The sequence below is a fragment of the Varanus komodoensis genome, unplaced genomic scaffold, assembly GCF_004798865.1.
Source record: "Varanus komodoensis strain SLA01 unplaced genomic scaffold, ASM479886v1 scaffold50, whole genome shotgun sequence".
Lineage (NCBI taxonomy): Eukaryota > Metazoa > Chordata > Lepidosauria > Squamata > Varanidae > Varanus > Varanus komodoensis.
The window spans coordinates 801,913-871,432 of NW_025336088.1; the positions used below are offsets into that span (position 1 = coordinate 801,913).

Sequence of the window (69,520 nt, forward strand, 5' to 3'; positions counted from 1 at the left end):
AGCTTTCATACCACCTCTATGACCTGTAGTCATTTTGCCTCTATAGTACTTGTGGCAACAAAATGTGCAGTTGAATCTGATGGGTGGTCAGTGATTAGAAAAGGTCTTGGCGTGCTCAGCTTGGGCCATTAGTGCAAGGTCAAAGGTTTCTACGAACATTTAGCACTCGAAATTCTGTCTCTCTCTGTGTTGTGAGTTTACAGATAGCTTCAGGCTAACCATTGACATGGTTGTGGATGAGTCTATCACACCATCAAATAAATAGGACAGCCTGGCTTTTACGGAGTCACCAACCATCTCTTTAAATCAACAGAACCATCTTCCATGTCCCAATCGCACACTAAGCTCAGGTAAGGACAAATAAGATTTACCTGAACACTTGGTCTTGTTCTGCCCTGATACCTAGAAATAAAGCAAGCCAAGATTTCTCCATCGTCTCATCTCTATGCCAGGGAGAGCTTTATGTGCTTAAGCTCTGTATGCTAGGCTGCTGCTAAAGATGCAGAAAGAGTCTAGGAAATAATGTGGGAACCCTTGATGTCAAAGAAGATCCTTCAGAAGCTTCAACAGGCTGGGAAATTTGCAGCCTGCTTCATCATGGGGCCGGATCTCAAGGAATACATTAGATTCTCCTCTCCCCACTGCCAATCAGATATTAGACCAAGGGTCCACCTAGTCCAGCATCTCATAATCCTGTTTCCACTGGTGATCCTCCAGATTGCTAAAGGAAATTGACAAGCAGGGCATGATGGCAATAGCTGTTTCCTGATATTCACTCTACTCCCCAGTGGCTAGTTAGTTAGTTGCTGTTTTTATATTGACTGATATTTACTGCTTCAAAACTGGCTCTCGTGCCTAAGAGCTGCTGATAGACACCCTTTCCTATATTAATTTGTTTAAGCTCTTGTAAAGCCACCTAAACTAGCATCCAATTCATTATTAATAACTTTATTATTAATAGCATGTTTATTTTATCCAAGGTGCACACTGTGAAGCTATCCCTTTTTATCCTCACAATCACCCTCTAAAGTAGGTTAATCTGATCATTATTGGCCCCAGTGTTTTTGGCCTAATTCTCCAAGGTTCAAGTCCAAAGATTACCAGCATCCAATACTATTTGTGGCTTGGTTTGAGGACCTGCCTTCCCGCCTCACTCATCTGTGTCCCACCAACACCACATGGCAGTTTTAACATTTAAATAGTACATGAGCACCTGTGTCCAGGATACAGTGCCAATAACCCAGATAAAATCCAGGAATTGACTGCAGCGTCTTCATCTGCTTGTGCTGGATGCAATGCTTTTAAGAAAGGTGCAGCATACATTGATGTCTCGTGGCATCTCCACGATGCCTGGGGGTTAGATCTGGGTAATTTGGCCCACACTGGCTCACTGCTTTCCTGTTCCATTTCATTCATTCTCTGGCTCAATAGTAACCAGCCAGAACATCCTAGAGTAATGTCTAATTATCCAGAACTCCCGGACACCTGAGAATTTCTTTTGTCTATCTGATTTCATGCTTGTCATTAAACTACTCATTAGATCACTGGGTATTATGAAGGTGTGGAGAAATTTAGGAGACTATCTGCTGAGTCTTGTTTAATCCTATCCTTCCAACCTACCCTACTTCCTCCATACACGCCACATGTTCAGAGATGTACACTGGAATGGGGGAAGGTGGCGTAACTTAATTGTACCTGTACAGGGAGAGCTGCAAAAGGCTGGAGCTCACAGTTCCAGCTACAGATAAAGTCACCCCCTCCCTCCCCAGTGCAAACTGCAAGGAACATCCCATAAATTACATCCCAAAATTACAGGAAAGCTTTCTTGAATTTCTTTCATTGGATGCTGCCCGGTCAGGCCACTGGCTGTCTGTCTCTGTGTTGTCTACATCGACTGGCAGCAGGATTTCAGGTGGACCTTTCCTAACACTTTATTCTTTTTGGCACCCTTTTTATTTTCCCATTACTTTAAGCTCTAATTTTTATTTTAGTCAGATTTTCAAAATAGATATGATGCTGTGCCTTTGTTGTTGGACCATCCTGAGACTTTTATGTATAGGATGGAATACAGATGTTTTAAATAAATAAGCAAACAAACAAACAAGTACATTGTGTTACTTAAAGTATGTATATTGTGCCCTCCCACTTAATAGTGCTTCAGTGTGGCTAACATTATTTGTTTTATGCAAATGTATGGTGTGGCCACTTTTGCAAAATTGGGCACAGTTCCTATGTCAGAAAGGATCTTGTAGGGCTGGAAAATGGGCAGAAATAAGAGACCATCATTATGAGGCTGGAGCACTTTTTGGAAGAAGAGAGGAACAAAAATCGGGGGGGGGGGGCTTAATTTAGAAAAGGATTCACTAGAAAGGGACAGAGATGTTTGTTTGTTTGTTTATTTATTTATTTTTCAATTTATATCCTGCCTTTTTCCTACAAAGGGCTCAAGGCAGCTTACATCTTCTCCTCCATCTTATCCCCACAACAACAACCCTGTGAGGTAGGTTGGGCTGAGAGTCTGTGACTGGCCCAAAGTCACCCAGTTGGCTCCATGGCCAAGCGGGGACTAGAACCCAGATCGCCTGAGTCCCAGTCCCAGGCTCTTCACCACTACACCACACTGGCTCTCCAGTGTTTAAATTTCTGCATGGCATAGAAAAAGTTAAACCGGTTAGAAAAGAGACAAGGAAGCGCTCCTTCATGACTTGGTGTACCATGTATGCCGACCAAGTACTAGCATAATGCACCTTCACTCCTTGATGGGCTGCTGATTTCGGCACCAATTGAATAGCCACTGAACAGGCTCTATGCACAGATTAACATGGGGGACGTTGCATTGATTAAGTCTCTGCATTTTGAGGTGTGCTTATGCTACTGTCAGTGCCATCATGAGCCTTATCACAAAATGGTGAACATGGATTTGCTGTTTTCATAAGCTGCTGTTTTCCTGGCAGGGATAATATGCCATTAACAGCTCCTTTCCAGGTAGAAATTCAACAAGTACAGTTTTTTTCTTTTTCTTTATGTGACAGAGGAAAATCCTCTGTTGAATTTAACCCTGTTCACATATTGCTGTTAGAAACTCAAGAAATCTGAGAGGGAAATGGTAGCATTTGGTAGATTTAAGCATTGCAGTGGATGATTGCAGTGACCAGCTGGGTGCCTTCAACTTTTGAACCCTTTCTAATAACTGTATATTATAGAAATAAGATGTTGGGTTTGTTTTAACAATTGCAGTCTGGAAGACCCTTTGAATCAGATGTAGCTATTCATATACTCAATTAAAGATGAAACTTGTTTAAAAATTGCCCCTTTCTCCAACATATGCAAGTCCCTTGGATCAATGTAGGTTCTCCATCAGTGAAGGGCTGCATAGGTCAGAGAAAGGACATTTGTTTGCAGGTGTTCCTTGCAGGTTTAATCCCCTCTGCATTCAGAAAATAGGATCCTAGACTCTCTTTGGAAGCCCTTCCCCATAATGCCCAGTGCATAGGGATTCCCAGGATTGGCATAGGACTGAGTGCTGTGTAAGGTTCACCACATCTGAAGGCCTTCTATGCAGTGGCCTTAAGGTAACAAGACCGTAAGCTTGGACTGGCTTATGGCTTGAATGAATGGCTTTCTCATTCTTCCTCCCAACCCTGTGAGAGTCTACAAGAGATTGAGGGGTGGAAGATAATGATCTGTGCCATGTACTTCCCAAAACCCAAAACATTTTAGTTGGATCTGGGTTCTCACAAGTCACCTGTCACTTGGAAGAATTTCTGTTGAGGAGCTTCTGGCACTTGTCTTGTTTCTCCCCTCCCCCATCCAGGGCCACAAGGCATTTTCTGAGCTCTGGCTTGTGTAAGAGTGAATCTGTCAATGTTTGGACAGGCAGGCCCCATCGTGGCCTGAAGCAGGACTAACCCAGTGAGGAGCATCCATCCAGCACTTAAACTCAAATTCCTCATTCCTTCACTCTGCCCTCAGGCCCAGCACTCCTTTGCTCTCAAAAACCACTATAAAATAATTGGCATTCAGAAGGTATGCTTGTTTCCTAGACATCTTAGGAATACCTGGTTCCCCCAAGAAGGCTCATTTGTGAGTGGATCAAATTCCAGCAGAGAAGGTGTATAATGGCTGCTTCATTTCTTACAAAGAATTTGATGTTTCACTGAACAATCTATTTTTATATATTTAAAAGAGATATATACTGTCTTTTGTCAGACCTTCCAGGAAGGTTTACACAGGCAAGATAAAAAACAAATGCAATATAACAAACAACAACATTAAAATCAAGGGAAAGTACAGTTATATAAAAGTAAAAAGTCTAGGAAAATAGAAATGTATATGCCTGGCACTGAAAAGCATAACAAGGTTGGTACTGGTTGGGTCTCCATGAAGAGAAAATTCCACAAATCTGCACCACTGCTGAAAAGGCTCAGCTTCCTTACTCTGGATGATGGGGGCATCCTGAAGAGGTCCTCTGAAGAGAACCTCACTACATGAGCAGGCTGGTGTAGGACTAGGCATTCTTACAGAGAGATGGATCCTAGGCCATGTTGGACTTGGAATTATGTTCAGAAATGGACCCGACACCAATTAACGTTCTTCAGTAATGGTGCGATATTCCCAAGGACCAGTTCCATTTAACAGGATGACAGCTGTATTTTGAACTAACTACAGTTTCCAGCAGTCTTCAAAGGCAGCTCCATGTAAAATATTTGACAGTAGTAAAACCTAGGTGTTACCAGAATGTAGATAATTGTGACAAAAGCATCTCTGCCCAGGAGAAGGCAAAGTTGATGTAACAGCTTATACTGCTTGAAGGGATTCCTTGGCACAGAGATGACCTGGGGCCAGCCCAAGACATTTTGATGCCTGAGGTGGAACTATGAATGGTGCTTCCCACCCAAGTCAAGGTAAACAATATCCAGAACCAGCCAGTTTATTGTGACACTTGAAATGGAAAGTCACACAAGCACCTCTCACCATCTCTGGCTGTAAAATACCACCACATTAAACCTTCGGCTCCTGTCCTTGCACAATGTCAAAATCAGCCACCTCTGGTGGTTGCCTCATTCTTCCTAATGGCAGGGCTACCCAAGCTTTCAGCGATGAAGCTGGATCTAGGAGTACCAGACTGCGAACTTGATTCTTGAGGAGGCATGCAAATCCAAACCTAACATATTAAGCTGTATCCTTCTGAACCACCAACCCGTAAAAGCACCACCTTGTCAGGACTGAGTATCAGAAGCATACTGATAGCACCTCACCCCAAACCCCAGAAAGACCTTCCCTAGCAGGTCCATGTAAGTATTAAAAAGCATGGTGGGACAGTACCTTGTATGTTCCTTTAACTTATATACCACTGGAGCAATCAAAGTTCTCCAAGCACCACCTTCCAGAATCAACCCTTTAGCTAGCAGAAGAAACGCTAACAAGTTCCAACCCCCAACCCAGAGATCTTACGCAGAAGTACACTGTAAGAGATTATATCAAAAAGCAACAGCTGTTTTTTCTTCTTTTTTCTTTTGAAAAAGTATTTGGTTCTGCATCATAACATTTTGTACAGATCCTTGTGCTGAGCTGAAAGTGCAGTCTCTGCCTGTGAAAATGGGAAGGCTTTTTCTCCATGTTCTAGGATCAGGCTTGCAAAATATTTCCAGTTTCTGGAATATGAAGATGAATTTGTTTGAAAAAGTATGGAAGCAGCAATGCTTTCTCCACCAATAATGACCCTTGAAAGGACACTATGTCATGATGTACCATCTTTTCTCCTAGGATAACACAGGGCAAAAGGAACACCACCACTACTTTTGTGTGGTGGCAAAAAAGTACAGGAAAACCTCCTATCTGCTGTTTCAGTTACTGCAGTTCCACTTAACCGAGGCTGACTGTGGTCTCAAAAGAAGATCCGATGCTTCAGAGCACAGCCTGCTCCAGGGGAGTTCATCCTGCGTCACGTTGCATCACATGTTCCGAATTCAGTTCCCGGTCCCGAATCCAGTGCCTACCCTTCCCGGGGGCAGCACACTGTTCCTGGCTGTCTGTGAAGAGACACAGAGCTGCCCATGTGGGTTTTCCTCCTCTCACCTGCCTGGTCCTGTGCACATCTGTGCAACTCTAAAAAAATCCCATTTAATTATTGATGGTAAACCTGTGAATAATCAAATTTGCAAATTTAAACCCACAAAAGTTTCAGCTTGACTGCATATAGTGTTCACTACTATCCAAGGTTTAAGGTCAAGGGTTCCAGCTCAGGGGCTTGGAACCCATTCCTCATGAATACAAGGATTCTACTGTATTTTTTAAAAATAGAAGCAGCAGCAGTTTCTATCTCTGCTGCTGACCATAACAAACATAAGTAATAGAAGAGCAATATTTGAGCAGCTTACCAAGGTTGAATGGCCTCATTATCCTGCACATCCTTTTTGTTTCTCCCCTTGAAATCCATGAATGTACTCAAAATGATCCACTCAGAAATCTGTCACAGCACTTGTTTAGTGGCAGGATACCTCTGCCAAACAAAAAGATGGAAACAAACAGAAAGGGAGTTAACAGCATCATACTTTTCTTATGAGTTTTGCAATGTCCCTAGCCATTTCTAGGGACACAATTCTAGCCTAGAAGAGTCCATCAAAAAATATTAGGTAGGATTCTAAGAAGTTGACTTCATAGAAGGAACATTTCCTGTCCCTTCCTCCTGCAGCCACCTCAAAAGCCTCTCTGCTTCTCTCTGCTGAAGAGGGGAGAGACTTGCCTCAAGTAAAGCTTGAATCCTTAGGAAAGTTCTTAAGAAGGTTCTCCTCCACTTTCCATCACAGCCTCCTCCATTTCCCTATTGTCCAGGAAGACCCTTGAACATGGATCACAGGGAAGAGATTTAGAGTTTCGTTAACACTCAATAGTCAAACTTCTTTGGATGTCCCTGATCCTTCCAGGAACTTCCTTAAGTTAACATGTCACAGGATCCAAGCCATTAAGGTTTTATGAGATCAAGAGTTCAGTCATTCAGTCTCTGTAAATGTCTTTGTATTGCTAGAGAGAATGAACAAAGGAAAATTATATATACCTTTTCAGAACCCTGACCTGATGCATAGCTCTGCTCCTTGCCCTCCAGCAGAAATTTGGAGAATAGATGCAGGTCTGAGATCCTCTTCAGGACTGGAAGCAATCCTCATTATTGTCTCTTCCACTGCCAACACATTTAGGAAGTTGTCAGAAACTATATATTCTGTGTACAAGGTTTTTCAAACTTACAATAAAATGCTGGCCTGACGTGGTTTTATTGCTCTGTTATTTTAAATTATAATACTGGCATTTGTTTCAAAATGATTTTAATGTATTTGTATCCCTACTTGGAAAAATATTTTGAAATATTTACCTATTGTTAAGGAATAATTAAATTAATAATAATTGTTAAGGAAGTTTTTGATGGTTGAAGGATGGTAGATGGTGATAATTTGCTGGTTTTCATTCTTGTTATAATGCTCTAGTCTTCTTTAAGGTTTGCTATATTTTAACATATTTTATGACTTTGAATGATTGGAATATATTTTGTAAAACCACTTCAAGAACCTTGTCTATGATAATAAATTAAACAATAAATAAAAAGAGTTATTTTCTGGAATAGCAACCAAGAATCTTGTGACAGCTGCACAGCTAACAAACTGTAAGTATTAGTCCTCAAAAAACTTGGGCAGGAATAAATTTGTTAGTCTTTAAGGTGCCGCAAGACTCTCTGTCACTTTTGCTTCTACAGACTGCGGAAACCGTTATGACAGAAGGCACTATTTTCAGGAGCATCTTTTTCAAAATGGCATTTTGATGCAGAAGCTGCTTCCAATACACAAGAGAAATAAGGCATGCTGTGTGTGTTTACATAGATACTAAAACCAGATAGAGGGTCAGCAAAGAAAATCTGGTTCCTGTCAGAAGTGAAAAGCACTTTGCTAAGCTCAGCATGATATTTGAAAGCATTTGCTGGCAATTTTATTGCTTTTGGGTGGTGATGGTCCAGGGGAGGATGTGCATAGTCTTTGGGTCCTTCACCGGTTCTGTGATCCAGCATGGCAATTCAGAGGCACTCTGATTAATAAATCACATCTAATATATAGAATTATTTGATATAGTTAAAGTCATTAACATGGAAAGCCCTTTGCTACAACTTTTAAATCACTGAAAGTGTCTTAGGCCAAAAGAGAGAGAGAGAGAGAGAGAGAGAGAGAGAGAGAGAGAGAGAGAGAATGAGAGAGAATCTATTTTTGAGGCTTGAAGGTGAAAAGCTGATATGAGGGATTTATACCAAGAACAAAAGGTGTGGCAGCTCTCTCTCTTGTGAAAGACTAGCAGAGAGCCGATCCTGCGTTCTGTTGAATACACAGTATATCTGCAAATCACTCAGACAGAAATTGTAACCTTTGCCCTCAAAAGTTAACAAAATCTGTTAATGTGCAATACCTTTTTGCCATCAGATGCTGTCTGGGATGATCCCACACAGGAATAACCTGAGGACACATAAGACAAGCCAAAGCAATTCTCTCTCTCTCTCTCTTGTTTACAATACAACAGCTTTGCCTCAAACAAAACTCCCCCACCACCTTCCATCCATACTGCTCCATGCTCCTGGCAATTGTTGGCTCTTTGAGCCAATTTAGCAGCCTCAATCTTTCCCCAGAACATCCAGCTTTCTTGAGAGGTGTGCCAAGTTGCTGCACCTGGGGTATACAAACAAATTCTGTTGGTACAAAATAGGAGCAACCATATCACTTGGCCTATTTCACTGGAGGAGAAGAGCAGGGGGCCCCTATTTGGACATTTGACCTAAGAATTCATAGGTCAGATTGTTTCACAGGACCACCCTGACGCTGTTCGATATTTCAGCTTTGCCAGAACTAATCCAGACTTATTTTCTGTTTAGATGACATGTGTGAACCTTTCTGAACACTATTTCTATAATATTCCCAATAGCTTTCACCAACCTGGAGCCTCCAGATGTGTTAGACTACAAATCCCAACACCCCCAAGCAGAATACCCACTGATCATGCTAGCTGGGGATGATGAAAGTTGTGGTCCAAGACATCTGGGAGGTACCAGGTTGGGGAATGCAGAATTACAATAACTCTGTAAGATAAGCAACTATTGCTATACCCTTGATGTCAAGGGGTGTCTTGCAGGGAGAACAAGAGATAGAAGCTTGCCTAAAGAGTTCATCCATGGCTGAGATGAGATTCTTGGGGGGAAGGGTTAAGAGAAAACAGCTCAGAAATTCTCACTTGGATATACAGACTGCAATTCTAATGTACACCAACTTGAGAGCAAGTACCATCATACCATTGCATTCTCAGTTACCTTGTATAGGATTGGGTTGTCAGTCTGCCCTCTATCAGACTTCGGTGGTCTCATGGAAAAGAAGAATCCTGTTTGTGAACGAATTAGTAAAATAATTTTCTAGGGGGTTATGGAATTATTATTTTGCTATTGTGAACTCCAGGGGATGGTGGAGGACAGGATTGCCTGGAGGAATGTTGTCCATGGGGTCATGATGGGTCAGGCACAACTAACATAACATTGAATTATTGTCTAATACAGGAATATATCATTGCTTCTGAAATATCATTGGTCCTATTATGTAAACTGTACCATGGCCACAAGGCTACTGTTAGGACAAAATATGGAGAAACAGCATGGTTTCTTGTAGACAAAAGTGTCAGGCAAGCATGCATTTTATCTCCCTATCTGTTCAATCTGTACATAGAACATATCATAAGGAAAGCTGGATTAGGATCAGAAGGAGTAAAACTTGGGTAAAGATGCATCAGTAAGATATCTTTGTTCATCTAAGCTTGTGTTGTTTATTTTAGTATGCTCTGTTTCACATTCTTTTTTATGTACTTGTTTATGTTAAGAAAAAAATTTTCAAGAAAGTTAAGATATGCAGATGATATCGTATTAGAGGAATTGAAATGACTCCTGATGAAAGTGAAAGAAGAAAGTGCAAAAGCATGACTGCAACTGAACATTAAGAAAACAAAAGTCATGACTACAGAAGAGTCACACAACTTTGAGTCAACAGTGAAGAAACTGAGATTGTGAATGATCTTGCATACCTCACTTTGGACATGCACATGGTAGGCATGTCATGAGTGGATTGGCTGGAGCTGAGGGTCAAACTAGATGGCCCAGGAGGCCCCTTCTGGCTCACTCTGTTTCTATGTTTCTATCATCAATTTTAACAGAGACTGCAGTCAAGGGATTAGAAAAATCCCAAGACTACTTGGAAAGGCAGCAATGAAGGAACTAGAAAAGATCATCCAGTTTAAGGACATTTCACTGCAGACCAAGGCCAAGATCACCCACAATATTGTATTTCTGATCTCTGTGTACGGACGGTGAAGAAAGCTAAGGAGAAGAATGTTGTGTTTGAAACTCAGTGCTAGAGCAGAGCTTTGCAAATCCCTTTCCTATTTTTAAAGGAATTTTAAAAACCTGTGTGCATACAGCATACATTTAGTCTGTATGCTGTGGCCCTTTTAATTCTTCTTATAGATGTTTAATTCATAATGTTTTAATTGGTTTTTAATCTGTTTTTACTCTGTTAGTATGTTTTATAAACTGATTAGGAAGGTCTAGGCAAGTATAGGCAGCCTATAAATACATGTAATAAATGAATAAATAATTCCCAGGGCTGTCAAAACAAGACTTTGCAGAGGGCACTTATTTATAGAGTTGTCATAAGTTAGAGACAACTTAATGGCACATAACAAAAACAACATCTTCATTTTTAATTGACCAAAATTTTGAAATGGTCTTGCCTAAATCATGGACTTTGGAAGACTCACAAATTCATCCAGTTAAATTGTTACTGATAATGGGTATCCATTCTCACAGCCATCAATACCTGTTCCCATTGCTGGAAGGAGTAAAGATTTGTGGGAAGGAAATAAATGGGGACATTCCCTTAACTGCTGCCCCCCACAATTGCACCCCTGCCCCATGTTTCCAGAAAACCAATAACTTCTATATCTTATACACATGTTGGGTGTAAAGAAATGTGCTTTAAAATGAAAATGGACCAATTTGTTGCTGTATAATAGGGAGTAAGCAAGAAATTGAGTGACTAGGATTGAGAATGTGGGGATAAATAGCAGGGCAGCAGCCAGCAAATTGGGAGTGGAGGGGCACCTTACCCACCTACTGCCAAAAAGTGGCAAAAAAGCTAAAGCAGCACAGTCAAAAACTAGGATTATAAATTCATTTCCTTGCAGGGATGGGGACTTGTTAGCAGAGCATTCTGTCTCTGCTACTTCGGCAATTACTCTTGTACATAGATGAAACAAATGACATTCTGCTCTCCCTCCTTTATAAGTGGCCAAGCAGAACTCATCACCAGCCTACCCATGGCAAGGACACCTACTGTATCCTGCTGCCTGACAATATCCTGAAATTGTCTCCTTGATCCAACACAAGACAAAGGCCTTCATCACTTGTCCCAGGCTAGAGAGATTTCCTGGTGAGCAAGTTGGCACTTCTAGGGATACAGCAGTTCCTGCAGCCCTCACTGCAGCTTGGCCTCCAACCTGGCCTAGTGTTACCCCAAGGTACCAAGGCAGGCAAAGCTGAATAAGAAATTCCTTGTGAAGAATTCTAGCTAGGGTGTTGCCTGAGCTGGAGGTGGACCAATCTGTAGCGGCCCTATTACAAGACCAGGAACATCATTTCCAAGCTGCTTGAAGGCTTCTTGGGACCCGGGAGGGGCAGGCAAACAGGATGGGATGGGGCGGGGGGAAGGATGAACAAGGAATGTAGAAGTGGTTACATTAGTGGAAAGGTAATTTCCTGTAAAATTCTCTGTAAGCTCTCAATTTGACCTGTGGCTGAATAATCAGAGCCACTATCTCCTTAATCTATTAGTAGTTGAAGGTCATGCTGCATATTTCCTGAAAGGCAATTATCTTCAGACTATCAAAATACCAAGAAGGCATTTTAAAATGACCCAGAATTTTTGGCTCGCATAAAGCACTGTGCACATAAAAGCTGCCTTGCTTGAGCAGATCAGAGATCCGCCTTGTTCAACAGCAGTTAGCCAAATGCCTCTACAGGCGTTCATAAGTAAGACATGAAAAGATGCCTGTGTTTTTTTCACTCAGGCAAAATGTGTCCAAAGCTCACAGAGACTGTCCGAAATTCCCCTTTGCCCTCCCTATCTAATATTGGCGTTCCTTCTTCCTCGTTGCCTATTCTCCTGCTGCCACGGTGTCCCTGAGGACTAAAAGTGATGCTATATTAAATGCGGGCAACCTGCCTGCCCTGCCATTCCCAACAACAGAGCAGCGGTGTGCAAGCGGACTCCTGCGCGGAGGGAAGGGACGATGCTGTGTGCGGTCCTATGCCAGCTTGGGCAGCGAGAAGTCCTACAATTCCCAGCGTCCCCCGGCCAACCATGTTGGGGATTGTGGAATTTATTTCTGGCTAAACAGGCGTATGACTGCTTGCACCCGAACTCCTCCTCCCCGCCGTTGCCGCGGTCCCACTGCAAATCGCGCCGCTGGAGCTGCTGCTGGCCCCAGAAGGGACGCTCACTCGGGCGCCACTGCCCGCAGAGTCCGCCGTCCCGCGCCATCGCCCTCGCAAACCGAATTCGCAATCGAAAGGGAAATTCAGCCGCTACTCATTGGCTTCTCTAGCACATTTTCGCAATTCTCAGATCGTAACTGGAAAGCGAGAGCACACTTAAACCCCAACCAGCTCGCTCAGGCAGCGCTTCGTGAAGGAATAAATGGAAACACCGCACGTGACACCAACAAAGCTCAGAGCAGCCACCGCCGCTCTTTTATACGTGCTGCTCAGGCAGGAGCAAGGACAGCCTGCTCGCCCGTGGCGTCACAAGCGGGCCTTTCGGAAGCCGGAAGTCGGAAGTGCGGCGTTTCGGGTTGGGTGACGTGTAAGAGCGCGCTCTGGGAGTCCAGTCCAAGTGGATGAACGGCAACCATGGAGGGGCTCTATCACCAGACCTACAAGTGCGTGCGTGTTTTGGGGGGTGGGTTGTAGCCACGGGAATTTGTCGGGGTGGGTTTGACGTATACATAATTGGAAAGTTGCGGGGAAGGCGTGGGTAATAAGGGGTGGGAAGTAAAGAATGCGAGGTAACTATGGAAGCCGAGGCAGCAGTGGTACTTAGCACGTACACACACTATGTCATTTCCATAATCTTATAATCTTTAAATCAACTCTGAGAGGTAGGTCAATAGCCTTATCTCCATCCAGCCATGTGGGGGGAGACTGGGCAAGAGCTGAGCTTGTTTGTTTTTTAACCGCTTGAATAATTCTCTGGGGAGCAGCTATGTTAGTCTGTTGCAGCAAAGCAGCAGAGTCTTGTGGCACCTTAAGGACCAATACATTCATTATGACATGTTTCATAGACTCTGCCCATTTCATCAGAGTACTACCGAGTACTTGTAGCTTTGGAAAGATGGCCTGGGTGCTGGTATCATCTACTGGTTCCTGGTCCTCAGTCTAACAAGAATGCCCATTTGGTAGGTGGAGGAGTAATGTGTTGATCAAAAAAAGGAAACAGAAGAGTAATAGCTTTATTTGCAGCAGTTAGTCAGACTAATGAAACAGCATACTCAAATGCAGTAGCATCTGTGAAAACAGTGGTTGGTGTTCTGATGCACTTTTCCGATTCTTAGGTCAGTCTTTTAGCTGCTCTATTGCACCAGCAAGGAAGGATGTTGTTTCACCTGTACGTTTTTCTTCTCATGATGCTCCCACAAAGCCTTTTAAGTGATACCTTGTACTTGAATGTAGTGCAACAATTAAACATGCATCATTCTGGAATAACCATTAATATTCACAGAGAGCTGGTGAAACCAGACTTCTCTTTAGTATCAACTGAAAAGCACAAAGCAATGTGCAAACTTCAGCATTATGTTTTCATTGTGACTGCTAAACAGAACAGGGCATATTCGAAGAAGAAGAAAAAAGACTGAGTTTAATGGAAATATCTTTAGCTTGTAATGGCAAAATGGAACAAGCATTTTGTAGATCTGTAGTGCACTCATGGGGACGGCAGAGAATGAGGTGGGTAGATGGGGTCATTGAAGCAGTCAGTGTGAGCTTAAGTGGACTCCTGGGGATGGTGGAGGACAGGAAGGCCTGGAGGAATGTTGTCCATGGGGTCGTGATGGGTCGGATGTGACTTTGCAACTAGCAACAACAACAGTGCACTCATATGCACGCTTTACTAGGGCATAAGTCTAAATGTATCAATTGGGACTTATTTTCAAGTAAGTTTTCATAAGATGATAACTTAGCCCTGTTCAGAAGTCCTTCATCTGTGAATGGTAGGAGAAGAAAGGGAGGCCACACGTAGTGACCTTTCCTTGATATACTATTGCCTAACAGCTTTGCCCTTTCTGACATTTGTATATTTAGGGAAGTTGTGTATCATTCTGCTGAATGTGTGTAGGGCCCTGTTGGATCTTCACAAAATTTAGGTTAGAGGAGCAGGACTTCCTGGAAGCAGAGACGTTGGAGGCAGGTCCAGCTCATGTGATTCCAGTTCCCCTCTGTAAATTGGACTTATGCTTGGGCAGTAATGTCTAAATTAGGACTAGTGTCTGCTACAAAAATATCTTGGCTTGCTTTGACAAATACTGCAACTTCCTTTATAGTTAAACTTTATTTAAAACTGCACAAGTAGTCCCCCAAAATGAAAGAAAAACAAAAAGGGCACTTTGTAGTGATAAAGTGGGCAAATTTGCTTGTTTACACATCATATTTGTCTGTTTTTGCATTATAGTGTGGTTTGCAATCCAATATCAGCAATGTACTAGGGATTAAACATACATGCACACACCTCTCTCTTCTGGTGTGGCTTTCGGAGCTAGGGTAACTGGGATGCATTAATGGCCCCCAGACCTCCCACAGTTGCCCAACTCTTCCTTAGAAACTAAGAAAAAAACATTTTCTATTAGCTATTTTATTTGTCCCAGAAATCCCTAGTACATTGCTGATATTGGATTGCATTTTTGTTTTCTGTATTTATATATGTGAACTTAATTACAGAATTCTTAAAATGTCACAAAAATTAAAATAAAACCCAGAAACTAAATTAGCGGTTAAAATGTACCAAACAGCAAATAGAATGTTCTCAAGTTATTTTTACTGGAACTTTTCAGAACAAAGAGCAATTAGGAGTGAATTAGACTGAAGATCACAATAATTTCCACTCTATGTATCAAGGAAAAAAATGTGTCACATGAAGTAAAAAAATAAAATAAAAGATTGCTATGCACCCAAAGCATCTACCAACATACCAGTAGACCTCTTGCTTGGTTGTCTGCATCATTCATCTAATTATCCTTAATGCATCAGAATTACCAATCTGTGGAATAGGATTCTTTTGTCATTTAATGTGTTACTGCTGTGAGTTTCTCTCTAAATAGGAGACATGCTTTGAAGCGTAACTCATGCAGAAACACAGGCATGGGCTGCTCCCATCAGGGCCATTCTTACATATTTACACTGTAAAAAGGGGATGGGCAGCTTTTGGCCCTCCAAATGATTTTGCCTGTAAGTCCTGTCACCTAAAAGTCAGCTTAGCCAATGTAGAGGGATCACTGGAGTTGTAGGAAAAACATTTGGGGAGCCACAAATCAGCTGCTCTTCTATAAAAGTCAGTGTTTTGAGATGTAAGATTGAAATACGCCTCTTGTTTGAATTTAGGGTCGAGGCTAAATTATGCAATTTGTTACATGGAGCTGCTCCTTTACCTTCGTTTTATGTTGAAGTAAACATACAGGTCCCAGACCCAGCTGGGGACCACTGTGGGGGGAATCCATGAATATCAGTAGGGACGTTAAAAAAAAAGTCTCCTCATCAGCAAGTTTGGGGTGGGGGGAGTGGTTGATGGGAAGGTTTGAATCTCATCCCACACGTGGTGGGCCCAGTCTGGATTGGGATCCTATAAGCTCACTTTGAAGTAAAAGAAAAAAATGAGGTTCAACTGCATGCGATGCAAGGTAGCATGTAATTTAACTTTCAGCTAGCAGTAATTAGACACTGATACAGGGAGAAGACTGTGAGAATTAGAAAGAGAGAATGAAATTTACTACTATAGGTAAATGGAAGAAAGGAGGAGGAAATGGTCTTTGGGTGATATAAGACTGGAAAAAATTCTCTGGGCAAGACAAAGTGGGAAGAATATGGGGGAACAATGAGAGGAAAGGCAGCAGGGAAGAGCAGTGCAAGGCTTGTGGCCGTGGTTGAGCATAGGAGGAAAAAGGCAAATATGGAAGGCAAAATAAGAAGAGTAGAAATGAGAAGCAGCAACAGGAAAGGAAGCAAAAAAGAAAAATGGTAGAGTAGTAGATGGACATAATGCACATCTGAGCAATCATGATAGGGCAACTTTTGGGAAGTAGGAAAGGGAGAGCTTTGTGAAAATTCAGAATTGAGAAGGTGAGTAGTTGCAGTAGCACGATAATCAAGTGATAGTTAACTAAGACTCTCAGGTAATCCTATGCATGACACTGGTAGCTTCAGAAGCACATTTGGTGTTTGTTGTATCATCTGAAATACGATTTCAGATGACACAGTATTTCAGCATCCTAAGTATGTCTCAGCACAGTTAAGAAATCATGGTTTGCTCTATGGTTTCAGCTTACCAAGATTGCTTGTGTCATCTGGAACTGGACAGCTCAACCCATCATGGTACAAAACCCCAGAACAAGATAGCTGCTTGGCAAGAGTGGCAGTTGCTGCTTCTGCCAAATGGCTAGCCAAAGAGTGATGCTGTTTGAGGCAGCTGTCAGAAGCATCCTGGCTTCTCCTTGTGGGGTAGTGCTGTTTCCGCTCATGGGCACCTGAGAAGAAAGCTGAGTGCCTGCTCATGCTCACAGCTGACAGACTTCCTCTCAGTTTGGGGCAGTCAGCTGAATGGTGAGCCAAACTCAGCTTTCAGTTGAGGCTGTCCAAGAGAGGAGCCTTATTCCTCTCTCCCCTGGGATACTGTCTAGAACAGCCTTCCCCCATCTGATGGCCTTCAGAGGCATTTGAACCACAACTCCCAGAATTCACATTCAGCAGGGGCCATTGATTGAGAATTCTGGATGTTGCAGTCTGAACATGTCTGGAAGGCACAAGGTTGGGGAAGGCTGGGGTAGAAGAATGAGATGAAAAGGAGGTGGAGGGAGAGAGGAAAGCAACTGTGACGAGCCCAGTCATCTGTCCAGTCATCATGGCTACTTGGCACATCACAGAAACCTATTGTAATTTACCATGAGTAGCTGTAATATGTGACCCTGCCCTCTCTCACATTTGCTTGGTCTGCACATGATGTTAACCATTCTGGATTTTTGTTGAATTCTGGACTTCTAATATGTGTGAACTCAACCTCACCAAAACAAAAAACAACCCTCCACAAAAAATATTATTGCTAACCATAATATTATTGCTGAAAAAGAACTGGGTTTGTTGGTGGATTGTTTAAACCATGGGTTGCTATTATATCTGAAGCCTGAATCATGTGAAGTTCATGCAAAGTTGTTTTGCCAAGTTACAAAGCTGGTTGGCAAAAGTGGGAAAACTCTGTGTGTGTGCATGTGCACACAAATACAAATATACGCTGGAATATGCTTGCCCTTTTCCAGAGCTAGCAGTAATGGCAATGGCTGTACCATCCAGGCAGATCATACTCCCTTCCCTTTGCTGCAGCTCAGAGTTGCTCTTGGCAGCACTGGGGGAGTTTTCAAGGGCTAGTCCCTGGGGCTAGTTTGTATCAGGCCACAGCTGGCTGGCTGAAACACAATTAGTAATTGTGTATAGGGAAGTCAGATGCTATCAGTAGTGCATGGAAAGCCTGTGGAGGTGGAGGGGGTTAGGGAAGGTAGAATGATAGAGGCTGGGAGTTGTGTATTTTTTATGTCCACTCCTGAGATCTTTGATCATGTAGGCTGGATATGGGTTTTCATCTGGAGTTATGTTTTCTTTGAAAACCTTCCTAAAAGTTAATTAAATAGAGATATGATGATATGCTGAAGCAAGCATTATACTTGTTTCCTCACATGGTGAAGTCAACTTGAAAATGAAACTGAAAATGAGCTGGATAAACTTGAAGGGCAAGGCTTGTGATATAAAGGGACAAGCCTGTCCCACTGTGTTGAAATGTCCTGCTGCTGCTAGCAAGAGTGAGGAGCCTTTCAGAGCTGACCCCAAGTGCTGGGTGCCTGGGAAAGACAGATACCTGTTAATCCCTGACTATAGTGACATACCTTTCTACTGTTTTTCCAAGGGGCTCTCTGATTTTTTGACTTGACTATGGGTAATTTTGCTCTCTGGGTTCAGACAACACAACATGGTGGATGTATTAAAGCCTACTACAAGCCATTGTTAGTTGGATTGGTTTATAAACCACCCTGTAGATAGACTGCTGGGTTCTGACAACACCCTAAACTACCATGGGTTATAAACCACCATGGGTTTTCATGTTGTATAAACCCAGTGTATGATATTCATTTTAGCTTCTCCTTCCCTTGCTTTTTTCTATCTCCATCTTTCCCCCACCCCTTCTGTCTACTGTTTCTTTTCTCCTCTCTGGCTTCTTGCTTGCTTGTATTTCCTGCATTTCTGTTTTCTAGCGTTCCCCACCTCTGATTATGCTTTCTCTGCCTGTCTGCCTTCCTTTAGTTCTCTCCCTCCCCACCCGGCAGTGGCAGCTCCTCTTTTTTTGTGCATGCACACACTGTTGCTGTCAGCACACCCCTCCTCTTCTGGATCTATCTCTGGTTCCTCTTTTTTATGCTCCCCACCTTTCTCTGGTCCTTCCCCTGTTCCTTTCTCTTTTCTCTCTCCACCTCTGCCCATTCCCATAGAATTGAGTGGCACAATTTCTTCATTCATTTGCATGGAGTAAGAGACGCTCCCCTGCTGAAAATTGGCATTGAGGGGAGTAGAAAGGTTGCTGCTATTCTTCCTTGGCAAGAAGAACTATTTTTCCCTGCACAAGTGAATAAAGAAATCACTTCATTCACTTGTATAGAGGAGGGATAGCTTGCTAGGTGCTTCAGCCTAGCCTTGAGGTCATTGTGGTTCCAGCCTGCAGGCACCGCACTGGGAGCAACTATACTAGGGCTTTGCTTCTGTGTTTGCATTGCATAGTCCCTTTGACTGTGTGCTTGCCTTCTTTCTGTCCTGACTGACTAGCACTCTCCCATTTTCTGCCTTTCTCTCTTCAACAGGCAAGTTCATGAAGTCCAGTCATACATGGGCCGCCTAGAGACTTCAGATAAGCAGTCAATCCACTGTGAGTAATTCATACGAGTGGCTAACCAAATTTTGATGGGGAGGGGGTGCTGTTTCCCTGAAGAAAACTCATGCCTGGAAAGATGTGCATAAGGAAAGTCATCCCTGTGCAAACTTTCTCCAAGCACAAATGCTGGGGTGGGTTTGTGGTGACTTCCTTCCACACATTGCAGCACTTCTGCTCAAGATCACTGCGGGGAGGCTTTGCCTGCACTCCCTTCCCAGGAATCCTGCTTGGAAAGAAGGAGCATGGGGATGACTCCTTATGCACCCACTTTCCCATTACAAGGTAATCCTTTTCAGAAACAAGTGTGCTGGGGTGGTTCTCTCCATGTGCCCATTGCCCCACAAAATCGGGCTCCTGGCAAACAGACGAATCCCCGCATCCACCCTGTGAAGTGGAGGAGGGAGCATGTTTAATTATTGCAAGCTGCCCAGAGAGCCCAGGTACAGATAAAATTCAGGCTGGCCTGAAGAGGCCCCAACCATGTTGCTGAGGGGAGCACACCACACACTTGTCTGTCTTGCAAGCATCTGCAGCCTTCAGATTTCAATATACTTCTTTGAAATCCTAGTTGCAAAGTAACTGATCAGTTTTGTATGAGTGAATGTTTCTATCTTTAGAGAACAATCAGGTTTTTTTTAAATAAAAATATGCATTTACTCAGTGAATTACATTTTGTAATGAGTTAAGATTTCTTTAAATATGAAATCCCTCCAACTAGTCACGTTTGTTATAGAGGTGGCACTATCTATTAATAAGCAGTGAAGTATTCCCATATGCTTCAAGATGTGAAGCTGAAGTGATGGAACATTTTTTCAGCCAGGTTGCCATGGCCATCACTTTGCCCACTGAGCCCTGTGATGACACGAGGTATTATGGATGGGGTTGGAAACCTTCATAGGCCCACCCATTTCCTCTGGTACGTAAGCCCCACTCAAGTCGCTGCACTGTCATCATTGCGTTTGGACAACCAAATCTCATTTGTGCACCCACAGGCACGCCCTTTGTTCCCACTTTGTTTCCCTCTTCAGGTGAATAGGGGAAAACTGTAGTCAGCCATAACTTTCGATGACATCCCAACTGGAGAACTATGGCTGAAGGTTTCTGAACAAGCCATCACTGAATACCTGGCCTCCAAGTCCTGTCTTGCTTGGAAGCCATTCTACGTAGTGAAAATCATAGTATTTGATGGGGGCAACCCCCTGCACAGTGCAGAAATACCATATAAAAGATCCCTGACAGATGACTCCAGTAGTCTAACCCATTTTGAACTTATTTATGTCTTCTAAGATACTTGCTGTCCCACCCAGGTTTGTATCGTCTACAGATTTGTGAAGCATTCCTCCCACCCCTTTCTCCTCCAAGTTATTAATAAAAATGTTGAAAAGTGTGCAGTCTAAGAGCATGTGCTGCTGCACCCTACTTAATACCTCCCTCCAGCTATGGTTGACTATTGCGTCCTTGTTTCTTTTGCAAAGTTCCACAAAGGGAGGAGAAATAAAGTGGAGAAGGGGTAGCGTGTGTGCATTACGCTCATTAATATCTAGGTTTGTTAAGCCCAGATTGCACCATCCAAATGTTGTCAGTGTATGTAGAGCTTACTGGCCAAATCAGGCATTGACCTGGGCAGAAAGTATTCTGCAGGTTAATATACTGAGCAATTATTTTTTGACCTGATACTACTTGTCCTGTTTCTTTTTCCTCTTCTTCAGTGGTAGAAAATGAAATTCAAGCACGAATAGACAGGATCTTCAGCAACCTAGAACGGTTGGAAATCTTTTGTAACAAGGAGCCTCCCAGCAAGCGGCAGAATGCCAAACTGTGAGTTGCCCTCCCATGTTGCTGTTTGTTGCTTGGAACATCTCCAGTATGGTGATCTGACATGTTGTCATAGGATGTTTTATTGTTATGCTGATGGTTTTGGTAGCTGCCTTCCCTGTGGCGTTGAAGGTACAGGGATATACATTTTATTACACGTATATGTGGCTACATCATGGGTCCTCAAACTAAGGCCTGGGGGCTGGATCCGGCCCACCATGCCCATTTGGACCGGCTGCACCCGCGCCCATGCATGCGCCCACCACCAGCCACCTCGCCCTGCACGCAGGGAGGCAGCAGTTTGCTCACTTGGAGAAAACCATCTCCAAGTGAGCAAGCCGCTGCCTCGTGCGCCTGCCTCGCCTCGCCTCGCCTCGCCTCGCCTCGCCTCGCCTCGCCTCTCCTCTCCTCTCCTCTCCTCTCCTCTCCTCTCCACACCCGTGCGTGTGCCCGCCCGCACCTCGCCTTGCCACACGCCCCGCCCCACCCAGTGCCCGTGCCCGCACACACTGCCCCCACCCCCTCACCAGCCCGTGTGCACCGCCAGCACCACCTTTCCGGCCCGTGCCCAGCACTGGCACCCTTCAACTGGCTGCTGAAAAAGTTCGAGGACCCCTGGGCTACATGAAGAGCTTACAAATAATTTTATCCCACTGATTTAATGCAAGTTGATAGTAAAGCTCTAAGTAAAATAACGTGCAGATCCCAAACATGAACAACCCTAAAACAAATGCAATACAGAACTCAATAAAGATGCACTGCTTGCAGAATGAGCTGATCCAGGACTGTTCCATAAAGGTTTGGCCACTGTACAGAAGATCCTGTTTTGAATTGTCTTCAGCTTTGTTTTCTTTCACTGAATGGTCTTTAAGCCAATTCTCTGTGCTTGAGAGGACAGATGGGCATCTTAAGTAAACCTCTTGGAGAAGAACAATAATCACTGAATATTATTTTGGCTTACCTTCACTTTCCCAGCCCAAGGTAATCTGGGACCTTTTGCCAGTCGTTGCTACATATCCCTGGAAAAAGGGGTCTTGGCTTTCAGGGCTGAGCAAGGCCTGACATTAGACCTTGGGGAGCTGCTATTAGCCATGGGGGAAATGGTCTTACTTGGCAGGAAGCTGTTTTTTGTGACCATGTGGTGAAGCTGCTAGTTTGGGTCCAAGCTATTTTCCCCGTATCCACTGAAGCACAACTACATTATTCAAAAATCCAGCCTTCTTTAGCTGATCCCTACATTGTAGTTTTTGAGTTTAGCAGATTTCTGTGACTTGTGCTTTCAGCCGAGTTGACCAGTTGAAATATGACACCCAGCATTTGCAGACAGCACTGAGAAACTTTCAGCATCGACGCTATGCACGGGAGCAGCAAGAGAGGCAGCGAGAGGAGCTTCTGGCCAGAACATTCACGACTAACGTATGTCTTAACCTAAAGCCAGGGGGGTTTTATGCTGAAATTAGCTCTCTTTCCTCTCTCGCACCCTTTTCAAATGTTGACAACCATAGTTCATAAACTGGGAGTTGTGAAACCTAGAGGTTCAGCACTGAAAACATCAATAATGGTGGTCATACTTCCAATAAACACAACCGCTCAGTCACTGCCAGTCTTCTCCCATAATACAAAGGTTTAGTAGAATGTTTGGGGCATATGCTTTAGGGCACATGAGGTGACAGCTAGAGCCAGCTAAAGTTTGCTGGTCCACTGTGCAAACATATCATCTTTGGAATATATAAATTAATGTCTGGCAGGGAGATTAATATGCAAGAAATTCTGTGCAGGCAGGACATCAGAGCTTCATTGCTGCAGAATAGTGTTGGTTTCATATGGTTTATGCTGACACCCTTGTCCTTTTGGGTTCAGAGTGTGAAGGAAAGGTAACCAAGATACTTCCCTTTCCTCCCCTCCTCCCCCTTTGCAGGATTCTGACACCACCATTCCGATTGACGAAACATTACAATTTAATGAATCCCTTCAAAATGCGCACCGTGGCATGGATGATCTTCTTGGCAGCGGAACCAGCATCCTACAGGTCCTGAGGGATCAGAGAGTGACATTAAAGGTGGGCATAGGATGGGGCCTTGAGCTTTTTAAAAAATGTGTGGTGACTGGGCACCCAATATTTTTGTAATCCAATGAAATTTAGAACAGGCAGATCCTAATGTAAGATTTCTTTCTGTCTCCTCCACCTCACTGGTTACCCTGCTCTGGAATTGCATACAACATAAATCTACAGTGCCTCACAGAAGTATTTGCTCCACTGGACTTTTCCATATTTTTTGTACCAGCTGGAACTGAAATAGATTTGTCATTATTACCAATTTGGGTGGGCAAGACACTCAACACTGTAAAGCTGCAAAATATTTTAATTGTGGCACAAGAGTTAAATTTAAAAAAACTGGCATCTTTTGGTTGTATAAATAGGCATTTTTGGCAGCAATTAAAGCTGTGAGTCTCCTTGGGTAAGTTTGTGTCAGTTCTGTGCATCTGATTCCAGCAATGTTTGCTTGTTCTGCCTGGCAAAACTGCTCCAAGGGGAGCATGGATGGGAAACCACAACTTTCAAGTCTTGCCACAGATTCTCAATTGGATTGTGGTTTGACCTTTGACCAGGCCATTCTAAAACATTCATGGTCTTGTTTTTAAAGCACTTTGCTGTTACTCTGACTGTGTGTTCATTCTCATTGTCCTACTGGAAGGTGAACCTGTTTCAGTCCTGCACACTGAAATAGATTTTTCTCTAGAATTGTCCTGTGTTTTGTTCCATCTCTCTTGCCTTCAGTCTTGACAAGTTTCCCAGTCCCTGCTGAGGAGAAGCATCTACACGATACAGTGGTTCTACCAGCACACTTCATCATTGAGAAGGCAATGAGCGCTGCTGCCATTGCCCCACACACTGGTTTTGCAGCATGGCCCAAAAGTTCAGCTTGGCCTTATCGTATTTTCTGTGTCTCCCACATGCCTTTTTGCAAAGTCCAAGCAGATTCTGATACGGGTTTTGTTCATCATGGCTTTCTTCTAGCCACTCTTTCATGAAATCCAGCTTTCATGGACAGTCTAGGGCATGGGTCCTCAAACAGCGGCCTGTGGGCTGGATTCAGCCCGCCATGCCCATTGATCCGGCCCACCATAGCTCGCCATGTGTGCATGCACGGTGAGGTGCTGGCTTGCTCACAAGGAGATCGTTTGGACTCACTCGGAGAAAAGGATCTCCTTGCGAGCAAGCCAACGCCTTGCTGGAGATCTTTTTCTCCGAGCGAGTCCAAAACAATCTCCTTGTGAACAAGCTGGCCCCGAGGCGCCGGCTTGCTCGCAAGGAGATTGTTTTGGATTTGTTGGGAAAAAATGATCTCTGCATACACATGCCCCTGCCTTTCTGTGCGCATGCCCCCCCCCCCATCCCTGGCACCTTTCAACTAGCTCCCTATTCAAAAAGCTTGAGGACCCCTGGTCTAGGGGAAAGTTGTCTCATGCATGGCATCTTCCATCTCAGCTGTGGAGTTACTAGTTGCTTTCTTTGATTAATGTCCTGGTCACTGAGCTTTGATTGGGCAGCCTTCTCTAGACAGAGCTGCAGTTGAGCCATATTCTTTCAATTTTATTACAATGGATTTAATGGTACTCTAGTGTTCATAGTTTGGGATATCTTTTGTATAGTCCAACCCTGATGGGTGCTTCTATGTAACTTTATCCTGGAGTTTTTATAGTTCTTTGGTCTCCACGATGCTATTAGGTACATTTTCCAACAAACTTTGGAGCCTTTCAGAAAGGAGGCAGTGCTTTACTGCAGACCTAGGCATGTCACAGCAAAAGGGGTAAATAGTTACACGACCAGCAAAGTGCCAGTTTATTTTTGTCGATTTTGTGCAACAATAAACATATTTTGTATTTTCACAATATTAAGTACCTTGTGTACATCAAGTGGTACCAGTGCCAATTAAACCCATTTCAGTTCAAGGTTGTAGCACAATAAAATGTGGAAAGGCCAAGAGATGGGGGGAATAACTTCTGCAAGCTGTTGTATCTCAGTCCTTTTTTTAGATGGTTTTGGCAACATTTTGACTCTTGGAATCTGCTGCGGCAACAGTTTCCAAATCCTTTAGGGAACCTCAAATTTCAGAGTGTGTGAGCTTAATTCTGTGCTTCAATATAAGCACATCTGGAATTGAGTCTTGCAAATTTGCTTCTGGAAAGGAAGCCATTTTCACTGTTACAATGTCAGTAGTGGAAAAATCATAGCTCAGTGATAGAACAAATACAGGAGATACGTAGGATGTCCCATATTCACCTGTCTGGTCCTGGTATCATTAGTTCAAAGGGTCAGGAGGTCCAGTGCTTGAGATTGAAGAGCCACTGTCACTCAGGATAGACAGGACTGAGCTAGATGGGCAGACAGTTCAGGTTCAAGGCAGCTTCCTGTGATAATGTAGCAGAGCTCACTGAGACTCCAAAGGTCATCTCTTCTGCTCCAAACCTGTCCTGAAAGAGGATCCTCCATGCCAGTGGTTCCTAAGGAGGTATGAGGTTTCTCCCACTTTGCTTTTCTTACTGGCCCATCTGTGCTTTAATGACTCCCTCCTTAAATCTGCTATTTCCTGTTCCTGCCCACAAATCCTTCTTTCTCTGCTTATCGCTGGCTCTAATTTACTTTCTACAGTCACCTTTTGAGCCTTCTTCCCAATTCCCCAGCATCTCTGTGCCAGCCACATGCCAGTCTCCTATCAACAGCACATAGCCTCTCCTGTGCCTAACCCATGCATTCTTTTCTCTCCTTTTCTCCCTCTACCGCCCCAGTCCTGCTGTCGAGGCTAAATTCTCAAGAGTTTTTATAGCTGCTTACACAAATAACATTTCTGCAAAGCGGTAACAAAAGATGGTTGCTTCTTTGTAATGGGTGAAAACTTGGTCCTCATAGCACTGGTCTTCAACACAACTCTGTTGCCACTTTGACAAATTGCATTGCAAGAGCACTGGAGCCACTGTTATTTAAACAAAGGCTGAATTCACACAATGCCCCAGGGCTGAGTATTAATTGACTGTGAGTTGCATTCAGTGGTGGGTTCTTGAAATGTGTTTTGTCTGAACCCAATTGTGATAAGAAGCCATTGTTTGGTAGCCACAAATAACTCATGAATAGAACCCATGGTTTGTTGTGGCTTAAAATGTGAACTCTGGGTTGTTTGTGGTTAACAAACCATGGCTTGTTATCATGTCTGAGTTCAGCCAGTGTTACAGCGACCCACATTTCAACAACCCACAAGCAGTAACAACCCACACTCAACCCTTGAGTTTGGATTATCATTTGTGAACTCAATTGATATGTTTCAGTCAATAAATATAAAGCATCAGGATGAGTAATTGCTTACAATTACAACAAAAGTTGGAACACCAAAGACAAAACTGCAAAATAAATTAAACAGAAGGTGCCACCATTTTTTCTTTGTTTATGTACATTTAAAAGCTTGAGCAGCAGCAACATATATTTGCACAAGAGATGGGAATTCTGAGAGAGAGAAAGGGGAGAGAAGGTGAAAAATGGGTATATAACAGGTACAGAACTTCTGGAACATGGATCCCAGTTCAGCCAGTGGCACTGGCCTCCAGTCTTGCACACACAGTCTCTTGGGGTTCTTCCAAATTTTCATTCCACACTCCCCAACCAGAAGAATTCCACTGGAGGGCTTCCAATTGTTGCTGTCTCTAATCCAAAGAATGTGTTAAGAATGGGATGTCTCTGCTGGCACAGAATCTACATGGTGATCACAGATTTGAGATAGTAGCTGTGGGGGCGAGGGGCAATGGTATTGTGACAAGCCCACAGCAGGGAAAGTGGATGCTGGGCAAGTCCCAGATTCCCTCATCCCACTGCTAATTGGGATGTAAAATCAGCCAGCAGCAGCGAGGAGTGGCATGCAAAGCTGCTGAGTCCACTTTGTTCCTCAGTTAGAGTAGCAAAGGCGACTCAGTTGCTTTTCCTTCACTGGGCCCCCAAGCTTTTCACATTGTGCACAAGATGTGGGGCACATGAAAATGAGGCGCGGCTGACCTAGCCTCTGTTTTTTTGGCCTAATGTCATATGGCCCATGAGAGCAGGAGGGCTCATCTTGCTTCCCCCACAAGTTTCTTTACCCCTGCTGCAGAGGGTTGGAGGCCGCTGCTTACCATGCACTTTTGAGTGGAAGATACCAAAGCCTTTGAGGCATCTGCTGTATTGATTTCTCGTTCACTAATGTTATCGATTTTTTTGTCACCTTCAGGGCACTCACAAGAAAATCATGGATGTTGCCAACATGTTGGGCTTATCCAATACAGTCATGCGCCTCATTGAGAAACGTGCCTTCCAGGATAAGTACTTCATGATTGGAGGCATGCTTGTGACATGCGTTTTTATGTTCCTTGTGGTCCAGTATCTGACGTGAGTGGTCAGAGAACTTGCCAGTGAACTGTGTTGGACTGACTTTCTTCATAGACTTCCAGCTCAACTGTGAACCTCCTGATTTCTGGATTGGTCATGATTTCTGTTTGATTCATGTGATGCTCAAGTTTGGTGGCATATATGAGTTGTGGCACTTGGTGCTAAGTGGTACGTATGAAACCACATAAACAATCCGAGTTAATGTCATTCTTCAGTCATGTTGCCTATCTGATGTTCCAGTTTAGTGGACAACATGGCTTGTGATGTACATGCGCTGCCCATATTTGTGGTCCCATTCATGGGGCCCTAGAACCCCAGTGTAATCATGAAGTCCTACAAGAAAAGTGCCCAGATGAGCTGGCCCATAATATCAAGGCTGTGGCTGTTCCATATAAGCCCGGTGAAAGCCAAAAGCAGCTGTACTTTACCATATTACGTAATGGCTTTACTATAACCCAGTGCTAGGAGGCAGGGAGAGCATCTTGTTTTCCATAATGGTTGAAGTAAATAGACATCCTCATAGATTTTTTGCGGGGTAGCGATGGATATTGTGTCTTGCCTTTTATCTTGGATAAGCAGATAATAAACACTGGTCTAATTACAAGGAAGTAACTCACTTCCAAACAAGTCATAGTATGAAATGTGTTCCGGGATCTTGTGATGGCTGGCTGGAATGAAGCCCTGGATGGGAAGAATCTAGGGACAAGAAGTGGCGCAATGTATGTGTACATACTTCTAGAAGAGGGATAATATGTTGGTAAGATCCTTGCAAAATGTTACTTAGAAAAGCATTTATTGTAATAAGGCCCAAGAGTCTACAGCATCTCTGCGGTGTTTGTCCCAGTTAACAGACAATGGCATCCTGCAGAGCAGTGAATTAAGTATATGCATTGTTTTTTCTAGTCCTCACAGATACAAAGGGAGGTATAACAAAGTAAAGACAGAATTTAATGACCTTTGCAAATGCAATGTATCATCTCCGGGATGGTTTTACAGGACTATGACTACAAACCTATGCACATTCTACAAGGGAGTAAATCCCATTGAACACAATGGACCAACTTCCTGGTTAACTGCATAGCACTGTTCTGTAAACATGCCCTCCCCCAACTTCTAGTATCTCTTGAATCCTATTCATTGCCTTCACTATGCACATAGTGATAACTAGCTGTAGGGACCCTGTTTGCTTGGAGGGTTTCTTTTAGGTAGCTACAGTTAAATGTGCACAAAATGTTCCCCTTGATGTAGACTCTGTAAACTGTAGGAATCCTGAGGCAGCTATTCTGTTCTAGCTACAAAATCTTGCTGGAACTTTTCTGGTTGCAAAGTGCCTCACAGTCCCACTCAAGGCCGTTGCTTGAAGCCTTTCTTACTTCAAATGCATTAGCACTAGTTTTCTGCCTTTCCCTGAAATATACATCATCATGTCACGTACAAATTGCTATCTGGGCCTGTTCCTTTATAACTCCTTATTTGATTCTTGCTTCATTCATACTGATATGAATAATGTTTCAGTTGGTATAAGCAGATTAAAAGCACTTCCAAACTAGGCTAGGTAAATATTCAACTTAGCAATTGTGATATCACTCTGCTTTTTGTTCTCTGGTATTTTAAACATATACTTGCCTCCCCAAGTTGAAGTTCATTTTCTTTCCTTTTCCTTGCCTGAAGTTGAGACGCTTGCTGAGACATCCATAGCTCTGGTGTCCTGCTGCACATTCATTTTAAGATAGAATCCCAACAATGAGAGTGTCTGTGATGCTGTTTTTGCTTTGTTTTTGTTTGGTTTTTCAGTTCCTAATTCTCTAGATTTTAGCTGTGTAGTGGTGGGCTGGGAGCAGGGGAAAATACTATGAGAATATGTGGACAGGTTCTGTAAAATATTAGGTAGTCCAAGAGTCTGGCAACCTAAACAATATTCTGCCAGACACAGACCTCTCTTCTTTGGAAGTACCCAGCTCTGTGCAACTTGCCTTCCACAGCCCCTGATTATGTAGGATAGACTAAAAGGGGCTGCAGTGATGTCATGAGTATAAACATTCAAGTTGATGCAGGGGGGCAGGATTGGATTTAATTGACTCTTTTTAAAAAAGAAGTTTAACAGCCTGATGAGAGCAAAGAGAGGAACTGGGCTTGTGAGCTACATTCAGTGGAGTTGTGTATATGTGTGGTAGGAAGGGATCCAAAAGCCATGAAGTCCCACACAATAACCCTCCTCACTCCCCTCATCAGCCTATGAAAGCCAGGGCACAGCAGACTATTGGCCAAGACTGAGATGTGAGAGAGAGAGAGCAAATTGTTGGAGTGAGTCAAGCAGGATAGTCAGCCTCTTGCTGACGAGGGCAATAACCCATCAAAGTCTAACTGCCACGTGGCCCATAGGACAGTTCTTCCCTGACCAAGGTGGCCAATCACGAGCTACATACATGACATTTTAGTGGACTGGCACCCCATATTGCTGAACTTCTTAACCCAAGTGGAGAGTGGGTAGTCATACGCCTTTTGACTTCATTGGACCACAGTGGAGGTGCCAAAGTTGTAATTTCAGGAAGTCCTTAATAAATGTTGTAGCTTGAACTTTGAGTTTAATTCCATAGATACCTCAGGAACTTCTGGATCTGTTAGTATAGGAAAAAACCCAATGAGCAATGAGGCAATTCCATGTGGTTAATTATTTCCCCGTTTGGCTCTCTTCCAATGTTTTCTAGGCTGTTGACGCCATGGAATTGACGTTTATCATGTGTAGTTTTAGGTTTAGATGATTTCAGAGTACAAAAGAAGGGAATACCCTTCTTTTAATGTTCGTTAAACACTGTGCTGGAGATAAGAACTTCTCCAGCTTGCCTTGCTTCCTCTTCAAATGGTTTATTAGTTGCTTTTGTACTCAAGACTGTTATACTCTCTAAATAGTCTTTTGGTAAACTAGGTCTGCCCTCTAGTGGTGGCAAATGACCTCATTCACTGTGCTGAAAGCATTTTAATCCTATGGCAGGGATCCTAGCCTTTATTCATTGACAGATTATGCATACTCAGACCTCCACAACTTCAGTCACAGGATTGACAGTGGTGACCTGGCATTTATTTATGTACTGGAGCAGGGAACGTACAACTGTATGAGTAAAGTGGAGAAACTGACAACTTCTGAAAGTGCAGACTCTCTCTTTCAGAATTATGCCATTGTCTTGTGCTGGGATGCAGCCCTGTGAGCTGGAAGAGGGTACAGCTGCTGTACATGCATGGATGTACACATCCAGAGCCATCTCCTGTTCACCCGTAAAACTATCTTAGCAGGCAGTCGGTATGAAAAGGGCATTGTGTGCCATTCTGAGTCAGAACATAAGGAGGATTTGCTTGGTAGATCTGTATGCTTGCATAACAGTCTAAAGTTGCATTTCATTAAACCTTGTTGTGGATGGATCATAGCACTAGATAGAAACAATTTCAAAGGCTTATCATGGTAACAGGAGAGTTGCCTTCAATGTGATACCAAAGGCCAAGGATGCCATTTTAGCTGTGTTTAAAAGGAGGAGTTTTGAAGTTGGCTGGATGGAAGGAGATGCGAAGGAAGAAGGGCCATTGTATCAACCCTGCTGAAAGACCTCAGTAATAAAGGTTTTTCACCTGAGCTGTAACCACTAGCAGTCATCCCAACAAGCTGTACAGAGAGAATGGGGCCAGTCCACCAGTCCTGCTGGTGAAAGAAAAGTTTCCCTCTCCCCCCCCCCCCATCCCAATTCCCTTTTCCTTGTGTGTCATGTCTTTTTAGATTGTAAGCCTGCAGGCAGGGGCTGTCTTGTTTAACTGATTATATGTAAGCTGCTCTTGGAACTCTTGGAGCCTTTTGGCTCATGAGGGGCATAACAGTATTTCAGATTAAATAAATATAGGGTAAATTAAAACTAGAACCAGCTACTCCAGTCTTGTGTAAAAAGATATTCTTTAATGTATAAAGACATGTGGCTATACATGTAAACCAAGTGCACACACCCACCAGAGATCTTTTGACACTGAACTATGTACATAGGAAAACTTGTTACCCAAAAGCTGAGAGTCAAGAGACCACAAACTAGATCCTGGAGACAATTCTTTCTTTTATTAAACACTCAAAATGAATGTAGCTGTCACATCAGGGGTTATAACAAAAAATACATCAACATCAAGGTGGTTATAAATCTTCAAAAATCAGAAGTCTACCTAGATGCAATAAGATATATAGAAAGTGTGTGTTAAAAAGGGAATTACGGAAGTGTGGCACCTTGGAAAGGACCACTGTAATTCAAGCACTGAGGAAAAGCAGCACTTAAAACTAGCCCTTGAAGGGGGATGCCAATACCAAATCAAAAATCTGTGAGCCTGGGTACCTTTCTAGCAAAGTTGGGGTGTGAGTTGAACCCATAGCAGTAGGGGAGAAGGAAGGTTCAGTATGACATGGTTTAATTGGGGAACTGATTTGGGGAGAACTGGAGGGCATAGTAGACTACATGGAAGAAAATGCAGAGCAGCTTAAAAAACAAAAGGGAGCTCCAGAGCCAAAGATTTTGATGGTGGGATGGAATATTAGGAAAACTCTTGTGAAACAATTACAAAGCAAGGTCTTCCTAACTCCTGATCTGTGAGTACTGAAAGCTCTGTTGAGCTCCTGGAAAAAGAAGGGGAGGTAGTGAAGGAAATGGAGGCTACTCTTTGGGCAGCTTTTTTGGATGGAAAGCACCCTTCAAAAACCCAGGGATATGAAGTGCTGATTTTATCTCTCACAAGTTTCAGTAATTACTAAATTTTCTTTTCAGGGTGCATTTCAGTGGGTCAGACATTGCCCAGTTTTCATGTAACAACGTGCCACCTTGGGTGATGCTGCTGTGGGTTTCTCATTGTGTTGGCGGCTGCCATGTTACTTAGGGGTGTGCCTTAGCTTCTCATTTCATGTGAACCTAGTGAGGGAAGGTTGGGTTCGTTTACAAGCCACCAAGAAGCTATGGACGGTTTTAGAGTGGCTTGTCAGCCACCCCAACATGCCCCAGCCATGCCAACATGGCAGCTTCTCTTTATGGGGGAACAAGGTCCTAGAAAGTTCGAAAAAGAAAATGGCCTTTTTTTCATTCTTGATATGAGGGGAGTATGGGGGAAAAGCTAGGTCTGCTGCTTTAATACCGCTGGCTGTCTTGGGTCCTGGTCAGATAGCCAGGAGGATCTTGTTGAAGGTTTTAAGGAAAGGGGCCTCCATTAAGGTATTGCCAGTCAGTTTGGGATGACTGACTTTATCCTTTGTCTCTCTCTAGGGATGAAAGTTGTCTCCCCACATCCTTTTCCAATTCAGTTTTGGTACAAAAAAGGTGTTCAACAAAGCACAATGGACCGGCCACAAAGTTTTCTTTGGGTAGCCACAGATGCAGGCCTGAATTAGTCTTTACAACTGTTCAGCCCTTCTACAAGACAAGAACAAGAGCGACCCCAAGTCTGTTTCCAACTATAGGCTATTTCTTTTCAAAACTGCACTGGGGACTGAGGGGGTGCTTTGTAACACTTGTGACTCATGTTGCTAACCATCATATTACAGCTGATCTCAGCACATGCAGGACCTTTGAAATTCTGTGTCATGCAGTATTAATTTTAGGACATTTTAGATCCCAAGCACCCACTTTTATCTTGGCAGGTGACTATTGGGTCTACACCAGTGAGCATAATTCTCCCCCTAGCCACTCTCCTCCAAGTTGTCTCAATGTAAACACCCTGAGGCTGGTCATGTCAAAGCCTCCCCCCTGCTGCCCCCGGGGGGGGGGAAGGAAAATTGATCTGAGGTCTCCACTTGAGAGGAATTCCTTGAATTAAATAATTACAATCCAGGTGTTGCGCTCATATGGTTATGAGGCCTAAGAGGAGGATGGGATTCTTGCCCCCTGGGAGGACATGTGTGGGGAAAAAGGTGCAGGTGTAAAAAATCGACATGTTTAAGGATGGGAAGGGTAGCTGATTTTCCTGAATACAGTGATAGTTTAAAAAGGTCTGTACTGGTATTCTAGGTAGAGGAGGAGTTTGTTGGACTTCTCCCTGATTGTGAAACTAGTGAGCTTAGCTGTGATTGTTCAGTGGAGCAAAAAGTCAACTGGCTTGGTTCTCATAGGAATTCAATCTGGTTCCAGACTTGGGTACTCCCTAGGGCAAATTAAACCAGGTAGGGTATGGGTGCTCTTACACTGTTATATAGGGCTATAGTTGATGCTGTATAATAGGTCAGGAATGTGGCAGCTATGGGCACAGCAACATCTGCCATGAGCCCCCTTGCACCCCAGGTTTCCTTTCCCTCTTCCTGTGCTACCACGACTATTGCGCCTATCTCCTCCTCAGGCCTGAAGTTTCTCCTGCCACTGCCTTCACTTCCTCTCCCTGCCCAAGGAGTCCTTTCCTTACTACTGGATTTGCATGCCCCTCCACTGCCACGCTCACCTCTTTCTTTCCTGCAGCTGTGCCTGCCCCTTCCCTCCTGATATTTCCTTATTCCTTGTTAGGGATGATGCTGCAGTGAGGGTGGTGGTAGGGGAAGGAAATCTGGGGTGGGCAGGAGGATGTAGCGCAGTGGCACCAAGGACAGAAGCACAGCTGCAGAAGGAGAAGAAATTTCAGGCCTCAGGAGAATGTGAATGCCACAGATGCATGATGGTAGTAGCATTTTTCCACTGGAGAAATGTCCCTGCGATGCCATGGAGTTTTCCTAGTCCTGTTCTTTAAGTCAGAGGGTGGCGAAGGGTGTGCCACCCAATGCACTAGCCAGCTGCTTGAATAGGAGTTCTGTTCTAGGGCATTCTCAAGTACTGAGAATGTAACACGATAGCCTGTACCCTGTAACACCGGCCAACTTATGACCATTCTCCTCCTTCCTGTCCCATGGAATCAGAAACATCTAGAATGCAATCTGACTATTAACATGGTTGGACTTGTTGGAAAAGTGTGTAGAAACCTTAAAAATCAGCGTTTACATTCTAAATTGCTTGCTCGCGCGCGCTCCCTCCCTCCCTCCCTCCCTCTCTCTCTCTCTCTCACTCACACACACACACACACACACACACACACACACACACACGGCACGCGCGCGCAAAGAGATGCATACTAGAGTGATAAACAAAATCAGCCTTTTTAAAAGTATAAATCTCAAGCTTCTTTAGTAAAATACAAGAAAAGATATTTTAATATAGTTGCCATTCATACACATTGCATGTATTTTGTATTTGCGCATCCATTCTGGAATACAACATGTTAAAATGTGAGGTGGCTTTGAGGTGCCCGCCTTTAAAGGGCTGTAGTTTTCCTGAGGGCTTTGACAAAAAGAATTGGGTCTTCCACTTTTTGAAATAAATAATGGGGATCTAATTGCTTTTCTGGATCTGACCTTTTCTATTTCTGCAGCATGCCTTGTTCAAACTGATGCCTCAACTAAGACGGCCTTGAACAGGATACAATGCAGGTGATTATTCCCTGCTTGTCACCAATACTTGTTCTCAGTGGTGTACTGCTTCTGATATGGAGGTTCCTCTTGAGCATTAGCCATGATAATGATTGATACATACATCTGCCTTCCATGAATTTGATAAATATCTGGGATGTGGGACAGCCTGATTTTGCTGACATTCCTAGAGTCCAGGAGAGGGCAGTAATGCGCTAGTAAAAAGTCCTGGACTGCACAGAACTCTGATTAGAAGTATATATCGCTAGCATGGTTGAACACCTCTCTTGCTACTGCACATCTGCCTCTTTGAGGAAGGTTTTGTACACAGATTATTTACAATTTACAATCTCACCCCCAACATGAATGTACACTTTCAAGTGGTTGCCTCTTACAGTTAAACCATGAGGCCAGTATTTATCTAAAATATTGGGAAAGAAAATATCCAAAGACTCTTTCAGCTGTCCTGAAATCAAAAGTATATTGACCAACTCATTGTATGACGCTTCCTTACAGGGACTGGTGTCCGTTCTGCCCAGTACTGTATACTTGGGAGTGGCTTTCTAGGGTCTCTGTCAGAAATGCATCACACCACTCCCCTGTGTAACTGAGAATGACTGAAACTTGGGCCTTGTGCGTATGTGAAGCAAACATCCTTGCACAGAGCTACTCCTTCACAATAGGCATCTTGCTACAAGGTATATGACCATTAAAGTGAGCAAGTGGAAGTCATGGCTCTGTGTTGCAATGTCTTTCTATCACATAAGACAGGGGTCCTCAAACTTTTTCAACAGGGGGCCAGTTGAAAGGCAACAATGGGCATGGGTGTGCTGGGGGGGGGAGACGGGCACAATCGCGGGTGCACTCGGGGGAGACTGATGTGATTGCGGGCACTTGCACGGTGAGATGGCAGTGGTGAACGCATGCGTGGTGAGGCAGCAGCTTGCTCACTTGGAGTTCGTTTTCTCTGAGTGAGTTCAAAAGCTCTGAGGCAGGCCGGATAAATGGGCATGGCGGGTCGGATCCGGCCCGCGGGTCGTAGTTTGAGGACCCATGACATAAGAGAAGGGCGATGCTCTTTAGGGCTCCAGCCACCTTAAAATGTGGACTGTTCTTCAAACCCCGTGGAAGACTGAAAGGTGAGTTTCAGGAGAAGAACACCTTCTCCCTCCTATGTGCACACTTCTTGAGGCCGTCGGCTGCTATGCTGTATAGTTCAAGAGGCCTGAAGCTCTACACCTGAGCATTTTATATCAATATAACATCAAGGTAGGAAAACAATTCTGAAACCGCATTCAGTGAGGTATTAGTGTGCTGGGAAGGTGGCATGCACAGATGACTCTTTTCACAACACAGTCTGGTTTGCACTATCACCACAGCCCACTATGGCTTATTTAGATCATGGTGGGTTGAGGCATGTGCTAGTGACTGTTATGGATATTCAAGCCATGGTGGGCAGGTGCTGCAGCTTATTATAGTATGCAAAGCTGGCAAGGATGGGTTGTCGCCATGCTTAACAAGCTACTCACAACTCATAGGCTACTTGGTTGTGTGTGGTTTGTTAACCACAAAAACAACTTGCCCTGAAGGAAGTTTACATCTCCCTTGACCACTTTCCTGTAGCAGCATGAATGTTCACAGCGGCCACTGATGCACTTCAGAACCCACCAGGACTTAATAAGCCCTGGTGGGCTGTAGTAATCATACGAACCAGCCCACTCTCTTCCCCAAGAAAACCATGGCAACATGAGGGAAAGGAATTTGGTGGCAGCCTCTGCCACTTAACTACCTGCATTGGATCGCTCAGAAGGTCTCTGAGGCCTGCATGTGGGCTGCAGATCACTCATTTGTCTTGAGGCACGTCTGCATTATTTTCATTTTGCAAGTGCAAATGTTGCCTCTTTCTCTGAAATCCATCTGCTTTTAAGGGCCAAACTAAAAAATTGCCTCTCTGAAACGCAGAAGATGGTTTCTGCAAGCCAAAGCTTATTGGGACTCTAGCAAAAAGAAAAGGGGGGGGGGTTAATGTTCCCTTCCAACTTCCACCCCATCCCCCATCTGTGAGGCTAGGCAAGCTTCTGTAGTTGTTATTTGCATAACAAAAAATTGCCCACATTAGCATTCATGCAATTACCATCACAAGTAATTTGGCCTTCACTCAAATTATGTCAAAAGCTTGCCTTCAGGGGTTGCATTTCTGTTTTTTTATGCTGCTCAAAGCATTTTTTGTCATTTCACTGGTTTGCTGTTTCTTGTGTGCAAGTTTTTGCAACCAGAAAGATTTCCAGTACAACTTCTTGCTGTGGGATGTCCAGAATATGAAAACTTCAGCAAACTTCCACCTCTGTTTGCTGGTGGTAAAAACTGTAATCGTAGGGACCTTATTTAACAGTATTATTATGAAAGTGAGCATACAGAGCTCTGCAATTTTAAAATTGCCCCATAATTCTTTAGCAACCAATTACATGACTGCTGGCCTGGGTTATTTCAGAGAGGTAGGGCTGCACTGGGGGGATAATTCCCCTCCCCTTTCATACTAATAGCCGAGTCTCCTTGACACAAAGACATCTTAGAAACTTGCACTAGCGCAAAAGTGTAATGTGACCTACTGGGAGCAGGTACTGCAAAGAACATTATCTTGCGTGTGCAACTCACCAGTTGGCATTCTGTTCCAAGCATATTTTGAAATACCAATAGTTGCCTTTTAAAACCCTAAACAGCTTGAGACATGGGTTCCTGAGTGAATGCGAGCCTGTCCAACCTTTGCTTTAAACTGCAGAAGGTTGAAGACCCTCTAGAACTGGTGGCTGGTGACTGCAAAGAGGATCTCCTCCACGATGGCGCCCTGTATCTGGCTTGCCCTTCCCAAGGGACTCATCTGACACCAAGGCATATGCATGCATGTGCACTCAAGGTTTCCTCGGTGCTTTAATGCTGGCTTTCATGAAGCATTCATCTTTCCTGTTGTGCTTCAAAGGCTTTGAACTATTTCTAAATCAAGTTTTTGTTCCTGTTTCTATTGCATTCTTTATGTCCTAACAAGGATGTGATGAGCACATAACTGGCAGTCCTCGCAAAGGCAGGGCAGTGTGCATCCCAACCCTGCAAGCTACCAGCTCCCTGCTGTCCCTCCATGTGGCTATCTTAATCAGAAACTTACCTTGGGGAGTGGAGGAAGATGCAGCTCTGGGAGTGTGTATCCTGGCCAAGGCGTGTCCAGGGCTTGCAGTTCCAGCCACTCTCTTTCTATCGAGAAGGCCTCCTTAGGCAGCTTAGGCAGGAATTCTATTCCCACCATCAGCAAATCCCAGTCCAATCCTAAAGCTGCCTCTATCGTACAGTAACTTTCTGAAATCCTTGCGGTAGGGTTAGGTGGCGGAGGAAGATGCAGAGAGTCCTCTTTGAGTGTTCTCTTAGAATGCTCACAAAGGCGCAGTTCGAGCAGAGGGATGTACATACAACCCCTGGACAGCAAACACTATATGCATGTAGAAAGTCACAGTTTCCACACCTGGCCTCACAGTACAACCAACCTCTGTTTGGCACTTTGGCAGAGCCACTGCCAGTCTGAGTATGCAGTATTAGCTTTGATGGTTTACCATCCAGACACCCTAAAGATGGAAGGAGCTATACACTCCAAGGATGATGGTAGGGGCAAAACAGCTGCTTTGATTACTAGAATGGCATATAACTAATGACCATAAGATGAAGCCTTATGGGCTGGATTTGGTCTGGAGACAAAGAGTCACCTAAACAAATGATGCAAAGAATTTGGATGGTTATGAAAAAGCTATGAAAATGAAACCTTAACTAGCAATGTGAGGGAATTTATTTATTTATTTATTTAGACAGCTTATATGCCGCCCCCTTCGCATAAGCCTCGGGGCGGCTTACAATCATTAAAATCCCACATATAAATACAAAAACAATGCACAGAATAAATAAAATACATTAAATGCATGGGTGATTGTTCATGGAACCTTTTGATGATGCAGAGCTATCAAGGCAGCTACTCATTGACTGATACACAAGCCCCAGCCTGAAGAAATAACCTACATCTTACTCATCTTTGGTCAAACTAATTAGCAAAGTCCAGTGTGGGCATGGAATGCACTGAACCCTTCCACTCACAAATGCTCTTCAGGGGTTGCAGTTCTATCAACAATGTCTCATTTCAGAACCTGGACAGCGCTCAAATTCCATCAGGTGCAAGTGGAAATATAACATTGGGATGGTCCTGCAAGCCTTTCCTTTTAGGGAGCAACTGGAATTTCTTCCTTTTGTATCTGGGAGATCTTCTGAGATCTGAGGGGAAAACTCTTCTCTCCTCTCCTCCATTTTGCTTGCTTTGGGCCCCTTACAAATTCATGCGTTGTGTCTTAGATCATTGGCTTTCAAACTCATTCTAAGGAATCCTGAAGTTCCACAGGAGCTAGTGCTTGAAAGGGGCAGTAAGGGTGCACAAATTTCCCTGAGTGACATCTTGTACACCACTCATGAGTACAAGTACTTTCCTGCATGACACAACCACAGGGGAACACTGGGTGTGTGCAAGGGCTGGGCAGACCTAGCTCTTATTGCACACAAACCAAGCCTAGGATGGTTTAAGATGTTTCTCAGAAATCTCCACAATGTGGGTCTTTTTTTTTTAATTGTAAACCAGTCAGTATGAACTGGGAATATGAGGGTTTGAAGATGACTTTTCTGTAATTCTAAGCTTCTGAAATGAGGCTTATTTTGTCAGCTGCTCTTGGTATAATTCCTCATTGGTTTAGCTGTTTAACCATTAATGTAAAAAAAAAAAAAAGATGGTTTCCAGTTCCTTTGATGCTTTATGGGCAAATGAGGACTTTTCTTCTAGAAGAACTTCTGCTGTTCTACTGGGGTATTACCAGTGTCATGACTGAAGAATACTATGTTGGTAGGATACAACTGAATGGAAATCTCCAAGAGACATACCTGAGGCAAGGAAGGACTCTCCCTCTATGGTTCTGTGGACAGACTAGTTGGTAACTGAAGGATGCAATTTGCATTTTGCCTTCTTTATGGAAGCAGGAAGGGTTACAAGGGTTCCTAAGGAAGAAAAATTCCTGATCAGCTACAACCCATCAGGATGAACCTACTGACATACCACAGTCTGTCCAGCTGCTTGAGACATTTCTTACATAGAAGTGGGAGCCCAGCTGTAGGAAGAAATAAAAAGAAAGGCATTTTCAACTCTCTTTCCCAAAGCCCAGAAATAACAAATATAAATCCTTTAAAAACCACAAGTGTTAGTTTTATAAATTTATGGTCATCTGGGAAAGAATTTACAGAAAAATCACTTTTAAAACAACACAGTCAAATGTTCAAATAGAAAAAGGGAGTTTTATCCAGGAAAAGTGCTCGCTCTCGCTCTCTCTCTCTCACACACACACACACACATCTAAATAAAGCCAATATAAGCAGTTTAATCTAGTAATATGTTAGTAAAAGGTAAAGGTTTCCCCATGACATTAAAGTCCAGTCAGGTCTGACTCTAGGGGGTGGTGCTCATCTCCATTTCCTAGCCAAGGGATCCAGCGTTTGTCCGCAGACAGTTTCCGTGGTCATGTGGCCAGCATGACTAAACACCGAAGTGCACAGAACGCTGTTACCTGCCCACCGAAGTGGTACCTTTTTATCTACTTGCATTTGCATGCTTTCGAACTGCAAGGTCGGCAGGAGCTGAGACAGAGCAATGGGAGCTCACCCCGTTGCACGGATTCAAACTGTCAACCTTTCGATCAACCTGCCCAGCAGCACAGCAGTTTAAACCACTGCGCCACCTGCAGCCCCCTTAGTAATATGTTACCTACATAAAAAAGTCTTAGTTTCCAGAACATGTTCAGAGTTTATTGCAAAGTAAATGATCTGAAGGTAAGCATGTTGAGCTTCAGTTAGACGGAATATTGAAAGGTCCAGTAGGCATAAAATAACCAGGACTGGCCCTCCTGTGAGGCAGGATGAATGCCTCAGGCGACTGAATGGTGAATTTTGTGCTGCCCGCCACCCACACTTCTGCCATCAGAGTGTGCTGCTACAGCACTCTCCCACTGTAATGTTTTCTGCAGTGGGGGACTTGGCCCATGGGGCTCTCAAAGCAGCTGCCCCCTTAGCTGCACTAGTTTTTCAGAAAGCCCTGCCAGTCCCACTCCTGTGGTAAAGGCTGCAGAGCTGTCTCTCCTCTCTCTGCTCTGGAAAGGATCCTCACAGCAAAGCAGATGGTGGGCAATTGCCTTCAGCACCTGCTCACACAGAGAATCCTCTCAGTGCATACCAGAGGGTGGGTGGGCCACATCAGCCAGAGAAAGCAGTTGGCCCAGCACGTCAGAGGAATAGGCAGAGACACCTGGCTCTGAGGGGTCCTTCCTCAGGGCCAGGTGTTGCCATGCTGGAAAGGGGTCGCAGGAGATCACCAGTGCTGCAGGCAGAGCGGGGCAATTGCCCATCCTCTGTTTTGTTGTGAGGGTCCTTTCCAGAGATGCCTGTAGAGTGCCTGTCTGTCCTCTGGAGTGGACAGGTGGCAACTCGGCAGATGAAAGTGCCAAGTAATTTCCTGCAGCACAGCCAGTCTGCTGGGACCTTGTTCTAGGTTCCACAATAACCACGGAGTAATGTGACAGATTAGCGAGTGGGTGCGAGGTGTGCAACCCACAGCCATGTGCTCTCCCACTACAGTGGGCAGGAGAACTTGCACCAACATGGAATTTATCCTTTTATGAGGAATCTGAGCTCAGTAAAAGCCAGGCCTTCAGCAGAGACAGATGGTGGTTTTATATCAGAATTCATTTCTGATATCACCTTTCTTTCTTTTAAAAAATGATTATTTGCCATACACTGGAGGAGAAGGGCAAAGTTTATATCATGAAACATCTTGTGTAATCATTATGAGTAGGAGGAAGAAAAGAAGGAAAGAGCATGAAGAAGGAAGAAAGGAAGGAAATGAGTAGGAGGAAGGAAGGAGCAAGCAACATTTCCTTTCAAATTCATTAATACAAATGGTCATATCAAAATAAGTATCCACATGATTTTGATGATGGTGGGAGATGCACTCAGAGGCAGCAAGAGCAGTAGGAGTTTCAGTTTATTGAGTGTCTTTCCTTCTAAGGCAGGAATATAAGTCTGTGACTAGAAAGGCTGTCTATCCATTGTGTTGCCTTTTGATCCTCACATTGTAGGAATGTAGTTTAAAAGTGCATGTACATCTTCTATTTTTCACAGTTTTCCAGGCCAAAACTTAAATGACCAGTTGCTTCCAACCAGAAAGAAACCACTACAGAACATGCACACATGTGGTAAGATAGGGCTTCTGAGGATATCAGCTTCCCTCACTTCCTTTTCTAAAACTTCGAGTGCAGACATCCAGGCATTTTACAAACTATAAGCCTGACATTCTGATGGGTTAAAGAAAATAGCAGAAGTATTGCAAGTCTCCTTCTTCAGAAGCCCATTCAGTGTCAGCAGGGTGTATTTGAATCATTAGGTGGCTTGTGCAGGCCCAGCTTCTAGCATATGTGTGCAGCAGTTCTCATTAGTAATACTGGCTGCACCTAGAAATTCTCTGAGGCTGCCATGTTGGGGACCAGTTGCCTTGAGCAATGAACTTATGGCTGGGAGAGCAGTGCTGCCTTTCTTTTGATCAGTGCCTGGTGGCAGCTGAGATGTCTGCAAGAAGAGGCAGAAGAAGAAATGTACACTTCCAAGTCATGCCAGTGCCTGCCTTGTTAGTGTCACCTGGCAGAAGGCGGCATAAAGGCCGCAGTTTGAACACCTGCATCCAGTCTTGGATGTTTTGTTTTGAGTGCTCAGTGCTCAAGCCTCCTTCATTTCTAACATGAAAAGTGGTAGCTCATGGGGTCAGGGTCCCAGTCCCAAGCAGCAGCTACAATGTGGAACAAGAAGAGCTAATCAAATCTGGCTCATCTGTATCCCCAGTAGGAATGCACTGTATACACCAGCATATAAAGTGACTTGTATATAAGATGAGGTTGATATTCTGGGCTGTTTTTCAGGTGTTTGTCATATGTCAAGCGTATAAGATGACCTCCAACTTTTGCTTTGCTATTTTTGGTTTCCACTGTCATTTTTGCACTGATATATACAGTAATAATGTGAAGAATAAGTGACCAGGAAGTATGTTTCAAAAAAATACTCATATATATCTGGGTATAAGACAACTTGCATATAAGACAAGGTCAGTATTTTGGGTGTTTGACACTGTTTATATATGTTGGGTGTATCAGACAACCTCCAATGGTTGCTTTGCTATTTTCGGTTTCAAGAGTTGTCTGATACGCTGGTATATATGATAAGACCCAAAGTGAGATCAGAGTCTGAGGCTTATCCTTTTCAGCGCTGCCACTCCTCCACCATGGCTGATGCAGAATGGAAAAGGCAGCTGGGGCCTGAAACATTTCGAGTTGGAAACCTGAGCAAGTCTCTTGTAGCTAGTGATCTGTCCATGCTGCAACAGGCCCTTTTCTGTTGTCCCTCTTTGCCAGTGCTTACACAAGATGGGGAACGTAAGGCCTTCCACATGGCATTGAACTACATCTCTCATCATCCCTAGCTACTGGCCAGGTTGGCTGGAGCTGACAGAACTTGGCATCTAACAGCTTCTGGATGGACAGAGATTCTAAACCTGGGCCTGTTTCCACTTCATGTCCTTGCCTACATCAGATGCTGGCTCTTGCTACCATCCCAGATTGCTGACTGGACCCCCTGCCTCAGGTGTGGGCTCTGCCATATCAGAACTGAGTTCTAGATCACAAGTCCTGAAGTTACTCCTTGCAATTTAGAAACGTTCTCTCTTCCTCACAAACAGAGGGAGGGCTGCTGTGAAGGAGGGCTGTTCTTTGTTGTTGAGCCACCTGTTTTATAGAGGATATTTGCACAAGCAAGTGCTGTGTGAAAAGTCCCTCCTTTCCTTAGAAGCTGGATGTGACACGCAGGCTGTATGTGGGAGAAAGCCCTACTAAAACACACCAACAATGTACTGGTGGATGTGAGTCCTATAGGCAGGGTGCAGGCACCAGGAATGTGTTTCTGCACCCTTCAGATTTTGCAAAAAGATCACTATTGAATCATGCCACTGTGCTGAGATTCTGTTCGGGGTTTAGAAACCTACAGAATGTAGCACTGGATGCATAATTTCTGATAATGTCAGCAATCATTTAAAAACAAACATGTTTTTAGTCCTTAAGGCTGGAAAATGCATGCTTCAGGGTTATGTGGGCAATGCTTACTTAAGGACTGATTAAGCTTTCTAATGGCCTGCATAGTTCCTTGCCCCTCTCCCTAACTAGCAGAATGTGAATCAATTATGCACAAAGTCATAAATGATGCAGAATGGGAGAAACTGGTATTTTCACTGAGCAGCAGGATTCAATGTGCAGTACACTCAGCCCTAAGTACAATCAAGAGAACACTTGTGATTGGTCTTAAAACATGCAAATCAGGACATCAGTACCACACAAAAAGCCAAGCAAGAGCATACTTCTGAGCAGGAACTACGGACAAACATGGAGATTTGCTGCTACTGTTATGGTACAGCATTTACCTCTATTGGTCCACTAGTCCACCTTAACAGCCAGGAACCTACAGTGTCTTTCAGTGTTCAGAATTTACTTGCCATATTTAGTGAGGATGATTACATGTGCTCCAGAGTAATAAACCCCAATCCTTGGTGAATGTGCCTATATGCAAAATACTTTATGCCAGCCTTCCCCAACCAGGTGCCCTCCAAAGGTTTTGGATAACAATTCCTAGAATTCCTGACCATTGCCCTTGCTGCTTGGGGCTGATGGGGTTTGAAATCCCAAACATTTGATGGGCATTGATTTGGTAAAGGCTACTGTATGTATTCAGGCACACACTCTAAAAGCATCTTAGGCGTATGCCTTAATATAATGTGTGAAAAGAACCCATAGTCCTACTTGTGCTGATCTGGCTCTTACTTGGCCCTGTCTGCTTCTTACCTTATAGCTGAACTTTCTCCCTGGACTTAAATCCCACATTCTAAATTGATCAGTCTCTAGAAGCAGCATCATCCTTGACAAATGTATAATAAGCCCATTTCATTACTGCTGAATGAATTTTAGAATTTTGAGTTCAGACATGTGGGTTCAAAATCATTAGGGAGTATCCACTCTCCCCTGTGGAGATTGGGGCAGTCTCACTCATTGTAGGCCATGCAGTGGGAATCATTGTCAGATTCTGAACGGGAGGAGGACGAGGAGCAGGAGCAAGTGGAGGCAGAACCCCCTGGAGTACCTTCAAGGTTGCACGGTGAAGTTTCTCATGCTAAGTGTGAGAATCAATCTGTTTTGGAAGAGACTAAAGGGCTTTCAGGAGGGGAGTGGAAGAAGATGTGGGACCCAGACCTTGACCCAGGAAGGAGGCTGATTCAGCAAAAGCACTCTTGCTTGAGCACAATGGATGAATTTCAAGTCTAGGCCGGGGTCCAGAGGTAACTGCTTGAACTCCATTTCCCACCTGCACCGTACCCTGGGTTTCTCTTCATAAATCACAGAAGGGCTCTTGTGCTGAAGCAGGGATGTTTAGGGACACTTCTTCCCCTTCTCAGCAGGTTTGTCAACTTTTCCCATTCTTCCCCTCTAGGAGGAGGAGCCACTTTTGCATTTCCCCCCAACTCTCTAGGTAGTTTGTTGTTGTTAGTCGCGAAGTCGTGTCCGACCCATCACGACCCCATGGACAACATTCCTCCAGGCCTTCCTGTCCTCCACCATCCCCTGGAGTCTGCTTAAGCTCACACCGACTGCTTCAGTGACTCCATCTAGCCACCTCATCCTCTGCCGTCCCCTTCTTCTTTTGCCATCTATTGTTCCCAACATTAGGCTCTTCTCCAGGGAGTCCTTCCTTCTCATTAGGTGGCCAAAGTATTTGAGTTTCATCTTCAGGATCTGGCCTTCTAAAGAGCAGTCAGGGTTGATCTCCTCTAGGACTGACCAGTTTGATTGCCTTGCGGTCCAAGGGACTCGCAGGAGTCTCCTCCAGCACCACAATTCAAAGGCCTCAATCCTTTGGCGCTCAGCATTCCTTATGGTCCAGCTTTCACAGCCGTGTAAAAATGTGTGCCCCTTCTTTTTAAAGGGAAACTGAGTCTGACAGTTGCCTGTCAACACTGAAGGTCACATTAAATTGGAGGGTCTGAGCAGGAATTGGGTGCATTTGTACTGGGATATACTTTGAAGGCAACTATCAAACTGTGCTTCACTTTTAAAGAGTCCTATGGGAGATTCACTTTTACACCAGAGGGTGGCAGTCCCAAAGATTGTGATGAGAAGGGGCTGTAAATCTCCCATAATACTGGCACAGAAAGATCATTCATTCCTTCTGTGGTCTGTCAAGAGAAACCTGGGAAGTGGGAGGGAATGGTTTTCAAGACTGAGCAGTGATAATGTCCAGAGCTTGTTTGCTGTCCCTTGGCATGAGGTACCCCCCCCCCCCGGCATAGCTGCGGCTTGAAATCCAACCATGAGCACTTTTGCACAAATGGGATTAAAATAATATTTTTGCTCCTATGTGTGTATAATTAAACAAATCACTGGCAAGTCACAGGGAGTCTCTGCAGGATGCTGCCTTAGCTATTTAAAGGGGCTGCTTGTGGCTTTCCAAATGTGGATCAGGAATGCCAGTTCTCCTCCTCACTTAAAAATGCTGACTAAAAAGCTGTGGCAAGCTGAAAAGGAGCCAGCCTTATTCTTCCCATAGTGTCCACTCAGATACTGCTTGGAGGACCAAGGGAGAAGGAGGGAGCAATTTACTCATGATGAACCCAACTGTCCATTGTGCCCACTGTGGTTATGCCACTGAACAACCTACCTGCCATGGGAAATTGTCACAAGTTGGTGTTTGCTATATATGGAGCCACCCTCTGTGTGCCCCCCACCTCACTATCAATATCACCAACGAAATCATCCCAGTTCTTGGTGCCTGGATGAATAACCCCTGCCTCGTCTGAAGCCAGACTTCCCTACTCCCACTTCCATGTAAGACCACTCCAGGTCGGTTCAATGGGCATTACTGCGTTTCCTGTTAGGCTCTTTTCCATTCTTCTCCACACTGAACTGAATCAATCCACCACTGGAAGGCAGCTCTAGAAGAAGTTTGCCATCCCTAGATTAGGGCACAAATGCTCCTAGGACTCAACCTTGAGTGGTATTGAAAGGGAGAATGAAAGGGATTTGGGTAAAATTTACTAGCCAAATATTTAATGGAAGCACTAAACATTTTTTAAAAATCATTTAGCTGGTTGAAGGATCAAATCTGAGTGTCTGAATTTGCAAAACTAAAGAATATTTTTGCATTTCATTTTTGATCCCTTTCGTGTTTGCATTTCAATTGGGTCTTCTCAGGAAACCAGTGTGATGGATCCAGACTCAGTCAGAGTAGACCATATAAGGTCAATGGTCCTTAAGTCATGAGTACTTTGTCCCATTAATTTCAGTTTTCTACTCTACATTTGACTGTCTGGTCTGAAGCACAGACAAGCTTCTCTGCTATGTTTTATGAAAAGCAAATTGGAAAGGTGGGGATATTTTTTTTTCAAAAATAATAAAATGAAAATGTGCAGATGCCAGATTTATTTTCCCTTTTCTTTCTCAACTTGGTCTGGAAAATAGCTGTTTCTTTTTGTTTTTAATTTTATTTCTCTAGCAACAGGGAGCTTATTAAACTGTGGCTTGTGCTTAGTGAAGAATCTCTTCCTGCTCTATTTCTTGTTCAGATTTTGCATTTTGACTATTTTTTAATCTTGTCTCTCATAGATAAAGTGAGAAGATCATTGCAGAGCCAATAAGCAACAGATGGAGCCAACAGGAGGAGGAATATATCGGTGCACACACACATATATTTATATTACACAAGCTGGCACACAACGCTTAATAAGACCAAACATGGTACCACTATAACTTCATCCACTGTATCCATGGTAACACAAGCACACATATAACTCAGTCGAGTCACAGTTAATGAAAACCTTTGGGATAGTGACTGTATAATTGCCTCTCTTTTCTTTTTTGTTTTTTGAGGGTGCTTTAAAAATAATTGGTATTTAAATAAATGTACTAAAGAAACTATAATTGTATCTGCCAAAGCCAAAATCCTACATGAACCTCAAAGTCAAGGATGGGGAGGGGTGTCTGCATGCATGAAAGAAAGCAAAAATGTGGAGGAGTGAATTATTATTAGGGGGAGAAAGCAAAATTTCACAAGATGTTAAACTGGCTAAGAAGTACCACCTTTTCATGCTCAATAGAAATGTCCAACATGAACTCATTTTATTACTCATAGAATCAAATAATGGTAGAGTTGGAAGGGGCCAGAAGGCCACTGAGTCCAACCCTCTGCTACTGCAGGACACTAAACTGCACCATCCCATTCCTTTCCTACCACATTCAGTAAGGCCCCCATGTAACACTAATTCATAGGGCATTCCTATGAAGGCTGTAGAAGAACCCTTACCAGCAGAGGTGCTGCTAAGCCTGGCCCTTGAATCTATTCCCCAGGCCTTGGGTGTCAAGAGGAAAATGGTATCCTCTGCACTTCAAGTGCTGGAATATCTCCTCCTGCCATGAAAAAACACCTCCCTGAATGACAATTAAGCTTACTAATCATGTTTAATTTGTGCCAATGGGAGTTTAAAAATTGGTAGGACATACAGAATTTCTAAGAGCCCAGTTAAGAATTAACCTCCCCTGCCCCATACATTTTTCACATAGCAATTAAGCTTAAGGAAAACTTCCAGTTTTCTATAGGCAGGAACGAGACACACACGGAAGGGGGAGAGAACTGTGGGGAAGGGGCAATGAGGAATTGCAAATGAATCATAATTAAAGAGGAACTATAAATTGGCATGATTCAGGGTGGGCACAAATTAACCAAATACTTCATTTTATTGAGGTGAGTTGGGTGGGAAATTCATTGGCTAGCTTCGGCTTTCTGTGGAGTGTAAAGAAATCATAGTACATATATAGAGAGCCCCACATTATCATACGGACATCTTATGCAGATTTGTGTCCAGTGTGTCAGGGCCCTGACTCTTCAAAGTTTCCTGAATCTTCTGCAGGGCCCCTGGCCAGGAAAGGGAGCGGAAGGCTGGGTTTTTTCCTCCTCTGCTTTTGTCAGTAGGCATGCAGCAGCAGCAGCAGCCTTACTTCAGTTTATGCTTCAAGCTTCGCATTTATTCATTTATTATTTTTATGCCGCGAAATATTAAGAAAAACCTTTAGCAGTTTCCGTAGTTCGGGAATGCCCGAGTTTTTAATCTCTTCTCAGAGGACATGCAGGGGAATGGATCATACTTTGGATTCAGCATACCCATGGCAGCCTCCCCAGACATGCCCCAAAGCACCCCGACAACAAAGCCTCTTACCTCTGCAGGGAGCGGGCCTCCAACCATGGAGCTCTTTCCCGGCCAGCCGGCCTCCTTCCTGGTCTGCCAAATCCAACAGCCCCTCAGCCTCCTCTAGAGGAGTTCAGGGTTTCTTCCCTCAACATTTGCTTGTGGCAACAGCAGAACCTTTGCATGCAGTACTAATCTAGTAGGTGTCAAAGGAATAATTAAGGAAGCATTTATGCAAGGGTACCAGTAGATTTTAACGTGATAGCTTTGAAATCACTAAGCTAAATCTGGAGAAGCTGGGTGTGTACCCTATTATTTTCATCTGAGCTCCTGGAAGGAAAGGTGGAATACAAATTTAATCAGTGACAACATACAAATAAATCAGCAGGGCAGCTGTTATGGGAACTGGAGTACTTTGTATGCAGGCAAGGCATATGAGTTGGTAAAATAAGTTGTTATTCATGCTTTAACATATGATAAACATAAAGTACTGCTCAAAGTAGAGGAAATATACATGCTGATGTTTCTTAAGAAGTTTTTCTATTTTATTAAGGCTCCTTATTTTCTGTGGTTGGATCTGAAAATAAGTAATCTGAGGAAACAAAACTTTCCTACCTTTTTTTTCTTTTTTCTTTTTGCAGTTACCTGTATTTTCCCAAAAGCAAAAGGGATTTGGTATAGGCACTGTTGGGGGATGGGAAAAGTACTTCGAATTGGGTGGAGATGCAGGCAGTACAACTGGCTGTAGAAATACAAAGTGAATGAAAAATCTTCTGTCCATGAACTCCCTAAACCCTATCCATCTTAGAATCCAATCCATTATTATTAGAACCCAGAAAATATTGCTTTAAACTTGCCCCACAAGCGCTTTGAAAATCTTCAAAATAGGAATGCAAAAATCACATGCAATATGGCAAGCCCCCAACACCAGGTGCCTGTAGGGACTGCATGGGTAAGGTGCAATGATAGGTATTCCCTACCCCATTAAAAATATATTACTTTAAGAAATGGAAACCTTACCATGCCATGTCCCCCTCCTATTCCTACTCCTACAGTGATTACCTTTTCAGCAGGCAAGAAGAGAAGAAAAAAGTTGCTCCATGGCCGCCTCTGGGGGTCTTGTGTTGACATAGATCATTCTTTTTTGGTGGCTTGCTCTCCACTCCCAGCCTTGCTAATTTCCTCCACTCAACTTGTTTTCCCCTTGCCATTTCTCTCCTTTCCCACCCCAGCCTTATTTTTCTCCCTTCCTAGTTCCAAGCTGTTTCTCTCTCCTTTATCTGATTGGCTTCCTATTTCTGACTACCTCCCATGTAGCCTCTATCCTTGCTATTTCTCCCAGTACTGCCCTCTTTGACCAGCAAGTCCCCAAGGCAGCCTTTAATTGACCAGCCAGATTCTTCATGTGATCCAGTTTTGTGGTGCTGACTGCAGCAGAATCTCAAACCCTACATGTGCCCATGGGTCCAAAAAGGATGGCAACCCCTGCAAATGTGGTCATTAAATATTTGAACATGTTTAAGAAGACTCCCAATGCTATTTCCCTTATCCATTTGATTGAAGGTGGAATACTAAACTTAACACAACTATCAAATACAGATAAGGCAATCTGAGACTTATTACCTACAGACCTCAACTGATTTTCGTTTATATCTCAATATGACTAGCAGAGAAGAAATTGATGGGAAAAATGTATGGAGTAACTACTTTACTGAAATTGCTTATTCTAGTAGGAATCATTTTTAAAAAATAGAGTTGGGGAATGATTGTGGGGTACAAAACTACTTTTTAAGGGATACTTTAAGGGTTGGTGAATACCTTGATAAAAACATCAATTTCTTGAACAGTGTCTATGTGGGGGTGGGGGAGCTCAACTCCATGTTAGGGATTGTTTGGAGAAGGAACAAAAATGAAACTGTGGTGATGAATCTGGTACAGTTGTTAGAGGGGGGCTCAGGAGGCAAAGGTTCTATTCCCCACCTGGCCATGAACCTCACTTGATGATGTTGCCTCACCCACTTGGAGCCTAACTTACATCACAGAGTGGTTGAGAGGATAAAATGGTAGTGGCAGGGCAAGAAACCTATACTATGGTCCTCCAAAGAGTGGAGCTATGGCCCTGGATCTCCCTGTTCCCTGTCTAATACTCTTAACCATTTCACCACACTGACTATTGATTGCATGGAGTCTGACCTTATCAGTGGCCATTAGGACAGCTATAAACAACCTAAGTTTTGAGTGCTAGTACTTCTCCTTCTCTTGCTATTGTGCTCAGCATGGAGGGCTCTGGTACTCATGGAGGCTCTTCATGTGATTTAGAAGCCTAAATATGCAGACCTCTGAATCTCACAATAGCTTACATGAGCCCAGAGATTACTTTTACCTTATCCGCCTCCTCTCCCTTTTACCTGTGCAACAACCGTAACAGGTACATTAGGCTGAATATCACTACTCCAATATCACCCAGTAAGCTTCACATCCAAGTGGGGACCTGAATCCTAACTCTAACCACTGTACCACATAACCTCAAGTCATGAAGGACGTTATAGTGGCAGGCATCAGAGATGTGACTCGGGATGGAGCTAACCCTGTCAGCATAGGTGGCATGTTAGTGCTGATATCACTATCTTGCGCAGTAGCATCTTAGAAGGCCTCCTTTGGGATCAAGGCAACAGAAAACTCTTTGGGTTTAGTTGTAGCACCTCAGGAAAAAGCCCTCTCAAAACTATGGCTTGCTTCAATTCCTTGCTTATTGTGCAGGAGAAAAACAATACAGTTTAAGGTAGCTATGAGAGGTTTCAGAGATGCTTGTGTGCGTTTTCCCAAAATTTGCCGAGCATCTTCTCCCTACCATTGTGAAATTCAAAACAAAATCCAAAAGGACCAGGTTATGTTCTTCTAGGATTTTTTTCTATTTTGGAGACTGAAGACTCCTAATAAGAGTGTTGAAAGTGGTTGAAAGCATGTGCCAAATTTATTTGCTTCTGCACAATTTTGGAAAGCATTCCAGGCGTCTCCAACTCTCCATCAGTCTCCAGCATTACTTGAACTCAATTCTGAGAGAGCATATGAATGAACTGGGCTGGATCCAAAATTAGTCATATATAGAGTAGACCCACTGGGACTTAAACTAGGTATAACTAAAGCCCCATGGACTGGGGAAATTCATGGGGCTTTAGCCCCACCGGACATCAGGAAAATCTTCCTCACTGTCAGAGCAATACAACAGTGGAACCAACTGCCTAGAGAGGTGGTGGGCAATACCACACTAGAGCCATTCAAAAAGAAACTGGACAGTCATCTGAGTGGGATGGTGTAACTTGGTGTCCTGCAACAGCAGGGGGGTTGGACTCAATGGCCTTCATGGCCCCTTCCAACTCTACTGTTCTATGATGCTATGATTGCAGTGGGTCTACTCTAGGTATGAATAAATTTAGACCCAATTCATGGCTTAGTTCTGTTGACACCTCCTCCCACACAATGCACTTCCTGAGTCTTGCAGCTAATGATGGAAATGGACCTCACCTGCAACCTTTTGCTTGCCCATTCTTGCCTTCCTTTTCTCTCTTGCCACTTTAATTTTCAAAAAGCTTCAGCTGCTGTTTCTCTCCTAGAGTATCTTTCTCTCTTAAGAAGCTGTTTCCTGGCTGTTCAGAGCCTTTTCTTCCTCACTTCATTCTTTGTCTTTGCTTCTTTCCCCTTCCTTCCAAACTGAGTTTGGCTTGCTGCTAGAAACTTTCCCCCCCTAAGTAAATCTTCAAAAGTGACTCGCTATTGGGAATTTTTTCAAGCCTAGGTAAGGTGGTAGAAGCTATTCCAAATTAGTAGAGCAGCAAAGGTGGAGATAGGATGTAGTGGGGATAGTGTTAGAATGTATTTTAGAAGGTTTGTCAATGTCACAAGTTTATTCTCGGAGTACTTGGCTGTTTCTCTTTTTTTGATGTCATTTGAGAGCAAAACAAAAAGCTTCTATCCTCCCCTCTCCTATTTGCAGTGTCTGCACAGGGAGGGAGGAAAAGCAAGAGACCTGCTTGGTATGGGGAAGGCTCCAGGCTCTGAAACAGACATCTCCAGGAGGGCTGGAATGGCTTCTGCCTGAACTCAGGAGAGCCACTGCCAGTCAATACAGAGAGGCTGGACAAGGTGGACCAAGGTCTTACTCTGGATAAGGCAGCTTCCAAGAAAATGAATTCTTGTGTTGCTACTTTGAGTAGTTGGAAAGGGGAATCAGGTAGAGGTGTACAGTATTAACATAATGGCCTTTAGGCATGTGCAAAGTACCTTTTACTAGTAACTAGCAACCAGCTCTCACATATCTGAGAGTGGGAAAAGAGCTTTGGTATCACTGTGGTATAAATTCCAGGCGGCCTCAGAACCCTGATTTTGGAAACACACTGAATTGTAAGAGACCTAAAGGCAAAGGAGCTTGTGAATACTAGGAAAAAAGATAATAAAGGGGATTGAAGAAGTACAGTGGAGGAGCCTTGATTATTGTCTCTGAGCCTGAAATGGATACAAAGAGAGATGGTATAGAGATTAACATAACTTCTAAGGCATGTTTATACTTCAAGAGTTAATTGGATTGATTGTTCAGCTTCATGCCTCCTTCCCCACAATACATACAACTGTAGTGCTGTGCGGATGCCAAGAATAGCTGCTTGCTACTGCTATCACAGTGCCTCTATTGGGAGCTATGATAGTTGACTTGGCTTGAAATTGGTTCAGTTCCTGGTCTACAAATGGTCCATGGAGGAGCCATTGATCGCCTTAAGCTGTTTTTCCAAAAACTCCTGCAAACTTCCTGGCTTGCGTTTTGGGAACTTGTCCTCATGTGTCAATTGCTGAAGTGCCTGTCTCTTCTATTTCCCTTCGCCACAGATGAAGCACCTTGAGGTGCAATGGCCTTAAGGTTTGACTCCCAGATGAAATGTAGTACTCCAGTTCCAGTCCAAGGGGGGCCATTCTCTGCTCTCCATTTCTTTCCTCGCTCAAGCAGATCTTTCCCTTTGCTGAGCCAAGAGGAGCTTGTGGAGTCCTTGAATGGGTAAGCAGTCTCTCTTGTAGAGTACACTGTTCTCTGCTGTATGGAAATGTTAGCCAAGTTTCTACAGACCTCTTTGTAAAAAGAGAGCTGCTGGTGTTATCTGATATGTGAGCAGACCTTATTCAAATCTAACTCCCCCCTTTTAATGATGCATATTATTATTTTTCTTTTTTAAATTGTGTAAAGTGGGTAGCCTATCATATGTACGCTACAAACTGAGAAAACAGGTGCCTTATTCAAGGGTTGCAAGGATATGCAATTACTCAAACTTACATTGTTACCAATGAAGAAAAGTGTGATCTCAAAATCATGATGGCTCAAATTCCTCTTGGAGCAGGCTCTTGACTAAAATCATTTCAGTATCTTGCCTTGCTCATTGCCAGATCCTGCTGCTCTGAGACTTCAGACAGAAGTAGGTTTACTCTGAAGTGGTTATTTTCATTTTGTGATGTTGGAGTCATCAAAATGTTGGTTGTTGTGCAAATAATGCCCAGTAATTGGGTGGATGATCAGGCTCACTGTGGGTTGTTCAGCCCCTCCAGTCCACCCATGCACATCCAGGAGACTCCATGGCAGGAGTCACAGCAAAAGCTTTGTCACCCATGGTAGGCTATGTTGTGTGAACTGGCTATTTTAAGTGGTGAAGTCAGAAAGCCTGTGCATGGAGTGAAGTGGAAGAAACCATCTCACTTTTACAGCAGATGCTTGTGGCAAAACAAAGATCTGCATCATGTCCAAAACAATTGGCTCTTGGACTTAGTCAAGGGCCTAGTTCACAGTAGCATAGTGGTATATTTTGATGTGCAAGAGCTTATTGTGTGTGTGTGTGTGTGTGTGTGTGTGTGTGAGAGAGAGAGAGAGAGAGAGAGAGAGAGAGAGATCGCAAGTGTGAGCACTCTTCACTCCACCCATGCCACAGTACTGACCTTAATATCTAATTTAAGATCAGCAATCCCCCACCTGCCCCCACACAGCCCAATCGAGGCTGAGCGTGTTCAGTGGCCACAGAATGTTGAGTTTCTGGGAGTGATTCCAGACAAGGCTTTTACTAAGCAATTGCACTGCTTCATCCATGGAATTTTACAGGAAGTCCAGATAATCTTGACTCTCACTGCTGGCCCACCCATGTTTTCCTGCTGCTGCTTCCACTTTTTTTCCCATAAGGAAAAAAAAAAAAAAAAGCTTAAGTGCAAGGATGGAATAGCTGCACAATCCCTCTTGAGTGCTGGTGTGAGGAGCTCTCAATGTAGAAATATCCATTCTGGGAAGGAAAAAGAACAGAATGGAGTATCCTGAGAGAGAGATGAACCCTGAACATGAGTGCTATACATTACAGCCCTCTTTTGCAGGTCCCACCTGCTTTATACAGATGCTCAAACTAACCCTGTTCCTCCCTTCCATTGTTTGGGATTGGGTGGGTTGATGGACATTACAAGCTTAATTTTTTAAATTAACTTACGGCAATGGGAGAGTGTTGACATACTCTGTTCTCTTTTGTAAAAACAATTCACAGTGTCTATAGTCACTTATATTGCATCTGGTGTATATGGGGAAAACCACAGCTGAACTGATTCAGTTGACTGGATTCACAGAACATGCACTATCATTGAAACATGGGTTGTTGGAACCCAGCTACAGTAAGCTGTAGTTTATTAACTATGAACAACACAAGAAAAGAATCTATGCATTTTTGTTGGGTTGAGAACTGTTAGTTCCTTGTTAACAAACCATGGGTTATGACAGATGGGTTCAGACAACAGGACAACCCACTTTTCAACAAGTCATGGTTCAGAGACAAGCTACACTCAACGAATACTTAAGTGTGGGCTTTTGTGTTCTTCAGTTCAAGCCTCACTAGCATTGAGGTACACCTAGCGGACGTCATCCAGATTTAGGCATGTACAACTAAGGAGGTGGAAGTAAATTTCCTCAGCCCATTCTCCCCGGAAACTCATCCAGTACTGCAAAGCATTACACAGAGATTCAGTGCTCCTGTTGGATAGGGTAGGCTATGGTATGGATTATGGATGACAGCAAGATTCCCCCAAATAAGGGTGCCTTTAGGAAAAATATCCCTTTTGGGGTTCCCCCATTTCCTCTGTACCACAGCCTACTCTTTCCAAGGCCATTTGTGTAACGTTTTGAAGTGGGCTGTAAAGGAGCAGCCATGAGAGGCACAAATAGGGAAGGTCTGCTTTATTTATTTATGTGGATTTTTTTTTTTTAACCTCATCCAATACCCAGTGGGTCTCTGGACAGCTTATAATTGCTTCCATCAGGCCAGTTGCAGAAGTCTGAATCTGGATTCAGTCTGATATATGGGACTTGTAAGGAAAGGGAATAATTGACTCATTGTTCCCCACTCCACATAAACTAACTACTGGAGAGAAGAGAGACAAACTGGTTTCATAGAAACTTTCCTTTGAGTCTTGCATCTCTTTAGCCATGGAGGAAGCTACCTCTGTTTCAAAACCAGTCTCATACGGCTTGAGAGTCCAAGCCTGCACTCCTGAGCATCCATTTTTAAGTTGAAAGTGGCTGAGCATGCCCAGCCAGCCTACATCCTTGAACTGCTCACAGGAGGGATTCTGCAGCGCCAAAGGGAAGCCAGTGCCAGGCAATGAAATTCCCTGCACTGCATGCTGAGGGCTTGTGTCTACATGGAACCATAACAAGCAATTCCAGCAGGAGAACCTGCGCATGCTTTTGACTGTTAGCTGTACTAGGAAGTGTGAATGGTCTTTTGTTATCCTCCTGACAGGAGTCCCTATGACATGAATGACTTCAGCCCTGGCCTGTTTGAGAGCAGTGACTGCTCCTTGCCTGATTCACAGCTGGTCAGAAGGATTGTGTCGCAAGTGGAGTTCTACCTTTCTGATGAGAACTTGTCCAAAGATGCCTTCCTCCTGAAGCATGTCCAGAAGAACAAGATGGGCTTTGTCAGCATTAAACTCCTGACATCTTTTAAAAAGGTGGCAAATCTGTTCCTCCTCCTCCTCCTCTTAGTGGTACCTCTCTCTTCCTCTGAAGAAAGCAGGGTGGCCTACATAAAACAGATTCCAGGTTCTGAACTGTAACTTCTGGCCTCTTTCAGCCTCTTGTAACATAATTATGTGTCACTTTCAGGGACACATAATTATGTTACAAGCCAACATTACATCTGTAACCCAGAGGAGGTTTTTTTTTTAAAGACTAACAGTTAGCATTTTCATTTTTGCTGTATTCCGCACAATTATAGTACCACTTTGAGATACAGTATTAAATTTCCAGTGTTGAGCTAATACAATTTTTGCCACTGCAGATAAATGTGTAAGGAGTTCCTGATCCAGTTAGGGGCCACATCCCACTGTCATGATGGCCTGTCTTAACTTTGCACAGCTTAATCTAAGCCTGGGCTCAGTTCTATGTAGCAAAATTGATAGTTTCTCGAGTGTTTGCAGAATGCCGCTTTTTTACTACAGGCATTGACAACTTATCTTCATACGTAATATAAGGGTTGCCCTCCCTTTTCCATGTGTGGATAACCCAAGGACACACAAGGTTCCCCCCACTGAAAGATCCACAGATCACATGGAAAAGAATTTTAGGGGGTACACCCCTTAATTCCCCCCTCCAACAGGTATCCTATTAGTTTTTTGAGGTGATCACATATCCCGAGGGTCACTTTGCTTTTTAAGTGTCTTTGGGATGATAGCACCTCAAAGATGCAAGGTTTGGGGGATTTCCATTGAGTGTGAAAACTCTGGGATGGAGAAAGGGAGGTGGTGAGGAAGCAGAACAAAATGAAGTGTCCTGGGAAAGAGCGCCCTAAGCAGGAGCTCTCCACACTGCAAGCTGCTTCTTCTGTGGGTCTCACTTGTTTCAGAACCAAGGGGTCAGTTGACGGAGCTGGTCTCCCCCAGAGAAATCACAGAATCAAAATAGAGTTGGAAGGGACCCAGAAGGCCATTGGGTTCAGCCCCCTGCTACTGAAGGTCTGCTGCACATACTGTGGTCCAAAGCAGTTTTTTTTAAATGAGGGAGGGTAACCACAGGGGCTGTCACAATGAGTCATTGCATTGTGAAAATCAGTCACTGTGAGCATTGCCAGATCAGACTCATTGTGGGTTGGTGGCCACCTCATGCCTTGGTCCTCCTGCAAGTATCCCAGGGACAAATCAGGAAGAGCAAGTATTCTCCTTACTCCCTGCAGCTGCCATGAGGCTTTTGGGCCCACTGAGAAACTTTCTCCCTTTTAATTTTTTGTGGGGAGAGATTACAAAAGCCAGTCCAGCTGGGGCTTTTTAGCCTTATGCAGGCAGCTGTGAGCAACTGCCTCAAATGGCCTCATGGATGCTGTGGAAGGTATTTCTGGCTGCCCACCATTTCAAAATAAATTGTACACAAAATTTTGCACAAAAACATAAGCACCAAATGGTTCAATGATCACTAGAAATATTGCAGAGCAAGCTGTGGTGGTATCTCTTGGATTGTGTTGCCAGGAGGCATGAAATGATCAGTGTCTACCCTGTTTTTTCATTTCTTAGGGGAAATGTAACCACGAAAGCCATTTTCATCACAAAGTGAGAAACTGTCTCTTTAAAATAATGATCAAGTTAAAACATTTATTTTCCCTAACCACTTTTTCTTTCTTTATTCAGGTGAAGTACTTAACCCGAGATTGGCGAGTGACACTCTATGCTCTGCAGTTCTCTGACCTGCTAGAAGTAAATGAAGAAGGAACAAAGGTGAGGAGGAAGAACCCCATTCCAGGGTATCTGGTGAACATCCCTCCAAGTAAAATGCTACTGGCCTGGAATGTCCTTCCCTATGAGCAAACCATTTCTGCCTCAGTTGTGTTCCAGACTACCTTTCTTGATAAGATCACCAAGCTGTTTGGGCCATTTGGTGACATCAGCGCTATACGCATTATCCGCCCCGGCAAGAAGCTCCCTTCAGATGTGAAGAAATATTCCTCGCGGTACCCTGAACTCTTGACCAAGTGTTGCGCTTTGGTGGAGTATGAGAGTTTGGAGAGTGCTCGGAAGGCTTTTGAGGAGCTTGGCCACAACCAAGTCTCATGCTCTGGGGAAGCCATTAAAGTAGCCAGCCTCTCTGGAAGGGGTTCCAAAAAGAAGAGTTTTGCCAATCAGGAAGATGGTGAAGAGACTGAAGAGATGGAGAAGGCATCTAGAAAGTGGACCACCATGTTGCCAGAAGGCCTCAGACATGCTCTTGAAGACTCTTCCTTGTACAGCTCATCTACCGAGTCAGATAGTACCCCGGTTTCTACTCCTATCCTACCTCGGAATTTCCTTTCTGCTCCAGTATGGCCAACCACCAGCTTCTGCAACTCTGCTAGGCAGGCATTCAAACCAAATTTCTTCAGCATCCCATATGCAGGCCCTTTTCCGCTACACAAGTCACTGGCTTGGCCATTTTGCCCTTCCCCCCTCTCTGTACCCAAGCTGGGCAATGTTACTTCTGAATTACAAAAGTCATCTGACTCCTGCTGGGACAGTAGGGTAGGCACTGGGAACTTGTGGATGCCAAAAAGGCGTGGAGCAGTCTGCAGTCAGCTCCTCCCACTGAAACCAGAGCCCTTGAGCACAGTGGCTGATTCCAGAAGGATGTCTGAATCACTTGGTGTTCAGACGGGAGTGATCCGCCTTCCTCAAGGACCAGATGGTACCAGAGGTTTCTACAATACCATTGGGAGGGGGAAATTTGTGTTGCGACATTAAGCTTTATGGCAAATTTATATAAAGTAAATGCACTATTTCTGCAGTGGCTTCAAATCCAATGGATTCTGGATTCTGATCTGTCAGAGCTCTAGGGCTATAGAGACTGCTGGCTTACACAGTGGGAGGATGCTTGAGTGCTGCTAGTCTCTTTGGCCCCCTCTTTTTCTTTTTTCTTTTTCTTTTTCTTTTTCTTGGAATTTGACCTTTTGCATTGATGATAGGCTACTGAATATGAAGTCTGAATTATTACAATACAGAATACTAAGGCAGAGTTATGGGTAAGATTAAATTTGGAATGCTTGACTTCTATTGCTGCTAGAAATAGATCATAAATCTGCTGTCTAAAAACAGTCAATAAAGAACATGGAGACATTCCAAACCTTTGTGGATCCTGCCTCTTTGCTTTCTTTGTCTTGTTGATGAGCACAAAGTAGCAGACCATCATGATGATTCAAGATGCAGCTGAGGAGTTGCAAGTTCTCTTTCCCTATGGCAGGCCTGCATAATTTGTGGGTCTTCAGAGCAGATCCAGCAAGGACAGTCAACAGTGATGATGGGAGTTGTAGTCCAAAAATATCCAGAGAGCTAGGTTACCCTCCTCACTGATCAATGAAAGCAAAGTGAAGAGAGCCAAGTAGATGGTTTAAACACTTGTGTCAAAGCAACATGTGCAGGACTCTATCCCTTTGGCAGTATTCCAGCCTGTCACTCAACTTCTAACTTGCATCTTAAAATTTGTCTGTCCCTTTGACATAAAAAAAAGCCTCCAGGTGTTGACTTAAATTTATTCTTAAACTTGCACCTGCAAGTCACCCAGTGTTCATGCTGACTCCACCCCACCAGCATGCTGGCTCTCCTGCCCTATGCGCCTGCCGATGTCAGTGGAGTAGGATGGCTCATGAACAATCCAGCTTTCCTGACAGCAGGACAACAGGGTAGGGAAAGGAGTGACAGCTGCACAAATTCCTGGCAGCTGTTACCTCCTCTCCCCACAGTGTTCCCATGGTGTCCTCTGGGACACTGGTGGGAAGACCCTAGGGGAAAGAGGAGGAGGTGCTGTCTAAGATGACCCCACCCCCCCATGTTCAGTTTTCAGGTGGGCACAGCTGGGGCTCCCAGCCAGCTTTAGGCACAGGGTAGCTCTACAATATCCGAATCTGCCTGACAAATTGGGCAACATTGTTTGTCTTCATTTCCCCATGTACAGAAGAAAGTGGAAGTGCTGCAGTTGTCTCCCCAGAGTGGTAGTTTCTCTCCCCAAACTTGCTTCCATTGATTCCACTCACACCTCACTTGCGCCTTCACCCAAGGGAGTAGTAAAGATGCATTATTTCACCCAACAATATTCCTGAGCACCACTTTACCTTTACCACTGTGTGCCCTACTTTCCGGAGAAGCCCTACTGTTTGTAGATATTCACTGCTTGAAAGACTCTCTGGGCCAAAGATAAGGAACCATAGGAAGATGAGTGAACAGGGGCCTTGACTTTGACTAGCAGCCTAATCAGGTTGACACACAAACTACCAAGATACAGGCCTCATTATTATGGTGACGGGGTTACATTAAATTGCAGCTACAGATTTAGAATTATGCAGAGTTTCTGCAGGTCTTTGTCCTCTTTATGTCCTCCCTTTTTCGTGGGGGAGGAAGTGACTCCCCTACTTGCACCTGACATCAGAGTTTGATGCCAGAATGGGTAACCCACACTCTGGATATGGCCACCCTATGACTCAGCTGGCATTCATATATAGTAGCATGTTTTCTCTGCAGACCATGTCACTTTTAAAACAAAAATCAGTAAGAATGCAATTATATAGTGTTCAATATATAACAGCTGTGTTCTTACAATGCTCCTGCAGCTGAGTTCCTATTTAATATTCTTGTTGTCTTTCTCCACCTGTTGTTGATTTACTCTGAAGCTCCAGTATGCTTAGTAATTTGTGGAGATGGAAACAAAATGGTGTATTGGCATTTTATATCCATGTTTGTGCATGTACCTGGATGTGCCCTGGATTTGATATGCTTTTCATCAATACCCAATCAGAGATTTAAACTTCCAAATAAGTAGCTGGAGACTGTGAAGAGTGATAATATTAGCATTATACTAGCAAAACAGAAAATGAAAGGCGTTCAACATCTGTGGAACAGACAAAATTAGAGATGGGGTGTGTGGGTTTGCACAAGTTGTTAAACTGAGTCAGGTTGCATCCAAACTCCTTCCCCCTAAGTTGCCCCATACTATCCCAGGAGACAATTCAGGACCCCAGGAAGCATAGGATGAGAGGGCAAGGAGGTTGACCCTGAACATAACTGCTTCAGTGTCCACAAGAGGAGGCTGAGTCGACTGTGCCACCCTGGCCCACAGTCTCCCACTCTGAGCCCTTGGTGTTGCGGTGCTCACAGAGGTCTGCCCCACACCATTTCCCAAGTCCTGACTGGTGCAGGGCAGGCACCATGGCTGCCTATCCCATGCATCTTCTTCTTGGAAAGGAAGGCAATGGGCCCACCTCCCATCCTGTTTTCACCTTTGCCCAGTGAAGGGGACTGCAAGTGCTAGGCAGGAAGGTAAACTGCATCTTATTCCTGGTGGGCAGCATCAAGCCCTTTTGCTGCTGGCAAGAAGCCGAAAGGATGCTGCGGGTGCCCAGCTGCTGTGCTTGCCTTTGGGCTCCTTCCCACCCACCACACTGCTGCAGTGGTGGAGGAAGTGGGAGGGATACAGCTGCTTGACCTCACTTCCTCAATTGAGTGGCTGGTGGTTTTGCAAATGGGGCCTGGGGAAGTGGTGCACTGTGAAACCCAATGGCTTCCCCTGGGCTTCTTCAGGAGCAACCCCACACTCCTTCCCACGTCAGCAGGTGCACTGGGGGAAGCTGATGACAGCTGCACTTTGCCAACTGCCATCAGCTGGAGCCCCCTGGCCAAAATGGGAATGCTTCTTTGCTGCTCCAGCCAAGGGACTCGCTGGTTTTCAGCTTGACTGTGGGTTAACATATCACCTGAGTCCGGATGACACATTAACCCACAGGAGGGTTAATTAACCCCTTGAACAGCCACGGGTTTATAAACCACCCCTCCAGAAGGGTGCTGGGTTCAGACAACACAGAGAATTACTGTGATATGTGAACCCAGTCAAGGAGATGCCAAGAGGCAAGACAACAAAGTGACAAAAGAATCTTTCTGGATCACTATGGATGCTGTTGGGTTCAAGGTGAAATACGTAAGTAGGTGGATATCTGTCTTTCACAACTCTCCCTCTCTGTGTCAGAGCCAGATTTAGTTATATTTGGAGGAGATGGAGCCAATGGGACTTAAATCAGTATGATTACCTTAGATCCCACTGAACTCAGTGCTCTAAATACAACTAAATCTGCATCTGATGCATGTGTACACTATATATAGTCATCTCACTGATCTTGGTGGTTTGGGTTGGTTCATCCCCTGCCTGAGGTAAAGACAGAGAAATCTTGTATGTGGGAATGTGGAGACAACTGTTTGAAGATGGCACATTTAAAACAAGCCTTCATATTTTTAGCATGCGGCACACTGAGATGAAATTATAGCAATCAAAACAAAATTTTCCTGTTTCCAGCTAGTAATCAAGCATGAAAGCAGATATGGTATATCCATGAGAGGGCTAAGTGGTCCCCTCAGTGGCAGTGCCTCCCTGAAGGGCAAAGTCTGATTGGGCAGGATCACTGCTATTCGGAATCAGCACACACAATGCTCTTGTTCAAAGGGCATGCTGTGGGGGCAGCCTCCACCAGCTGGGGGGCACAACCGCAGCACAGAGACAAGCGAGCACAAGCAGCAGTGATGGTGAGGACACTGCTCCGGGCCCCCTGGTCCAGCAGGTCCCCTAACGCAAGGCCTGACGGGCCCTAGCTGCACCCCAGATGTGCATCCCAGTTTAACGTTGACTGGTTAACAACACTTCCATGCAGTCTTATTGGTTACAAACTGCACCTCTGACGACCACCAAAGCTTCCCTCCCAAATGCCTGCCAGCTGGTTGGAAGTGAAGAAGGAGCAATATTCCCGGCTTTTTCATCTCATTCCAAGGCAGTTTTTTTTAATCATTTTCCTTACATGGTGACTCAAACTGGAGTACATCCTCACCTCCCCCCATGCCCCAAGCTCTGGCTTCATGTTGCAGATTTGCCTGCAAGATGCTTAGCCTGCAATGTTGCCCACCAGGGGTGCAGAATTCAGCCTCCTTGTGCTTCCAGTGTGTCCCTCCAGAGCTACCCAGATGGTCCTGGTCCCATTTCCCCCATCCCCTGCTTGCTGCAATTTTTTTACCATTTTTCCTCCACTCAAAAAGGTTGAAACACCTCTGAGTTGCAAGCCATTAGTGCTTATATGAAAACATGTTGTTATTTTGACCCTCTCTCTTTTGCTTTTGATCAGCCCCCTTTGCCTTCAAGGCTGTACTCACTCGGGGCATGCCATCCCTGCTCCCAGAGCTTCTTCAAAATGGAACCTGGCCCCCAAGCTGAAAAAGCTCTGTGCCCCTGCTGTACACATTTTGGTAAGATCTGTTTAACTCAGTGAGATGTTGTTCTACATAGGCATATTTAGGATCATGCTGTTAGTAGCAAGTGTTACTGTATGTATGATTTAGATGTATTTTAGTGATACATGGCAAGCCACATTCAAATGTATTTATAAAGAAAAATAGGTTAGGTTAAAAAAATCTATAATAAAGCACTTCGATAACAGCACTATTCCAAGAGTCTTCTCATAAGTAAGTCCAACTGATTTAATACGACTGCTTCCAGGGATGTGTGTGCAGGATTTCAACCAAGATTTTATTTTCTTTAAAAACAAAATCAACAACACTTGAATCTTAACTCCACTGATTAAAGTTCCTGAAACTAATGGGCAATTTTGGTGTGTTTTGGTGTGTTTAAACTAACAGTTGCCGTACCAATACTCCCCCCTGCCCCCCTCCCATTCCTGCTCTTAAAATTGCTCTTTTAATCTTCTTTAAAAGATTTGTCTGTGGTTAACCTTGGCATACTTGGCTGCTTTGTGCTTTGGAGAGTTTGCCAGTAAAAGGAGAGGAAAAATGTGTCTTGTTGTGACTATTGCAGAATTATTATTCTTTTCAGAGTGACAAAGCAGGCTGTCTGATTCCATACAGTACCACCCACTAACTCTTCAAAAGGCAGCATTTGTGGCAGTCTACTTGCATATATTCTGTGAGGATGTGGGAAGGAGGTGTAAGTACAACCCCGCTGTCCAGATGCTCTGTGCTACATAGAAAGGGGGTTATAATTATTTCTAAAATGTGTAAGTTGTTTTTCTCAACCAAAATTGTATTCAAACCATCTTAAAGCCACATGAAAAACCAGGTCTAGAAACTGCTTCAGGGAATTGCAGATATCAAACAACCTGAAGTGCTCAGCGGAAACCAGCAAAAGCCAATTAAAATATTCCAGCTTGTTAGTGGAAGCTAAATAGAGAAGGAACAAGTCTGCTTTTTCAGGAATTAGGTATTCAACTTAGTAGGCACCACCACATGGGAGATCTTGCTCAATATCCTCTCTTACCTACTCACTGTAAACCCCAAACATCATTTCCAATGATAGAGGACCTAGTCCAATAACACTTGTACAGCCACAGTCTCACATCCCCGGCTGTAAATGGTGGGATGCTGGGGAACATGGCTTCTTCCACTGATCACAGCAGGTGGAGCACTTACAAGAGGAGCTCTTCTCCAAGGTACACATGAGCCAGGCCATCTGGGTGTTTTACTGGAAGCAAGCAATTAGCCAGTGCAATTGTGGTAGCACTGTGGTTGTGGCAAACATTGGTCTAGTTTGTCTATTCTAGTCAGCTACTGTGCCTGACAGCAATCTTACAGCCAAAAGACATGAAATGATAATTGTGTAGCATGTAATTGTGTAGTTTCATATATTATTATTTCTATCTCACCCTTTTTTTCTGCAAGGAAACCAAAGGGGCTGCTCCTCTCCTTTTTATCTTCACAATAATCCTACTCTGACATAATTGCATACTGCCAATTATTCCCCCCTTTCCCCTAAAAATCCCCCCCCCCCATGGGTGGGATTAAAAAAGCCTCCATTGACTGCAATATTCCTCCTTATACTGCATCACTTGGCTAAGCCTTCTGAAAGATTTGGCCCAGCTGAGTGCAAATATTGTGGGAGACAGAGACTGAATGTAATGAATGAAAGCAGGCTGGACATCAGCTAGAGAACAGATGGTGTGAGACTTGGAGCAAAGATGACCAGGCATGCTCCAGAGCACAGAATCATGCAGCCATACAGTCCTCGTTTGTTGCCTCCCAGGTGTATTGAGTAGCCTTGCAGCAGACTTCTACAGGTCATCTGGTGGCTTGAACACTTTTCAGTGCATGGAGACTCTTGCCCATCAGGGACCCACTGCATCCTTTTTGCATTGCACTTTGATTAAAGAATCATTTGATGCTGCTGTTATCACAGCTCCAATCACTTACCTAATTTTATGGGATCTATTTCATTTGCTGGAGCCTGATGAGGCTTGCAGTCAAGTGACTTATCCCATGCCAACTCAATCCTTGCTGTTCCTGGCTAATAAAAGCACAGGTGGTATGACCAGCCAGGGCCAGGGAGTGATAAATGTACCCTTTCATGAAGAGGGCCCCGATGTCCTTAAGGAAGCGGTAATGTGACTATTCCCAAAGAAAGATCCACTGGGCCCAGTCTTGTTTCACAACTGCTGCCTAGTCACAAGCACCCCATTCTCTGGGGAGGGTTCTGGTGGAGCAACTGAGGGCACTTTCCGAGGACACCGATTTCCTAGATCTATTCCACATGATGGGACTGAATCAGCATTGATTGATTCAACGCCTGAATCAGCATTGACTGACAGGGAGAGCAGAATATCAACCTTGTTCATTCTGCTCAATCTTTCATGTTTTGATAACATCAACCATGGTATCGTCACCTCAATGGAATATGGGGGTGGAATTCCAGACTTAACTGTGCTGATGATTTCAAAGAGTAACATTAAGTGATCATTCCTTGGTCCCTTGGCAATTAAGCTTGGGGTTCTGCAGAGTATGTCTTGTCCCCAGTGTTGTTTAATATGTATATGAAGCCACCCCCTATTAGGGGATTTGGAACCAAGTGTCATCTGAATGCTGAGGACACTCTCCCTGTGTAACTTCTGAATCATTGATGCTGTGCCTGTGGGAGAGCAGTTCCCAAGTGTGTGAGATAGACACATCACATATTCTGGATGGGGCTGCTCTCCCTTCAAAAGATCAGATGGTGGTGAGGAGGGGGATAAAACTTAAAGATATCCCAATGTCTCCCTCCTCTGGGCTATAATCTAAAGCAGGAGGGACACGACATGTCACCACCATGTTCCTACTGCCACCACAGACCATCGCCACTGCTTCTGCACTGCTAATGGTGATGTGAAAGCAGTGTAAGCATCCCCCACCCGCACCACAGCAAGTCAGAAGCCGTCAGCCTCCATCCTGCTAATGGCACCTCCAAGGTAGCAGTGTCCATTGGGATGGCGCCTGCCCCAGCACTCCCAGTTATTTTAATTTATTTATTTGGTTAAACCATTTCTATGCCGTCCCATTCGCAAGAAGCCTCGGGGCAGCTTACAACAACAATAATTAGACTTAAAAAACCAGACACGTCTCGGCACATACATAAAAACCCAATAAATACAGTCAATAAATTAACAATTAAAATAACTTTTAAATAAAAAGGTCTTGGCAAGGTCACTGGGAAGTCTGGTGTGTGTGGGTGTGCAAATGTGTGCATCTCTGTGCAGGCCCCTGCTCTTGGGTGTGTCCTCAGGGCTAAAAAGCCTAATTTAAAGGGAGGCAAGTGGCAAGCTCTCTTTTGCTCGCCTGCTACTTGGAAGGGGACACTCTTTTTACCATTAGAGGGAATGACAATATGACCTCTGATCATGGATTTTTCACTTCGCTGCTAGGGCTAGCAGCCATTCATTGACCTCTCATCTAACATGACTGCCCAATTACTTCTAAATGCAGCCAACTGATCACTTTCAAGTTCCGCATCTTGCCATTATGACTTCCATAAGCTAATTAGAGCACCACTGGATGTGGAGGCACCAGTTTTGGGTGAGTCTTTCTCCCTTTTCAGTTATTATATGTGAACCTGGGTTGCTTCCCAAGGCAACGTCATCGAGCCTACCAGCAACCCTGGAAGGTGGTGAAAACCATGGGACCTGTCTTCATATATACAGTCATGGATGAAGGAGAAAGTTGCCAACTTCAAACTAGCCTGCTATGCTTCCAGCCCATGAGGAGCCCTGCTTCCTGCAAGCAGATGAAGGGAAACCAGTGAGCAGCTTCGAAGAGAAGTTGGATTGATTTAACCGGGGAGGAAAAACGTGGGAGGATGCAAAACAGTGTTCCAAATGCATAAATGATTTAAAGCAAATCTCTAAATAAACTGTAGGGAAGGGAATGCAATAGTTATGCAGCCCACAGATAAGTTATTTCTTAAAACTTGTCTGGAACTGTGGAGGTCAGGACCTGGTCTCTGTAACAGACTGTACAGAGCTGCTGCTGGGTGGTGATGTGGATGTGTGGGGAGAGGCAGAAAGCAGCTTCTGGTGCCGCTCTCATCTCTGGTCTTCACTGAGCTTCTTCAGGACCTCTCTTCTCTGCCTCTGGTTTTCCTTCCTCACGGTTTGCTCAAAACCTCTTTTTCCCCCAATTCCTGTCTTCTTTCCTCACAGTCTCCTCAGAGGGTAAATACAGTTGATGATTACTATCCTAGACAGGCATCCAATATTGTGGACATAGCCTTCTCAACATATAATGAAATTCAATGAACAATTACCTGTTGGCTGAACATGTTGTACAAAGGGCTTCCCATGTCCACTCAAGCACCAAAGCATTTGGTGCTTTTTTACTTTACTGCTGTTGAAGGCAGTGTCTTCAACTTTCCATGCTGTGTCAGACCTCCATACTGGGAATCTGAAAAAAATAGTGGGCCTTCACAGGCTGTCTGGAGGTTACAGGATCACTCCATGAAGCATTTCTAACTTTTTGATAGAAACACCTCCATGTTCTTAAAAAAAAGTTTTAGAAGTAATAACAGCAATCCAGCACTCATGTTTAAGTGTTATAGCATAAATTGAATGATTGATTTTTTTAAAAAAAAATATCAGTCAGAGAAAAAGGATTTAAATTGGCTACTCTGGGGACTATTACCTTCTTCTCCTTTACTCAGATGGCTATTCCATGCCCACTCCATGGACCAAATGTAGCAGGTCATATACACAGATAATCTCCTCAGTAGTGTGCAAAGTCAATTGTAATTCTTCCTGTTGTTGTTGTTAGTCGCTAAGTCGTGTCCGATCCATCGTGACCCCATGGACACCATTCCTCCAGGGCTTCCTGTC

General features: G+C 44.0%; 2 protein-coding genes and 1 long non-coding RNA gene across 6 annotated transcripts; 2 read left to right on the forward strand and 1 right to left on the reverse strand.

Moving 5' to 3' along the window:
- Window positions 1–6,751: 6,751 nt before the first annotated feature.
- Window positions 6,752–9,496, reverse strand: LOC123031778. Its single transcript, XR_006416386.1, has 4 exons — window positions 9,338–9,496; window positions 8,446–8,492; window positions 7,058–7,180; window positions 6,752–6,841 (listed from the first exon to the last, which is right to left on the reverse strand). It is a non-coding gene; the product is annotated as an uncharacterized LOC123031778 (long non-coding RNA).
- Window positions 9,497–12,891: 3,395 nt separating this feature from the next.
- GOSR2 (golgi SNAP receptor complex member 2) lies at window positions 12,892–31,425 on the forward strand. Of its 4 annotated transcripts, none has more exons than XM_044447067.1 (7): window positions 12,935–13,005; window positions 18,677–18,946; window positions 19,228–19,292; window positions 21,008–21,116; window positions 22,397–22,529; window positions 23,032–23,172; window positions 27,368–31,425. In XM_044447067.1, the coding sequence occupies exons 3-7, from the start codon at window positions 19,253–19,255 to the stop codon at window positions 27,527–27,529; spliced, it is 585 nt and encodes a 194-aa protein (XP_044303002.1). In that variant the 5' UTR covers window positions 12,935–13,005; window positions 18,677–18,946; window positions 19,228–19,252; the 3' UTR covers window positions 27,530–31,425. The 4 variants fall into 4 exon arrangements, with proteins under 4 accessions (XP_044303000.1, XP_044303003.1, XP_044303002.1 ...); XM_044447066.1 differs by having other exon boundaries at window positions 12,954–13,005; window positions 18,628–18,946; XM_044447065.1 differs by lacking the exon at window positions 18,677–18,946 and having other exon boundaries at window positions 12,892–13,005.
- LOC123031760 (la-related protein 6-like) lies at window positions 27,635–60,426 on the forward strand. The gene is made up of 5 exons (XM_044447064.1): window positions 27,635–27,693; window positions 47,770–47,901; window positions 54,225–54,390; window positions 57,152–57,362; window positions 59,031–60,426. Exons 3-5 carry the CDS (start codon window positions 54,245–54,247, stop codon window positions 60,111–60,113), a joined length of 1,440 nt encoding a protein of 479 aa, XP_044302999.1. The 5' UTR covers window positions 27,635–27,693; window positions 47,770–47,901; window positions 54,225–54,244; the 3' UTR covers window positions 60,114–60,426.
- Window positions 60,427–69,520: the final 9,094 nt, after the last annotated feature.

Coding starts and splice junctions, on each gene's coding strand:
- GOSR2 (XM_044447065.1), top strand. CDS start 12,977: ATGGAGGGGCTCTATCACCAGACCTACAA. Junction 13,006..19,227: donor CTCTATCACCAGACCTACAA/GTGCGTGCGTGT, acceptor TCTCTTCAACAG/GCAAGTTCATGAAGTCCAGT. Junction 22,530..23,031: donor CCAGAACATTCACGACTAAC/GTATGTCTTAAC, acceptor CCCCCTTTGCAG/GATTCTGACACCACCATTCC.
- LOC123031760 (XM_044447064.1), top strand. CDS start 54,245: ATGGCCTTAAGGTTTGACTCCCAGATGAAATGTAGTACTCCAGTTCCA. Junction 54,391..57,151: donor CTTGTGGAGTCCTTGAATGG/GTAAGCAGTCTC, acceptor TCCTCCTGACAG/GAGTCCCTATGACATGAATG. Junction 57,363..59,030: donor TCCTGACATCTTTTAAAAAG/GTGGCAAATCTG, acceptor TTCTTTATTCAG/GTGAAGTACTTAACCCGAGA.